Here is a 72089-nt window from a genome sequence, read left to right on the forward strand (position 1 = left end):
AGGAGATCGTTTTTAAAGTTAAAAAATATAATGAAAATAAATATCAATGTATTAAAAATAAATATCAATCAACTTATTGAACTTTTTACTATGCAACATTTTTTAGGTAAAACTTGACTGTTTTTTCTCCATTGGACAAAATATTCAGTATATTTAAAAAAAGTACTTACACAATACATTTTCAGAGGAAGACCGAGAAAAACATGGCACGATCATGTATGCCAAATACTTGAAAGTGGTCAAGTTAGGAGTCGTAACAATCGGCGGGTATGTATGAGGAGATGCATGAACGTGGAAGAGGCGAAGAATGTTTGCAAAGACAGAGTGGTGTGGCGTTCTATTCTCTCTGTCTACCCCTGCGGGGAAGCGGCGTGGTGGTTAGTTAATTAGTTTTTATACATTTTCTTCAAAATGTAAAAACAACACTTTTTGCCCTGTAGCAGGTAAATATAAAGTTAAAAATATGCTTTTGCTGGGATGTAGTACATTTTCTGGGCATTCCGAAAACATGCACAACTGAAAATTGCCGATTTTTGATACATGACGTTGTTGAAAGGAGTGAGCGATATGTTCATCCTTGTTTAGATTAGTACTTTTCGAACCAATAATATATGCAAGTACTTAAAAGGAAAAAAAAAGGTTATTTTTTTATCATGAAGTATACATGTAATTTATTTTGTATAAATTGCCGTTAATAAAGGGAAAAACATGTGAGTTGCGTTTATTTTTTACCCTGCGTGTTACTCGTGTGGACAAGGTTTATAGATCATTACGTGGATTTTTGCTTCTTCAACCTAAAAAATGTTTTATTTTAATCTTTGTTGGGAACAGGAGGGATAATCTAGTGTGGGCTAATCGGGAACTTGTCAGCATCAGCTCTTTGCTGGGAGGAAACCACGTTGCACTCTTCAGGAGAAGCCGGACTGCTGACTGTCCTCAATAGACCTTCTATATGATTATTTGAGTTTTATTCAAATGATAACTCAAGTTTTTTTATACCTCAACATAGATACAGAAAAATATTGTAATAATATTGATATCTCAACAAAGAAAAAGAAGAATATGAACGTCTGGACATTTACAGGGTTTTCGACCTATCAACGACTGTTTAAAGTGATCACTTTATAAACTGTGTAACATTTACCATTCTTACTATGATTGACAGCCATGCTACTAAAATTTCGGAACTGCGTTTGGAGTGTGTCAAAAATCTTTTTACACAAATCGCCGCTTCTTCATCTTTGTTGAGCTGTCAATAAAAAACCTTAGTTTCAATAATAACAATCGGTAGCCTAAATACTCATGTCCGTGTAGCCTTACAATAAGATGTATCAAAGACCGAAAATTGTTGTCTCGAAAGTCGATCACAGTTAGCCCAGAGGGCCAGCCTGACAAGAATACACCGTTATCTATTAAAATGAGTGCTAGCCTATATTTTGCAACAAATAGAAATTTCTCAATCCTTTGTATGACTTGACTTTTGTTTGTTTGCTGAACGCTTAATTACGTTTCATTCAAACATTTGTGTAGGAATAACAAAGAGCATCCTTATTTCTCAAAATCAGCCACATCCAGCAAAGTTTTTTTAAGAAAAATTAAATTTGAAATTAATTTAGATACTAAAAATTTATCATCAGTTTTTCATAATTCAGTTACTTAACATTCTTCTTCTTGGTGTGGGTCTTATAACCTATTTTAAGAGGGATGTCGAATCCCAGCTGTAAATCAATCTCTTTGCTAGTCTGCCTTGGGGTTGGCCGTGCAGTGCAATGTGGGGGAGTCTGGATGGTTCCATTCTCCTCACACGCGCATACCATGGTCTCCTTCGTTGCCTTCCCCACCTAACGACATCTTCCATCTCGCATATTTCCCTTATCCTGGTGTTCCTTATTCTATCTTGCCAGATATGCTCCTTAGAATCTTCATTTCTGACACTCTAAGCGCGTTTTTTGTTACTGCGATGTCCGCTCTGTATTCGATCCCATATCGCTCACTCCTTTCAAGAACGTCATAAATAAAAAAAACTCGATTTTTCTGGAGAACGTTTTTAAAGTTTAAAAATATAATACACTGCATTAAAAACAAATATCAAGCCACTTACTGAACTTTTTACTGTGCAACAGATCTTTTTAGGTAAAACCTGATGGTTTTTTCTGCATTTGAGAATATTTAGGATATTAAAAAAAAATATTAAGCTATACCTTTTCCTCAAAATGCAAAAACAACACTTTCTGCCCTGTAGCGGGTAAATATTAAGTTAAAAATATGGCTTTTTTGCTGGGATATAGTACATTTTCTGGGCATTCCGAAAACATGCACAGCTGAAAATTGTCGATTTTTGATTTATGACGTTCTTGATGAAAGGAGTGAGCGATATGTCATGATGGGTTGCGCATTAAATAAACGATTTTTTTTAAATAAATTACAAAATATTTAATTTCTTTGTATGCAAATACTGCGTATAATCACTTTAAGAGATTGTTATCAAGATTTATCATTTATATCTCAAAAGAGACGAGAATGAAAGACTGAAGATTTCACAGATTACTAAAAAGTTCACTTTTACATTTTCGACATCTCAACATAGATAAAGAATAAATACCGATCCGTGACGGGAGTCTTTTGCGATCCGAAAATGCCATCCAAATTAAAGAGGAAAGTCTACCATCAATTGTCAGACACGCACTCCTATACGTCTCCGGATGCTGGACCATGTACAGCACCTTCTCTAGGCAACTAAAATCCGCTGAGATGCGAATGCTCAGATGGTCAGCTGGAGTGTCCCTTAGAGACAAAATAAAGAGTTCACGTATTCGTGGAAGTCTGGCTGTAACAGGCATCAATAGTAAGGTAGAGGAAAGGCAATTGAGATGGTATTGGCATATGCCAATACCATCTCAATCAATACCTCCTATATAGGAGGCAGAGAACCCGAACATGTAGTTAACCAGGCAATAGAAATGGATCTTCCTTGAAAGTTATCTAGAAGAAGACCAAGAATTCATGGGTGATGCAGAAAGATAACATGATACGAAGGCATGGCCTAGGTGACGTTGTCCAGGACAGAAGGACCTACGGCCTGAGGACGAGGAGAGCTGACCCCAGCAGTCTACAAGGACAATAAGCTGGGATGTAGCCAGGAAGAAGAAGGAGAACATGGATGAAGAAGAAAAGTGAAGTCTGGGTATTAACCCGTAATAGGCTAGTTTGAGTGATCACTTTATACACGTATAACTTTTTACTCTATATCTACCCATGATTAACAACCACACTACTCAAATTTTTGAAACTTCTACATAAGTATATCATAAATCTCGCTAAGCCAGTTTTTTTTAACAGATACAGCCGCCGTGGATGTGTCCGCTTTTGAGACTCAAGGACACAATAAATAAAAATGAATAATTCATTTGTGAAAAGCGGTTCAATAACCTAATTGTTTATGTTGACACTTTTAAATTGAAGTGTACAATCACTTGTCATATTTTTAGAAGTGATGAATTTAAAGAATGACATTTTAAATATATATATATATTTTTATAAGAACGAGATAAAAAAAAAATTGTTTGGACCACACACCGGGAGGATTAATTTTTTTTATATTATTTTTTGACACCTCATCAAAGATGAAGGAGAATATGGAAGTCTGGGCATTTACGGGGCTGACGACCGTCATAGGCTGGTTTAAGTGATCACTTTACACACGTGTAACATTCACCAATTCTACCCATTATTGACAACCACACTACTCAAATTCTTGGAAGTTCTATATATATGAACCAATTTAGAAACCTTGTTCTTGAATCACTAGAACTTCACTAGAGACATTTATTGGTGAAATGTAAATAAGCTTTTTTATTAAGCAGAAACTCTTATATTAGTATGTGATATCCGAATCCTGGATTATATTCACACACACGAGAAACGCCAGAAAATACCATTTTCATTTTTTATTATTAAGCTTATAATTTGACCAGATAATTTATTTACAACATTTTGAGTGTGTCCAAAGTTCTAAAGTGATGTTCTAGTGATTCAAGAACAAGGTTTTTTAAATTGGTTCATATATATAGAACTTCCAAGAATTTGAGTAGTGTGGTTGTCAATAATGGGTAGAATTGGTGAATGTTACACGTGTGTAAAGTGATCACTTAAACCAGCCTATGACGGTCGTCAGCCCCGTAAATGCCCAGACTTCTATATTCTTCTTCATCTTTGATGAGATGTCAAAAAATAATATGAAAATAACTCCTGTAATTGGAGATAATCCAGATTTTGTGAACAAGTATTTGGACACACTCAAAATGTTGTAATTATTTTTTTTTAGCTATTTGAACCTGGGTTTAACCCATCTGAATTCTGTGAAGATCGCAAACCAATCCTTATACAGATTGTTACCCACGAAGACTGGAGGACGCCTGAAAACATGATTGTCAATTTTTATTAAACTTTTATTTTTACCAGTTATTTTGTTATTTTTATCTTTCAAAAATATTGATATTTTTATTTTGTCTCCCATAAATAATCTGACAAAATATGATGGTATGGTAAAACCAGATGACGTATTATTGTACGTGGAACTATGTTTAAAAATTTATGTTAGCTATGAGCAATATTATAGAATTAGCATAGCTAAACGCAGCAATTACCGCGGCCAACCCACTTGTATTGGCTGCTTTGCATCCTACGTACTGTACATATGGGTACATGCATGTTTTGAATTCATATCTCGGCATAAGAGACAGGTCATTGCTCCAGTTAAACACACGTCTGCCGAGGTGTCACAATTCATTTTCACACACTCAAATATGTATATATACACACACACACACACATATATATATATATATATATATATATATATATATATAAATATATTTATATATATATATATATATATATATATATATATATATATATATATATATATATATATATATATATATATGTATGTATGTATGTATATTTTTAAATATTTGAGTATTGCTGATGTATGCAAATTCACTCATTCATAATAACACGAGAGGTATTGTTATTTACGAATATTTAAATGAACTTTCTAAAGCGATTATATTTAAAAAAAATAAATTATAAATAATATTTAAGAATGACTTAGTGACATGAATCAATAACTATTTTTAACCATGGAAATAAAACACTTTCTTTTATCTATGTATAAAAGAAAGTGTTTTATCCATGTATAACTTAAAACCTGGTCTGTGCAGGCTGAGGATCGGACACACTATACTTATTTATTGTAACTGCTGACAGTTGGTAGAATTCCATATAGAATTGTTGGGTAATATATTCAAAATAAAATGTATTAAAAATAAATATCAAGCCACTTATTGAACTTTTTACTGTACAACAGATCTTTTTAGGTAAAACCTGGATGTTTTTTCTCCATTTGAAAAATATTTAGTATTTAAAAAAAATATAATTAAATATTATGTTTTCTTCAAAATGCAAAAATAACATTTTCTGCCCTGTAGCGGGTAAATATTAAGTTAAAAATATGCATCTTTTGCTGGGATATAGTATCTGGGATATAGTATATTTTCTGGACATTTCGAAAACATGCACAACTCAAAATTGACGATTTTTGATCTATGACGTTCTTGAAAGGAGTAAGCGATTTATTTGTGTATATCTTAATACGTGACGCGTTTCGTCTTCTTAGGACATTATCGACGAAACGCGTCACGTATTAAGATATACATAAATAAATGTAGAATTCAATCCAACAAAAACCCTGTTTTATTTTGATATATTACCCAACAATTACATACTATACTTGCATCCCACCTCGAAAAAATTACATTCTAACTTGTTCATTATAAGCGTGTTGAGAGGAGGATGAGACTGCTGATGACATGTTGTTTAACTGTCCCTTACTCCCTAACCTTTAGTTCCTTCAGGACATTCGCTTGAAGGGTTTGTCCTTCCTTCTGAATATCCAGCATCTCTTATCAATGAACTCCCAAAATTATAATAGTGCGGTCATAACGCATTTTAAAAATTATGGCAAAACGTTTAAGTAACACAAAGTATTTTTTTTTGACATCTCATCAAAGATGCAGAAGAATATGGAAGTCTGGGCATTTTCGGGGCTGACGACCGTCATAGGCTGGTTTAAGTGATCACCTTACACACGTGTAACATTCACCAATTCTACCCATTATTGACAATTACACTATTCAAATTCTTGGAGGTTCTATACATATGAACCAATTTAGTAACCTTGTTCTTGAATCACTAGAACTTCACTAGAGACGTCTATTGGTGAGATGTAAAGAAGCTTTTTACAAAGCAGAAACTCTTATATTAGTATGTGAGGTCCGAATCCTGGATAATAGTCACACACATGAGAAACGCCAGAAAATGTGAGATAATCCAGATTTTGTGAACAAGTATTTCGACACACTCAAAATGTTGTAAAGTAAAATCATTGAAAAAAATGTTTGAATAAAATCATTGTTATGGCATGTGTCACTCAATTTTGGGTACTTTGCCAATAAAAACAAAACATAAAACCTGAAATGATACTCCTGAAAACTCATAAAAAAAAGAATATATTTGTGTGCGTGCCTGAAAATAATATTATAATAATAAAGAGCGGTCTACGTGATGCGTGTACGGTTTAATGACGTGCGTTGAACGCTTGCAGAATTCATAATATTGCTACAAGGTAATTTCAGAAGTGCATTGCTCTGAATGAATGACGTCATAGCACATTATGCAACATAATCTACAAGGTCCTGCGTAGGAAATTTTGCATATGCGTTTTAAACAACTGTCGCTTAATAAATATTGTTCATTATTTTTGACCTCTCAACATAGATGAAGAAGAAAAAATATGGAAGTCTGGTCATTTAAAAGGTCTACGACCGTCATAGGCTACAGTAGAAAAAATTGGATCATATATATATATATATATATATATATATATATATATATATATATATATATATATATATATATATATATATATATATATATATATATATATATATATATATATTTATATATGTATATATATATATATATATATATATATATATATATATATATATATATATATATATATATATATGTACATATATATATATATATATATATATATATATATATATATGTATGTATATATATATAATATATATATATATATATATATATATATATATATATATATATATATATATATATATATATATATATATATATATATATATATATATATATGTATATATATATATATATATATATATATATATATATATATATATATATATATATATATATATATATATATATATATACAGTATCTACTCAATGAATTAGGGCCACCCATTATTTTTTTGAATACTCTGAAATCTTTTGGATTATTATATTTATTTTACATAAATACTTTAAGTTTTCTATTGACATCTAATATCATGTATATTACCTTCAATAATATGTAAAATATACCTGGATTATTTAAGCCTTTATAAAATTTCAAACCCTTTTTCTGAGAAAGGTCCCTAATTAGCACAGGTAGACAGATAGTTGAAAGTTCAAAAAATAGTCCTATCTTATTTATTAGTGAAGTTTCTTGAGTTCTGGTTGTTGTTTTGTTCAGAGAAGTTATATAGTTATCGTGTCTTGTGAAAAAAACTTAATTTTAATTTTAGTTCATAAAGTATAATTTTTTTTTGTAAACACAAGTGTTTTTTTTGAAAAGGACAAAATGGGAAAAAGTAAAGATATTTCCGAGGAAAAAAAGTCTAGTGTTATAGTGCTACTGAAATTAAGAATACTATCTATTAGAGAAATTTCAAAAAAAGAAAACGTTTCTCGTCAAACAGTGGACTAAATTTCAAATCAATAAAAAATCAGTCACCCGCCACCAGCAATCGGCGAAAGAACTGTCGTAGGATTAGAAAAACAACACCGAGGACTGATCGAAAAATCGTTCAAAGTGCCTTAGAAAACCGTAGTGCATCAGCAAAAACATTAAAAATAAAATTGGAAGAAGAGGGTATAAATATATCGGTATCAACACTGAGGCGACGTCTTTACGAAGTAAATCTGAAATGCAGGCGCCCTGTAAAAGTACCAAATTGACACCACGAATGAAAGCGGATCGATTAAAATGGGCCAGGCTACATCGAAATAACTCGGTAGATGATTGGAAAAAGGTATTTATTTAAATTGAATTTTCAACATATCATTTTAGTAAATAAACTTATATATTTGAATTAAACTTAAATTTTCATTATTTTTCAGGTCATCTTTAGTGATGAGTACCGGTTAGAAGCCGTGACAGAGAGCCGTCGATTCGTCAGGAGAACACCAATGGAACGTTACGATGAGGCCTGTGTGGTAAAAGTTATCAAACACCCCCCTGCAACAATGATATGGTCATGTATTATTAACAATTTACCTGGGCCGTTGTTTTTCGTGGAAGGAATAATGAACCAAAATTCCTATAAGCAGGTCCTCGAACGAATTTTATTGCCCTTCTACCATACACTCGACCCAACAGAAGGTCCATACACCTTCATGCAGGATGGGGCACCTTGCCACCGGGCTAAATCAATAATAAAATTTTTGTCTAACAAAAATCTGCCTTTGCTCCCCTGGCCTGGAAATTCTCCGGACCTTAATCCTATAGAAAACGTATGGAGCATGTTAAAAAATAAGGTATACTCATTTCCAAATCCGACAGTAGACTGTCAAAAAAAAAATATTAAAAAAATTTGGTCAGAAGACGAAGAAATAAAAAACATGATAAAACAGTGCATTTTAAGTATGCCAAAAAGAATTGAGGCAGTTATTTCTGCCAAAGGTGGAAATACTAAATACTAACTATATTTATATGAAAATATATGCATAATTTAAGCGTAATAAAGTGTTCATGTGTAAATAAAATTCAATGTTGTTTTATTCAAGGTTTTCTCTGAGTTATTCCTGTTTGAATTGAGAAATTGCGCGAAATTCTGCGTGGCCCTAATTCATTGAGTAGATACTGTATATATATATATATATATATATATATATATATATATATATGTATATATGAAAATATGAAAAATAACTCCTATAATTGGAGATAATCCAGATTTGTGAACAAGTATTTGGACGCTTTCAACCTGTTGTACATTTTTTGTGAGGATTTTTTTTTACTTTTTGACATCTCATTATGTCGAGTTGTGATCCCGTGGTTACTGTCGCGGACGCTCGAGTCAGTGTTTCTGGGTTTGAACCCACTCTACCACAATTTGATACCTATTTCTAATGATAACCCGCTTAGGCTCACAGAAATATTAAGAAATTAAAGTGTTTTTGTAAATAATAAAAACACAAATATTTGTCTTTTAGAAAAAAAAGCAAAGATGAACAAGAATATACTTATCTTGGTATTTCTTTATCCTCTAACGCTTATGCGTACTCAATGGTGCAAAGGGTACTGCATCGTATTGACGCCGTGTTATCTTGATCGTTACTTACATGAAGACAAGGTGATCACGTCTCCGCTTCAGAGACCAGTCCAGCGTAATATTAAATAAATATTAGAGCGTAAAATCGCTAGTTATTATTTTCACCCCTCCCTGGGAATTGAACCAGGACCTCCAGCACGGAAGCCAAACATTCTAACCACTACACCACGGAGGCGGATACGGGATAACTAATTATAAGTAAACATTGTACAATAGATTTCTTAACACTTGAATATACCAATTTAATAAGTTTTACTTTTATTTACGACTAGTTTCGAAAACGACAGATGTTTTCATCTTCTGGTACAAATTAAAAATAATTAAATGTAATTATATAAATATATATATATAAAACCCTTATCCGCACCCAAATGGTGCATAGGGCACTGCGTCATATAAACGCAGTGTTATCTGGATCGTTTATTCATGAAGGAAAGGTGATCAGCCCTCCACTTCAGGTACCAGTCCATGGTAATTTTGAATAAATATTACAGTGAAAAAATCACTAATATTTATTTTACCCCCCTTGGGAATCGAACCAGGAACCTCCAGAACGGTAGCCGAGCGTGCTGACCATTACACTACGGAGGCGGACTAAATGTAAATAATTACATGTTAATAATTACATGTTAATTATTATAGGATTAATAGGATTAAATGTAAATAAAAATAAAACTCATTAAAGTGGTATATTCAAGTGTGTAATTTTAATAAAATAATCATGTCATTCCACAAAGTTAATGCCGAATCAATAAATAATATATTTCTTAACGATGATAAATTATCGATAAAATTAAGAAAGGTGTGTTGAGATGGTTTGGACGTGAGAATCAAAAGAGCAAATAAAGAACATTTTAACAAATTTATGAGGTGAATTTGGTTTGTAAAAGAAGCAGAGGAAGACCGAGAAAAACGTTGCATGATTGAGTCTTCAAACGCTTCGGCGTAGTTAGGTCAGGAGTCGGAATAATTAGCTGATATGTATGAGGAGATGCATCAATCTGGAAGAGGCGAAGATTGTTTATTAAAAACAGATTGGTGTGGCGTTCTATTATCTCTGCCTACCCCCGCGGAAGCGGCGTGATGCTTAGTTAGTCAATTAGTTAGCTAGATAAGTGATTTGAATATTTAAACTTGTTTTTTATCAGAAGCCTTCAGCGATTTCGTTATATTTACGATAGTTCGTTGTATTTTTTTTCCTGTACTTCAAAACGTTTATTATCATCATTCGCTGAGCTCAAATGTTTTATTTTCCATTTTGTTATCAAACAAACATAAAAATGTTGACAATTTTATTGTCAAGTGTTGTTAATTGATTATTATCCTTGAAGTCTACCTAACGATCATTTTACCGTATAATATAAAATTTTAAGTGAATTTATCAGAACTACGACTATTTGCTAAGTCATTGAAATATCTAATTAGAAGTATAAAAATATATATATATATATATATATATATATATATATATATATATATATATATATATATATATATATATATATATATATATATATATATATATATTTATATATATATTTATATATATATATATATATATATATATATATATATATATATATATATAAATATATATATATATATATATATATATATATATATATATATATATATATATATATATATATATATATATATATATATATATATATATATATATATATATATATATATATATATATATATATATATATATATATATATATATATATATATATATATATATATATATATATATATATATAAATATAAATATATATATATATATATATATTTTTATTTTATTTTATTTTATTTATTTACGGTTCACAAACAATGAAAAACATATTACAATAAACGAAATACAGTGCAATACAGATAGTTTTGATGTTTTTCATCAATTACATGGGAACACAACAAGCTTACAGAAACAATAAAGGTGCAGGTTAAACACATATATAAACAATAGTAATTTGGTGGTAAAAAAAAGGGTAGTAACAATTAAAAGTAATGAAGTAAGAAAAATAAAAATAAAAATTAGAAGTAAAAATAAAAAGTGAAATTAAACTACGCTACATAAGGTATAAAATTCAAGACTCCACCAAATTGGTGAAATCAATTTGAAATTGATTTCACCAATCCGGTAATAGTCCTCTTGTATTTCTCCGTGCCATCATTAAATATGTCGATGGTCACATTATCAGTATTTTCTAAATTATTATTATATATATATATATATATATATATATATATATATATATATATATATATATATATATATATATATATATATATATATATATATATATATATATATATATATATATATATATATATATATATATATATATATATATATATATATATATACATATATATGTGTATATATAAGTAAATTTATACTATATTTTGACATTCAACAAAGATGAAGAAGAGTATGGAAGTCATAGCCTGGTTTAAGTGATCACTTTACACACGTGAAACATTCAATAATCTACCCATGATTGACAACCAAACAATTGTATACTCGTATATGATCCGATTTCGAAACATTGTACCTGAACATCTTAGAATTTCACTAGAGACATCTATTGGTGAGAAAAAAATATGAAAAATAAATAATATAATTGGAGATAATCCAGATTTATTTGGACGCACTAAAAATGATGTAAATTAATTATTCGATCTTGTTTACATGCAATGATCTTGGATTCGTGTCATATGTGGGTAGATGATTAATAGATTTTGAAGTATGGCAGAGTATATTACAAAAATAATACATGTGTTCTTTAGTCTTTGCGTGTTTGTTTTGAATTTTTCTTCTACATTTTGGTCGGATTTTCCTAGATTTCGTATTTCCGGGGTTCCACTGTATTAATAAAAAATAAACAACTTTTATTTTCACGCTTTTCTTATCATTCACTTTGTGTATAAATTAATTAGAAATAATTGAAGTCTTACCCATAGTAAATAACCAATTAAATTAATATTCTCAATATTATTAATATTTAAAGCATTTACTTTGTGGTTAGTCATTTTTACTTATTTATTTTTTTACAAAAATGTTAATAAAATTAGTATATAACCACTCACCGAGATTTTTACGTCTACCGGTTTCGAGACGTACCCGTCTCTTCGTCAGGACAATCACTAACACAGCATGCAAACAATACTACCCTTCACCACCATAGCACCAAAGTGTGTAAATGGGTGTGTGTAAATTTGAGTGTGTAAATGGTGCTATGGTGGTGAAGGGTAGTATTGTTTGCATGCTGTGTTAGTGATTGTCCTGACGAAGAGACGGGTACGTCTCGAAACCGGTAGACGTAAAAATCTCGGTGAGTGGTTATATACTAATTTTATTAACATTTTTGTAAAAAAATAAAAATTAAATTAATGTCTTCTTTCTCTCTTTCAAAATTTATTTTTGTCTTAATGTCGGACCATAACAATTTCATTTTAATCTACATTTGAACTGATGATGGAATGATTATTCCGAAACTGGTGGTCACGAAGTAGTATTTTTAAAGTGGTATTAGACAAATAATAATAATAAAACCCTTACCGCACCCCAATGGTGCATAGGGCACTGCTTCATATAAACGCAGTGTTATCTCGATCGATTACACATGAAGGAAAGGTGATCAGCCCTCCACTTCAGGTACCAGTACAGTGTAATATTGAATAAATATTAGAGTGAAAAAATCACTTATATTTATTAGACCCCCCTGGGAATCGAACCCGGGACCTCCAGAACGGTAGCCGAGCATGCCGAGCGTTAGACAAAGTGAACGATAAATGATAACATGAGTTTTATATTACCATACCACAAAGTTAATAATACATTTAAAATACAAAATATATTTTTTAAAATAATTATTCTTTTTCTGATGGAGAGCCACTGCTTGTTAAAACGGATAAACCCATTCGACTACATATAGTATATAAGAGAGAGACAATTTGTCGTCATCACTCATTTCGCGATCAGTACTCGAACGATATATACAACATACTAGTACAAGTTTATATGTTTAAAAATATATATGTAAAACAATTATAAAAGTGTGAAGTGAATTTAAACCATTCATTAACGCAGCATAAAACCATACTTTCATTAATAGTAAAAAAAATTATAAAAGAACAACGAAAATCCGCGATAAATACAAATTGTTTTTAAATTAAATAAAGTAAAGGCGTTTAGTTTTTAAAAATGGCACATAAATTTGTATTTTTTTATTGTATTGTATTTTTTATAGTTTTATTGCAAATTTCAACAGCTGTTGAATCAACTCCACAAGGTAAGTTTTTTTATTATTTTTTTAAGGATAATTACATAAAATACAACATTTTGAGTGTGTCCAAATACTTGTTAACAAATCTGGATTATCTCCAATTATCAGAGTTATTTTTGATAACTATTTTACACAGTTATTTTTCTAATATTTTTCTTTTTGTCCGCCTCCGTAGTGTAATGGTCAACATGCTCGGTTACCGTTCTGGAGGTCCCGGATTCGATTTCCAAGGGGGGTAAAATAAATATTAGTGATTTTTTTCACTGTCATATTCATTCCATATTACCCTGGACTGGTACCTGAAGCGGAGGGCTGATCGCCTTTCCTTCATGTGTAAAACGATCAAGATAACACTGCGTTTATATGACGCAGTGCCCTATGCTCCATTGGGGTGCGGATAAGGGTTTTATTATTATTATTATTTTTCTAATATGTATATTAGAAAAATAACTCCAATAATTGGAGATAATCCAGATATGTGAACAAGTATTTGGACACACTCAAATGTGGTAAATAATTTTCTTGGTCAAATTATAAGCTTGAATAATAAAAATGAAAATGATGTTTTCTGGCGTTTCTCATGTGTGCGATTATAATCCAGGATTCGGACCTCACATACTAATAAAAGAGTTTCTGCTCAGTAAAAATCTTATTTCATCTCACCAATAGATGTCTCTAGTGAAGTTCTAGTGATTGAAGAACAAGGTTTCTAAATTGGTTCATATATATAGAACTTCCAAGAATTTGAGTAGTGTGGTTGTCAATAATGGGTAGAATTGGTAAATGTTACACGTGTTTGTAAATGCCCAGACTTTCATATTCTTCTTCATCTTCGATTAGATGTCAAAAAATGTTACGATAATTAATAGGTCATTTGTGTCGCTTAGTTTCAAAATCCACCAAATCCATGTAAGTCGATTTTACAAAAAATGCAAAATTCTCTGAGTAACATTTATGTTTAAAAAATTTGTCCACCTTTAAATGAAATATTATGAAATTGAGAATTATCCAGTTTTTTTAGAAAATTCGTCAGTATTTTTTAAGAAAACGATGTTTTGTGGTAAAAAAAATATTGATTTAACGGATTTTGATACTCACTTTAGGATCTGACGGGTTTTGATATTAACATTGAAGGATGTGGCGGACTTTGCAAGTTTTTACAAATTTTGTAAAAAAAATTCAATCAATTTGTGGAAGTTTTCATATAAAAAAAAATTACAAGACCAATACGGTTTTTTAAAGAGATTCATGTAGATCTGGGTGTAAAATATTTGTAAATGGGGATAATAGAACAAGTAGGCGATTTCGTTTATTTGGGAAGTACATATGTTTTCTAGGGATGGAAAGATTGATAACGATATATGTAGAAAGGAGAGCGAATGCTGGGAACAGAGTGAATGGTGCACTGAAATAAGTAATAGCAAATAAAAACTTAGTGAAAGCTAAACTGGCAGTACACAACCGAGTCCTGGTTCCAACCCTAATGTTCCAACCCTAATGGAAGTGAATCATAGAGTTAGCAAAAGAAGGATGAATATGGAGTCGGAATGCGATCCCTCAGACGAATGTGTGGAATAACGATGTATGATGGATGTTCGAATAGTAAAATAATGAAAGAATGTAAGGCTGCGATAAGCATTATCGATAAAATGTGACATGTGGAACGCATGAGTGAAGAAAGAAAGGTGAAAATAAAATTATGAGGCGAATGTATTTGGAAAAAGAGCAGAGGATGACCGAGGAAAACTTGGCAGTTCAGGTATGTCAAATATTTGGCGGTGAGCGGACAGGTCAGGAGTAGAAATAATCGGTGTGTATGAATGAGGAGATGCTTGAATGTGGAAGAGGCGACTAATGTTTGCAAAGACAGAGTGGTGTGGCGATTCATTATCTCTCCGTGGTAGTTATATTGGGTTGATGCAAAAGTTTTGACCGTTTTTTACATTTTTTAATTTTTTTATTTTTTTTTATGTAAATTATTTATTTAATAAATTATATAATTTCTATCAGTTCTTATAACCTTCTCACATCTTTCTATCAACTTATTAATACCAGTAGTAAACAATCCCGTGGATTTTGATGCGAAAAATTAAGTAAGGGATGTTTTTACCTGCTGTATTGTATAATTTTTTTCATCATTAATTTTTTTTTGCAGTGATCGGAATAAATGAAATTCAGAAAGAGCAAGATCTGAAAAATACGGTGGATACTTGTTAACATCCCAATTTAACTCATTTAGCTTGTGTTGGGTCATCACAGCCACATATGGTCGCGCGTTATCTGGTCTATCCTTTTGAAGGTCCATGTTCAATTTGGATAATTGCTGACAATATCATTCTGCTGTACTTGTCTTATCATGTTCCAAGAGTCCAAAATACACAATACCGTTATTATTCCACCAAACACAAAGTATAACCTTTTTTATGGATTTCGGCCTTCGAAGTTGTTAATGGGGCTTGTCCAGGAATAGCCCAATGTCTTTTTCTTGTCACGTTGTTGTACACGACCCATTTCTCATCTCCCGTCATCAAACGATGCAAAAAAGGTTCATGTTTTTGTCTCGCACTCAAAACAACGCACGTTGAAACACGATCCAATAAATTGGCAGCCGACAATTGATGAGGTATCCAAATGTCGTACCGCGAAACCATTTCCATACGCTTCAAATTTCTTATTACGGTTATTTGGTTGACTCCCATCATTGACACAATCTCCCTGATGGTTAGACGTGGATTGGAGTCAATTATGACTTTTAACTTGTCGTCATCAGACTTCAATGGCCGCCCGGTATGTGGTTTATCAATGAGTGAAAAATCTCCAGATCGGAATTTTGTAAACCATCTTCGTACCTGTCGAACTTTGATGACATCTGCTCCAAACACTTCACAAATGTTTTTGGTTGCCACACTCGCGGTATTGTCTTTACGGAATTCATAAAGTAAACAATGACGTAAATGCACTTTATCGAGCGACATTTTGAAAAAATACAAGGGGTCTCTACTGTACTCTGGCTAGGCCAAAACTGAATAGAAAGTAGAGGGAAAGCATCCTTTATACAATGAAATCATAAAAAAGAAGATACTATTCATAATTTGTGAAAAAAATTTTTTTTACCTGGGATCATAAAAAAACGGTCATTACTTTTGCATCAACCCAATATATAGATCTATACATGAATTTATTATTCCAATAATTGTTTTCTTCTTCTTCTTCTAGGATATCAAGCCAGTACCCTTCCGGATATATGCTTGTTACCAAAAGTAACAGGAGTGTGTAGAGCAAGGATGATAAGGTATTTGAAGCAATTATTTTTAAATTTTATATATATATATATATATATATAGATATATATGTATATATATATACATATATATATATATATATATATATATATATATATATATATATATATATATATATATATATATATATATATATATATATATATATATATATATATATATATATATATATATATATATATATATATATATATATATATATGTAAATTTTGTCCGCCTCCGTAGTGTAATTAGAGGTCCCGGGTTCGATTCCCAAGGGGGGTAAAATAAATATTAGTGATTTTTTCACTATAATATTTATTCAATATTATTACCCTGGACTGGTACCTGAAGCGGAGGGCTGATCACCTTTCCTTCATGTGTAAACGATCAAGATAACACTGCGTTTATATGACGCAGTGCCCTATGCATCATTGGAGTGCGGATAAGGGTTTTATTTTTATATATTTATATATATAAATAGAAAGTATACAATTTTCATGATATTTTATTTCATCAATAAATAATTTTAACGAGTATCCTTAGGGATGTTTATATGAATATATCTGTTATTCTTTTCTGGATTTATTGGTGCTTTGGGCACTTCATAATAATAATTAGGTGATATATTCAATTCACATCACTTTAGTCGAATATTAATACTAGAAAAGAAATTTTAAACTTAATATCAATTTATTTATAGTTTGCTATTATGTGTATAATGGAAACTAAATATGGTCCAAGGAATGTAATAATTAAAAAAATACTATTGGAAGCCTTAACATAGATTGAACTATAATAAAATAAAGATAATTATAAAATTCATTGCTTTTATATTTTGAATATTAAAAGCATTAACTTTTTGGATCATAGTGATATTTTATTTTGAGAAATAAAAAGACTTTTTTTGTTTTTTTGATTCACTCACATTGTTATTAAAAACCATCTAGACTTATTATTCTTCATCTTTAATGAGATGTCAAAAAATAATATATATATATTTTTTTCTAATTTTCTTTTTTAGATGGATGTACGACCCTGCAGTAAAAGGTTGCGTCGAATTCGTGTATGGAGGATGCCGGGGAAACGCTAATAATTTCATCAGTAAAGAAAAATGCGAAGAAGTTTGTCATGGTAAATATAAAATCCTCCCTTAGTTTTTCCCTCTACCTCCTTCCCAGTGGCGTGCCTAGGGTTTACCAGTAAGACAAGCCCATTATTTTTCACATTCGTGAATACATGATATACCTATAATTTCTTCACCTCATATCATTCCCAGTATAGTAAGCACCCAGAAAGTATTATAAATATAAACAATGTATTGCAATCATTGTAAAAATATGCTAACATGTAACTTTTGTAAGGTATAGCCATCACCTTGAAATAAAGAAAATGTTCACTGAAATAAAATATCTTCCTCAGATATTAACCATAACCAATAAGAACCATCACCATATAATGGCATGCATAGTGTTTAATAATCATGTAAGCGCGCGATAATTTAAAAATAGTCATACATTAATTATGCATTTTTAATAATTTGGTCTAGATTTAGTCATTTTTATTTGGAGTTGTTAGGCAAGCCGGACTTTTGGGCTTCTAGGGAAGTACCGCCACTGCTCCTTCCCTTAACTCCCTTTTTCCTGTGCCTTCCTTATTATCATCAATTTGTAATTTGTTTTTTTTTAATGTTAAAGTACTATCTAATCTCTGATTGCAAACAGCTATATATGGTATCAAACGTTTTCACCAATTTCACTAGTCAGCTTTTGGTTGGTTGGAAGATATAGCTTTTTAGCAATAAGCCCGCCAATGTTAATTTATTTTCCGTACATAAAGTTTAAATAAATAAAAAAAAAATAATAAGTAGGTCCTCAACAAAACGTTACATTTCCATGATAAATTTTAAGTAAACAGGAATTCTACTGCTACTACTACTATCACTAGCATCACGCCGTTTCTCCGCAGGGGTAGGCAGAAAGTATGGAACGCCACACTCTTCTGTCCTGACATACACTCCTCGCCTCCTTCACATCCATACATGGATGCTCTAGTCATACATGCTCTCCAATTACGCAAACTTTTGATACCACCAGATTTTAGGTTCTGATTGATCTGATCGTGCCAAGTCTTTTGCGGCCATCCTCGTTCTGTTATCCCGCTCACATTCGCAACATATATTTTCTTTGTCATTCTCTCGTCATCCATTCGCTCCACATGTCCATTTCATCTTTAAAAAAAACTCTTCCAAATCTTTTCAATAATTTCTTGTTCAGCCTTACATTCCTTTCTTATATGAATATAGTATATTTATATACATATAATTGTGTGTGATTTTTTTTTCAGGAGTTTAACTTCAATTCTACGACGATGAAAGTTGAATCATATCTCCACCGATTACATTACCGTGTTAAAATACTTACAATGATTTGTTTGTATAAATTTAACAAAACATAATGTATAACATACATAAAACAGGATGAAAACTAATTGAATCTTGAATGTTGACTGAGAAAAGACAAATGTAATAATTTCAACACTGTTTTTTGAAAACTCGAAATATATATATATATATATATATATATATATATATATATATATATATATATATATATATATATATATATATATATATATATATATATATATATATATATATAACGTGGTAATATATTCTTTTGTAAATTGGGTGTAAATAATATGTAAAGTGGGTGTATAATAATAAAATAAACAATGTGTTGCTTTGTAATTAAAGAAACGACAATAAAAGCTTATTCTCAATTAATCTTTACAATAATTTTTATATATATCTGATTCTGACAGTTAATAATATTATATTTTTTCTATCGGATCTCTTTTGTTTAATTCTGTGCGACGCATGCGACATCTGGTGGTAGAACTGTTTTATGTAGGTACTATTTGTAAGTCCTTAATAAAATGTATAGGTAGGTACCTAGTTATTTTATTACATATATATATATATATATATATATATATATATATATATATATATATATATATATATATATATATATATATATATATATATAAATATATGTGTTGCTTTAAATTGTAGGGTAGATTATATATTTTCATTAATTGATTCGGCAGTCAATTTGTGGTAATATCTTTTCATTTTAAATTTATGATTTATATGGTAAATACCACTATTTCTTTTTTAAATCGATTTTTTAAACCTTTTGTGACTCATCGATGAATTCCGATTCATTTTCAAATACCGTATTTAATGCGGAATGCATCGAAACACGTGTCATAAGTGATTTTTAAAAATAGCGATTTTTACCAAGTAAAACTTGAATTGAAAATTGATAATAAATGTTTGATGTTGTAAATATGTACCAAATTATAAATAAACGTACAAAAATAACAACAGATATTTTATTGTTTTTTATATGTAACTGTTTTGTAATAGTATTTATTTATTTACTATTAAAAAAACAAAGATATTTATATGTTTTCTTGAATGTTTTTCGCAGATACTTTGTGGCAGATTTTATAAACTTTATAAAATAAAACAACTTTGTTTTAACCATTTTTTTTTAATTATAAGTACACTTTAACCTATAGGTTTCGACAAGAACATTGTCGTCATCAGGGATTATTAAATTCTAAACATTAGAAACATTAAAATACTCATAATTAATTACATTCCCTTACCAAATCTTCCACACAATCCGTAAAAAACCGGTATGTTAAAGTGTAATAATAATATAAAAGTGGTTAAAACAAAGTTGTTTAATTTTATAAAGTTTATATTTATATATATTTATATATATATATATATATATATATATATATATATATATATATATATATATATATATATATATATATATGTATATGTATGTATATATATATATATATATATATATATATATATATATATATATATATATATATATATATATATATATATATATATATATATATATATATATATATATATATATATATATATATATATATATATGTATTCACGAATTTTCATTAAATGTGACATTTTTACAAAGATTCCAATTTAAAAAAAAAAGGTTTTAGATGTCTCAATTTGAGATAAAACATATTTTGTTTGTATAGAAAAGAAGATGGACGTTTGATCATCCCAAGACTTACGACTTGGCATTTGGCTGGCTATAGAGATCACCTTATCAACTTGTGTAAGTAATATATGCGTCACAATATATTTTAGACTGATGGCGACACTATCAACTATACCAAATTTCCTTTCAAATCGATGAAATGAGAACATGCATGTAAAAGGAATCCACTAGCATTGCATACACCATTTATGTTATAGTATTTGACAGTATTGACGGATCTTATGGTGGAGTAGTGGGGTGATGTGACAGACTTGCGCAAAGACATTCATTTTTCATAGCTCCAAAACTGTTCAACTTATTCCACAAAGACTATTTGTTAGATGTTAATTCCCTAAGTTCGTGTAAATTTAAAAATTTGCTTAGATTATTTATAGAAGAGACAGATTTAAGCTCCTTTTTCATTTAGCACATGATCGCTAGCTTTTACTTTGTCATCTTTTTTATGTTTTTTAAGTTTTAATTTAAAAAAAATGCTGACTGTGAGTCAAGTATTTTTTTTTGTATTTTAAATTAAGTTTTTTGTATTTTGTATTAACTAATTATACTTAGAAACCTATTATACCCTTATACCCTGTTGTACTATGACTATTTATTTTGTATACCCACACACAGGTCATGCCTTTATGGGATCTTTTTTTGTATTCATTTTTATTTTTTATTAATATTTTTTGTTTTTGAATTTGTGTAATGCAAAAGAATTTAAAATAAAGAAAAATAAATAAATAAATAAATTTGGAAAATCCAAAAATCAGTCTCGCTGCTGCGTTTAACACTGATTGCAGTCGAGTCATCTATGTAATAAGATAACATCTAATAACAATCGAGTCATCTTAAAACAATAGTTTGGTAGACCATTACAATAATCGAACCCTCTTTTGGCGTAACGGAATGCCTGTTGACGACAGTCAGCAGTCCGCCTTCTCCTGAGGAGTGAGCAAATGCTGACAAGTTCCTGACTAGCCCACACTAGATTATCCCTCCTATTCCCAACACAGATTAAAACTAAACATTTTTTTAAGTTACCAGAAACAAAAATCCACTTAATGACCTTGTACATAATAAGCGAGGTAAATAATAAATGCAGCTCCCATCTAAAAAAAACACCTCATACGAGGGCATAATTTAGAAGAGATTTGAAATAAAACAGTATAAATATGAAGTTGTTTTTCTGCCTTTGTTACTAAAATTGAAACTACGGTCCCAAGTTTTCAATTTTCTTACGGTTTTCTTTTCAAAATACTGCATTTTTAAAGAGAAATACAAATAAACCACAAAAGATTACTGCAACTGGGAAATATAGAATTAACGCTTGGGTGGACACTGCACCCAACAGCTAAGAGAAGAAAAAAAAATAAGAAAGAGTAATGAAAAACAGAAAATCTTGACGTTTTCGATGGAAAAAAATATACAGTCCTGAAAGAAAAGTAAAAAGGGTAGAAGACTAATAACGATCGAAAAATCCAGCGCGGTACTAAGGATTTGACATTTCTACAAGACCATTCAAATTTAGTTACATTTTTGCTCGCTAGGGTGGCGAAATTTACGTCAGGATTCGAGATTGGGAGCAGTTATGCGAAAAACGACTATAAAAGAAATACTTATTTCATCAGAATGTGGGCACAGTGGTGACAGCAACATAGCCGCAATTGTATATATACCCGCATAGTCTGGCAAGCTACATTGTAGACTATTCTTTCCTAGAAACCAGTCACTCACTTAGAGGTACCTACCTAGCAATACTTATTTTTAATAAACCAAAGTACTAGTGAATTACCGATTATCTTTCACTGCCTTAGTACATAACAAAAACCATTATGAATAAAATAAAGTATAAAAAATAAAACACTTTTTACATTTTTTAGTTCAATAATGCAACTACAACTAAATAGTTGTGTTTGCATTATTATTTACATCTGTAGTTCTCGAATTTCGAGAACTACATATCGTAGTCGTACAGAAGAAAGTGACCAACTAACACAACGTAAAATTTTCAGGTAGTCCATTTAAGTCACTTTTGTTTGGCAAGAAAATAAACATCAATGCAGTTAGTCATTTTTAACAAGTCAATATATTATACTTTCAAGTTTGAAATCGCTTTGGGATTTTTTCAGGGCAATATTAAGCTAGTAAGATATCAAATAGTCAATGATTACCTTTTCGTAAAAAATGCACTTGGTTACTTTCTCCTGTATGACTACGATATGTTATTCTTATCAACAAGTAAAAATTCAATTAGTTTATGTTTTTACTTATTGATGATAACATCTGGAGTTCTAAAAACTAGTCGTGCTTACATTTACAAACTCAAAAAAGTTGTCTTACACAAGTGTTTTATTTTTACTATCAATTTAACTTTTACTTGGTAAATACCACTGAATTTACTTTGAAAAGTGGTATTCACAAAGTAAAACGAAATTAAAATTTATTCTTTACTTCTAACCCTTATCCATACCAAATGGTGCGTAGGGCACTGCATCATATAAACGCAGTGTCATCTTGATCGTTAACACATGAATGAAATGTGATCAGCTCTGCGCTTCAATACGCTGAAAATGATGTGAAATGTATAGAAACACATTTCACAATACATTTGAAGAAATAATGGTATTTACCCACTAAATAAAACTTAAATTAAAAATGAATATTCTTCACTTGGCCGCTTTCCGTTTAACTGCATCCAATTCAGAACCGAGCGGAAAATGACCTAGCATACCCGCGTAAAAAGGTCGTTTCCACAACTTTATATGACATTTCCGCGGCGTGTTTAAAACGCCCTTTTTACGCGCATATGCGTAATTTTAACTTTGCAGGAACAAAGAGCGTTACATTGAAAAAAATAGCGGTTCACGAATCCGCGATTTGTCAACCTTCGCTTGGCTTCACATCTAATGGCGTAGGATTTCGGTTGCAAAAGAAAATAAACGTATTAAACTGCCGACAAGTGGGTTTGACATTTTTCTTTATAAATAGTTTGGCTGGAAAATGTCGAACTTACCCCTCGACTTCGATTAAGAATCGATTCTCAATATGTTTATAAAAATATATATACTTTTATACATATATACATATTAAATGTATATATTAAATGTTAAAATCGAACAATGATTTTTACTACTGAGTCTATGTTATACAATACAAAGAATGAAATTTGTATAAATTGTTTCTCATTGTTTTGGCTTTTAGAAACTAATGTGAAGATTGAATGGTATATACACACACGCACATATATATATATATATATATATATATATATATATATATATATATATATATATATATATATATATATATATATATATATATATATATATATATATATATGTATATATATATATATATATATATATATATATATATATATATATATATTTATATATATATAAACATATATTTTTTTTTAAAAAACCTTTCCCGCACCCCAATGGTGCATAGGGCACTGCGTCGTATAAACGCAGTGTTATCTTGATCGTTTACACATGGAAGAAAGGTGATCAGCCCTCCGCTTCAGGTACCAGTCCAGGGTAATATTGAATAAATATTAAAGTGAAAAAATCACTCATATTTTTTTTAACCCCCCTGGGAATCGAACCCGGGACCTCCAGAACGGAAGCCTAGCACGCTGACCATTACACTACGGAGGCGGACATATATATATATATATATATATATATATATATATATATATATATATATATATATATATATATATATATATATATATATGTATATCTATATATTAACTGCATTCAGTTCTGCTCTTATTTCCAACTGCAATCACCTTATATAGTTGTTTTTACGTTTTCTGCATTCCATATATCCAAAACAACTCATCTTTCTTAATTTGATGGATAGTGTGTGTATCTCAGCCTTGCATTATTTCCTTATATCATCATTCGTTATATTAACATCTATCATACATGGTTTTACTGATCTCACTCAGAGATCGCGTTCCTACTGCATTCAGTCAACTTTCATCCTTCTTTTGCCAACTCCATGCTTCACTTACATATATTAAGGTTATATAAGAAGAGCATGAAAGGCTGAGATAACCATTGTCGATAAAATCAAGAAACATATGATGCGAATTTAATTGGGAATAGCAGCAAAGGAAGACAGAGGAAATTTTGGCATGATCAAGTATTTCAAATACTTGAGCGTGGTCAGTGCAGGAGGATGCAAGAATGTGGAAGAGGCAAAGATTGTTTGCAAAGACTGATTGGTGTGGCGTTCTATTCTTTCTTCCTACCCATGCGAGGAAATGGTGATGGTTAGTTAGTTAGTAAGTTTTAGGATTTAGGACCAAAAAGTGATTTCCAAATCAATTAATGAAAGAAAAAAAATATTAAAACAGTTCAAATAAATTCTTACATAGGTACCACAGCAAATGAAGTAAGCACTTAGATTTGATTTTTAAATTAAATGTTGTGGAAAATTTAAAAGCCAAAGAAAAGTGGGCGAAAAAATTCAATTCAATAGACAATTATTAATTTGTTTTTTTTTTGTATTTCTCTTATTTTAATTTTAATAAATGATTTCTTCAAACAATGCACAGAGTAGACAAAACATTTATCTCCCCACTGTAATGCCTTTCGATATACCTGTCCAAGACCTTAAAGTTATCCCCAAAGATCCCGTAAACCAATTCAGAACATTTTTTTACATCTCAATATAGATGAATAATAATATATGTAGAAGTCTAAGTATTTACAGGGTGGGTGAATAACTATTAGGACACACTCAAAATGTTGTGAATTCAAAAATGTTTAAAAATTTTATTAATCTGTGTTTATTTAAACATCTGGTACATACATTTTTTATCACAAACCTTCAGCGATTTCTTTGTATATAATTCGTTGTATTTTTTAAGCACTTCAAATCGTTTAATATTAAAATGTTTTATTTTCAATCCTGTTATCAAAAAAACATAAAATTACTTATATATATTTTTTTTTTGAAAAACATGGCACGATCAGGTATGCCAAATACTTGAAAGTGGTCAGGTTAGGAGTCGTAACAATCGGCGGGTATGTATGACGAGATGCATGAACGTGAAAGAGGTGAAGAATGTTTGCAAAGACAGAGTGGTGTTGCGTTCTATTCTCTTTGTCTACCCTTGCGGGGAAGCTGTGTGATGGTTAGTTAGTTAGTTATTTACAATTTTTTTAGTAATAATATTTAAACCACTCAGCGAGAAGTTTTTGTCTACCGGTTTCGAGACGTAACCATCTCTTTGTCAGGAAATTCACTACAAAAGCATGCAAACAATACTACACGTCACTACCCATAGCAAATAAATAAAAATGACTAACCACAAAGTAAATGCTTTAAATGTTTTTTTTATTTATTTTAAATTCTTTTGGACTTCACAATATATTATAATACAAGTACAAAAAAATATATTAATACTATAAAAGACCCCACAAAGGCATGGCCTGTGTATGGGTATACATTTTATTTTAGGTTATAATAAAGGCTAGTGGCAAGAATACAATAGATACCAGAAATAAAAATAGATTTAAAGTGCGAATATAAACCACTTTGACTTTAAGTCATAAATTAAACCCTGAAGAGGACAACAGGTTGTTGCCGAAACTAGTTGGTTAATAAAAATGTGAGGGGGTCAAAATACAAAGTCTTTTTATTTCTCAAAATAATTTAGTCTCGGTTGTGTTCCGAACGCGTCGAGAGAAAGGAATTACCCATCCCAGAATCCCCTCTCTGCGTACTAGTTGCTTCATCGTGCGGCCTTTGTGATGCAGAGGAAGACCGGCGAATATGGCCAGGGGGGATTTTTAATTAAACAAGGCAATTATCGCCCAGTTTTCAAGACATTTCCTCTTATGTTGAGAGCCCATTTAAACGCTGGGACACATTTTTATGAGGTCTCATTTTCATTTAAAAAAAAAAACTAATTATTTTACGCCACCATTTTTTTTACTCAAGAATGAATGCTGCGGTCATCACATCAAGAGCACGTGATTTTTGTTTTTTTTTTCTGAGTCTAAGTAAAAAAATGAAATTGGTGGTATTTCAATTATTTATTTATCGGTCAATTTATATAGGGCTGTTTTTATGGTAAATACCTCAAGGGCACTTCACAATTTAGAGTAATTTGACCATTTAAAAACGACATAACGAAATCATTGTGTGTCGGGTTGTGGTCCCGTGGTTAGTGTCGTGGACTCTCAAGTCAGAATTTCTCGGTTCGAACCCACTCTTCCACAATTTGATACTTATTTCTAATAATGAGCCGCTTAGGCTCACAGAAATAGTACGAAAGTTTAATATTTGTGTATATATATATATATATATATATATATATATATATATATATATATATATATATATATATATATATATATATATATATATATATATATATATATATATATATAAATATATATATATATATATATATATATATATATATATATATATATATATATATATATATATATATATATATATATATATATATATATATATATTTATATATATATATATATATATATATATATATATATATATATATATATATATATATATATATATATGTATATGTATATATATATATATATATATATATTTATATATATATATATATATATATATATATATATATATATATATATATATATATGTTGTTATATATTGAAACATTATTCTTGAATCACTAGAACTTCACTAGAGACATCTATTGGTGAGATGATAAAAATCTTTTTATTAAGCAGAAACTCTTTTATGTGAGGTCCGAATCCTGGATTATAATCACATACATGAGAAAATAACCTTTAAAAAAATATATTTTAGCTTATAATTTGACCAGTTAATTTATTTTTAGGGTATGGAATAAACACAAACATATTTCTGATTCAAATGTAAACATTTCTAGTAGCGAGAGGGTTGAATTGATCATTGAAAATATCGATTAAAGCTAGCCTGTGTACTTTATTTGGGGCAAAATATTAATAAATACGCGTTAAAGGGTTACATATCTACGCAACACGCGCACCCCTTATGTTCACGATAAAACCTTCGGGGGTCAGGAAAGGGTTAAGGTACAGGTGTTAATATTTGGATAGGTCGTTAGTTAGCCCTTAAAAGCTTTTTAGATATGATCACTTGGGCCTGGTAAGTGCCCATTTTAGAATCAAAACACGAGGGCTGTTTTTAAGGGATGATATTTTAAGAGAATGACCCAAATTAATGGTATATGTATTTAAATTTAAATTTAAATTTATTAAAAAAATATATATATAAACATAACAAACAATATTCAAGGCGTATATATTAAAAGTAAGCAAGAAGACTTAAAGGTGTAGAAGAATCCCGCTTCGGAAAACTCCTTCGGACACATGGAACAGATCAATATCTAATGTGATATTGTTCAACATAGCGGTAGCTCTTCCTACAGGCATAACCATCGGCAGGTTGGTCCTGTGTATAGTAATGTGAAACAATCTATGCCGACGCTGTCTTAGGTAACTATCGGGAACATACAGACCAATGCTCCGGATAATTTCAGGATTATCGATCATACCGCGCAACAATCGATAAAAATGCGTAATCAAATACACATTCCTTCTAGTCTCTAAACTATTGTAGCCGAGCATATCCTGGAGAAACTGGGTCGGGTAGAGCCATGGAATAGCCGTACTCTCTCATGTAGAGATACCTCAGAAACTTCTTTTGGACTTTCTCTACCATAAGAGAGTACTTAAGCTCGTGTGGCCCCCAAAACATCGAGCCACTCTCGAGTCTACTTCGCACCAAGGAGTTATAAAGAGTATAAAGGAGATGAGATGAAGAGAGTATATAAGAGATGTATATCAAACATATAAAGATTTCATTTTACCTTCTTCTTCTTCTTCCTGATTTCATCTCAACTTATCGTCATTGTAGACTGTTGGAGTCAGCTCTCCTCATCCTCAGGTCTAAATATAAACATATAGTGTTTTTTTACAATTTTTCATATCTTATCACAAAGTGAATGCCGGAACAATGAATAAAATATTATTTTTAGGGCAACATTTTGAGTGTGTTTCATTTCCCATTCCTATACACAGGACCAACCTGCCGATGGTTATGCCTGTAGGCAGAGGTACCGCTATGTTGAACAATATCACATTGGATATTGATCTGTTCCATGTGTCCGAAGGAGTTTTCCGAAGCGGGATTCTTCTACACCTGTAAGTCTTCTTGCTTACTTTTAATATATACGCCTTGAATATTGTTTGTTATGTATATATATATATATATTTTTTATTGAATAAATTGAATTGAAATTGAAATTGAAATTGAGTGTGTCCAAATACTTGTTCACAAATCAGGATTATCTCCAATTATACTCATATTATTCTCCAAGGACGTATCATTCTATCATGGACAACGTCACCTAGGCCATGCCTTCGTATCATGTTATCTTTCTGCAGCATCCATGAAGTCTTTGGTCTTCCTCTAGATGTCTTTCGAGGAAGATCCATGGCGATCGCCTAGTTGACAATATGTTCAGGTTCTCTGCGTCCTATGTGCCCATACCATCCCAATTGCCTTTCCTCTACCTTACTATTGATGCCTGTTACAGCCAGGCTTCCACGGATGCGTGAACTCTTTATTTTGTCTCTAAGGGACACTTCAGCTGAACACCTAAGCATTCGCATTTCAGCAGTTTCTAGTTGCCTAGGGTATCATATGATAAAATTAATTTTTTGACATCTCATCAAAGATGAAGAAGAATATGGAAATCTGGGCATTTACGGGGCTGACGACCGTCATAAGCTGGTTTAAGTGATCAATTTACACACGTGTAGCATTCACCAATTCTACCCATTATTGACAACCACACTACTCAAATTCTTGGAAGTTCTATATATATGAACCAATTTTGAAACATTATTCTTGATTCACTAGAACTTCACTAGAGACATCTATTGATATATTACTATGACGGTCGTCAGCCCCGTAAATGCCCAGACTTCCATATTCTTCTTCATCTTTGATGAGATGTCAAAAAATAATATGATAATAACTCCTATAATTGGATATAATCCAGATTTTGTGAACAAGTATTTGGATACACTCAAAATTTTGTCATAAAATTTGTAAGTTCTTTCATGTGTGAGTTCTTGAAAGCATCTATAGTTGATATGCAAGATGATTCTCGAATTATTTCACATACTAAGAGATGCCTGAAAACATGGTTTTTCATTTTAATCAAGCTTATATTTTAGCACCGGTTATTTTTACCACAGCATTATTGGTGTGTCCAAATTCTTGTTCACAAATCTGGGTTTATTTAGAAGTTTAGTAGTTCTTTAGAAACCTTTTTTTTAAGATAAATGTTTGTGTTTTTATTATTTACACAAATATTTCAATTTCATACTATTTCTGTGAGCCTAAGCGGCTCATTATTAGAAATATGTATCAAATTGTGGTGGAGTGGGTTCGAACCGAGAAACTCTGACTTCAGAGTCCGCGACACTAACCACGGGACCACAACCGACACAACTATCAAAATGATAAAAGCACGTGACGCATCACACCTGTGGTAAGTATATTCTGTGCAAAATTTTGAATGTGTCCAAATCTGGATTATTTACAAATAGGAGTTGTTTGAGAAACCCAGATTTGTGAAGGAGAGTGTTTAGGGCGGTATTTTTCTGATTTAATTTTCAAAATGGAGATTTTCTCTAGTCCGAATGACAGCCGGAAACACAGTGGGCGCCATCTCGCGCCGGCGGGAGATATGAGATTTTTATAATTGTTTCCAACATGTCTGCCATTTCCGGCCCAGGAAATGACTCTTTTTATGCTTGTTAGCGAGATACGACGATTGTAAACCCTCCCCAATCTAAAGCAGCCCTTAAAATTAAAAAAAAAATGTTACCAAAATTGAGATTAAAATTTTAGGACGATCAGCGCAAATGAGGGTTGTCATTAATTTTTTTTTCAAACAGTAATATTTATTTTATTTTAAATTTATTTAAACATTAATTTTGTCCATCTCCGTAGTGTAATGGTCAGCACGCTCGGCTACCGTTCTGGAGGTCCCGGGTTCGATTCCCAGGGGGTGGGGTAAAATAAATTTAAGTGATTTTTTCACTGCACTATTTATTCAATATTACCCTGGACTGGTACCTAATGCGGAGGGCTGATCACCTTTCCTTCATGTGTAAACGATCAAGATAACACTGCGTTTGTATCTATGCACCATTGGGGTGCGGATAAGGGTTTTTATTATTATTATTATTATTAAACATTAATTTTTACCTATATATTTATAAATATATTTTTACCTATATATAAATTCCTTTATTTACTAAAATATTTAAATTTCATACTATTTCTGTAAGCCTAAGCGGCTCTTCATTAAAAATAGATATTGGTCAAAACGTTTGATGCCATATAAAGCTGTTTGCAATCAGAGGGTAGATAGTACTTGAACATTTAAATAAACATAAATTACAAATTGACATTTAAAAAAACATAAATTACAAAAGATGATAATAAGGAGGGCAAAGGAAGAAAGGAGTTTAGGGAAGGAGGTAGAGGGAGGAGGTTTGATGGACAGTTAGGATTCTAATGATGAATAGTAATGTCTCAGACGTTTCTTAAAAGTTATAACAGAAGGTGCATTTGTTTACGCGGAGAGGTAATTCATTCCATAGTCTGGCCGCTTGGACAGAGAAGGAATCAATAATAATAATAATGCTGATAGGTCTTATGTATAAAGAAACACATGAATGTAGAAGAAGCTAAGATTGTTTGCAAAGATAGATTGGTGTGGCATTGTATTCTCTCTGAAAAATGGATTATTATTTTAACATATTATTATTTTTAATTATCTTCCTTTATGGGTCAAATGTTATCACAATAATTCCGAGTAATATATGGAATGAAAAGAAACAGATATATGTCCAGGCCAAATGGTAGTAATATATAAATTAATTACTATTTTTTGTTGGGTAATATATCCATAGTTGTCTGCCTCCATAGTGTAATGGTCAGCACGCTCGGCTACTGTTCTGGAGGTCCTGGGTTCGATTCCCAGGGGGGGTCAAATAAATTTAAGTGATTTTTTTCACTGTAATATTTATTCAATAGTACCCTGGACTGGTACCTGAAGCGGAGGGCTGATCACCTTTCCTTCATGTGTAAGCGATTAATATAACACTGCGTTTGTATAATGCAGTGCCCTATGCACCATCGGGGTGCGGATAAGGGTTTGAAACATATCCAAAATTAAACATGGTTATTGGATTGAATTCTACTTTTATATACATATATCACTCACTCCTTTCTACAACGTCATATATAAAAAAAATTAGCAATTTTTAGTTGTGGATGTTTTTCGGAATGCCCAGAAAATGTGCAATATCCCAGCAAAAGCGGCATATTAAAACTTAATATTTACCTAATAATAAAAGTCTGCGTAATCGGAGGACATGTATGACTAGATGTATGGATGTGAAGGAGGCGAGGAGTGTATGTCAGGACAGAAGAGTGAGTTCCATCCTCTCTGCCTACCCCTGCTGAGAAACGGCGTGATGGTAGTATTTAGTAGTAGTACCAAGTAAAACTTCAATTAAAAATAATAAAAAAAATATTGAAGAAAGAAGAACAATAATTTTAATTAATTGATTTAAAATTGAGTTTGTGTAATTCATTTCTGAGCCGTCAATTTCCAAACAAAAATATAATTATATATTATATAATTTGCAAATAGTATCATCAATTGCGACATGTAGGTGAAGTGTCAGTGTCTATTAATATATATATATATTTTAAATGTTTTATTTAGCTATGAATCAGGTATGATTTGAATATTTTTAATATTATGAATAAGTGGATTGATTTTTTTAGTTGAGAATGTACCAAGGATGGATTGTAAAATGAAAGAAAACAGAAAAAATGTGATGAAATGAATGAGTATATAGGAATGTCAAAATAAAACAACTTATTTATTGGAAAACCAACAGAATATTTAACAAAAATAACATAATTTAATAAAATAACATTCCAATTAGAGGTTTTCACTTAAGTAATCTAAAAATAAAAATAAACTGTAATTTACGTAAAAGTATAACATATTATTTTTTGACATCTCATCAAAGATGAAGAAGAATATGGAAGTCTGGGCATTTACGGGGCTTACGACCGTCATAGGCTTATATTATATATTATTCTATATTATTATATATTATTTCCATATTCTTCTTCATCTTTGATGAGATATCAAAGAATAATATGAAAATAACTCTTGTAATTGGAGATAATCCAGATTTTGTGAACAAGTATTTGGACACACTCAAAATGTTGTAAAAGTATAACTATATAATGAACTGACATTAAGTGTCCGCCTCTGTAGTGTAATGGTCAGCACGCTCGGTTACCGTTCTGGAGGTCCCGGGTTCGATTCCCAGGGGGGTCAAATAAATATAAGTGATTTTTTCACTGTAATATTTATTCAATATTACCCTGGACTGGTACCTGAAGCGGAGGGCTGATCACCTTTCCTTCGTGTGTAAACGATCAAGATAACACTGTGTTCATATGAAGCAGTGCCCTATGCACCATTGGGGTGCGGATAAGGGTTTTATTATTATTATTATTATTACGTGTTTTTATCAAATAATACAATTTTTCTTTATCAACTAGTCAAATAGACATCAACAATATTTGTCTCAAACATATTAAAAGAAACATTATTGACGTATATTTCATTAAGCATTACATTGCACATATCGCAGGCTCCGTTTAAAAATGAATTTTGGTAGGACTTGGTGTGCATTTTTGGGATTTTGAATAAATTTTTGTTTCTGGTCTGTGCTCCCGGGACTCTAAAATTAATCAGTGATAAAAGCTCTGGGCAATCTATATAATTTGGTCTTAGTTATGTTTTCTGATTACCTCCGCATTCAAAATATTTATAATACGTACTTACAAAAATCAATAAGTATGAAATTCGTTGTTATAAAAAAATTCTAATGTCTGTATGCGGTCCTTGGGAAATTTTTAAGTCATGGATGCGGCCCGGGATGCTATTTGGGTTGGCCAGGCCTGGTTTAAACTAACAAAACAGAAAATAACATTAAACTTTTCAGGCGTGCTTCATTTTTCTACTATTGGCTATAAACATAGCAGATGGAAGTCCGTTAAGGGATCTTATTGTAAGGAATCAGAGAAAAGGTAAGAATGAGAAATAATAATTATGTTTTAAGATTCCCTGCCCTTATTATCTTCAAAATTATCCCACATAAGCAGGCTACAGTGGCAATCTTATTCCCCGTAAGAACCATACAATGTCATCTATGTTTTATACAGGACTATTCAAAAGAAGTTTCTGAGGTATCTCTACATGAGAGTATTATCCTTGGCTCTACCCAACCGAGTTTCTCCAGGATATGCTTGGCTACAATACTTTAGAGACTAAAAGGAATGTGTATTTGATTACGCATTTTTATCAATTGTTGCGCGGTATGATTGATAATCCTGAAATTATCCGAAACATTGGTCTGTATGTTCCCGATAGTTACCTAAGACAGCATCGACATAGATTGTTTCATATTACTATACACAGGATCAACCTGTCGATGGTTATGCCTGTAGGAAGAGCTACCGCTATGTTGAACAATATCACATTTAAGTCTTCTTGCTTACTTTTAATATATACGCCTTGAATATTGTTTGTTATGTATATATAATTTTTTTTTTGTTTAATAAAATTGAATTGAATTGAATGCCTCTCACAAATTAGCATTCTCAATATATCTTTTATAGACTTTTGAGAGAGTCCATCTAATGTGTTTCTTCTGATTTCTTCATACCTTATTCAGGCCATCCTATACAGTTCTAGCTTCTACTCATACTTGTTATGTAGAAACTCAGGTCTACTCTACCATATATATGGCTCTAACTGTTTTTTCCGTCTGACCAAACCATCTTTGACACCCTAGATCTTCCCAACTATACCTATCTCAGCTGCAAATTCCTTCTGTCTTCTCCATTCTTAACCCTGGCATACAGTCCTAGCTTCCAGTCAACCATGCCTTATAGACTCTTGGTCCTACACTTCGATATATACAGTTCTAACTATTCTATAGTTGGCAAATATTGACGAGGCAATAGGGCATAAAGATTTATCAGATTTAGTGGGGTCTTATTTAGAAAATACATTCTTCTTCTTCTTCTTCTTTATGTAGATCCTAGGGATCGGTTTGTGCCTCCGCATATCACTCTTGGGATGTTGACTCCCAGCTTTCCATCTTTTCGGAGGTCTGCCTGGGGAACTGCTGGGGAACAAGGGTTACCTTGAAGGGCGATACGTGGAAGTATGTCTTCTGACATTCTGTTTATATGTTCATTCCAGTATTGCCTTCGTTGTCGTCCCCACCTCACGATATCCTCCGTCTCACACATGCTCCGGATGTCGGTATTTCTTACTCGGTCTCGCAATGTGTTTCCGGTTAAGTATCTGCTGTTGCCTCAATCCCACAAGTGGCTATTGGTCGAACACATGTTTTGTATATTTTCATTTTACTTTCTATTCTCATGTGTTTGTTTCTCCACACCGAGTTTCTGAGGCATCCTGACATAAAATTTGACAAGATGAATTAGACAAATAAATGAACTGTGTGACAAATCTTGATTGATATAAGATATTGAATCCATTGTCTCTATTGTATTGCTTTTAGGGATCAACCATATTAATTTATTATTAACTATAGACATTCACAATTATTTTTAAGAAATATAAACTGAATATGATATAAATCCTTGTACATAATAGGCAAGGAGATTTTTTTATTCAACTAGTAAATATTATTTTAAAAAAACTATTCTATTCACATAACTAAACCGTCTTAGAGAACCTTTGAACAATTTTATAATTATATGTATGAAGACCATATTGTTTTTTTTCTAGCCCAACACTTCCAACACTATGATTCTTTCGACGTAAAATATGATTCATCTCATCCAGTAATATCCACACAAAAACCCGACATGATGTCATTCATACCTGCTAATGGAGAGTACAGTGCTCAAAGATACATTGCAAGCTCAAATCAAGGCCTACCTAATGCAGTACACACCAATACAGGATCAGTATCGGTCCAACAACCAATTTATGTGAATCCTGGGCTGATACAACCAAATCAGATGAACCAACAGACCGAAAATCCCATATTTTTCTACAATGGACAGTGGCAACAAGGTTTTATTTACCCAGGTAAACAAAATTAACACACTAAGGACGGGAAAGGTATTTCTACCCGTTGGGTGGATTGATGCTTAAGGACGGGAAGGGTATTTTTACCTTCTGCGCTGGCCTCCTTTCAAAGTCAGAAAAGAAGAAATTATGAAATGTTTTTTATGAATATTATGTACCAATCTCTTTGTTAAGGTCTTAACTACATAAACACAATTATCAAACGCCGTCACCAGCAGTCGTCATCAGCCCGGTCCGCAGGTGATGGGATTTGATAATTGTGTGAAATGTGTTAATAGACATGGACGATCAAATCAAAAACTGATTTAACATATTGTTTACGGGAAACGCTTAAAGGCATGTTTTAAATACTGTTGGTAGAGAGCGGGAGACGATTGCAAGCGTTCTATTTGCTTACTTTAGGTAGAGCGCGAGAGACGCCTGCACACATTGTACAGATGGGAATTGGGTGTTGCGGCTACTTGTGATTAATATACTGAGAGTTGGGCGGCAGACTGCCAGAGTATAATTAGGGTCCTTTTCCATACTGTTGGTAGAGAGCGGGAGACACTTGCGAGCGTTCTATTTGCTTACTTTAGGTAGAGCGCGAGAGACGCCTGCAAACATTGTACAGATGGGAATTGGGTGTTGCGGCTACTTGTGATTAGTATACTGAGGGTCGGGCGGCAGACTGCCAGAGTATAATTAGGGTCCTTTTCCATACTGTTGGTAGAGAGCGGGAGGCGCTTGCGAGCGTTCTATTTGCTTACTTTAGGTAGAGCGCGAGAGACGCCTGCAAACATTGTACAGATGGGAATTGGGTGTTGCGGCTACTTGTGATTAGTATGCTGAGGGTCGGGGTTGGGGTTGATAAAAAAACCGCCCGACAACAATACGTTAGTAACAACTTTTTAACAACAAATAATAATGAAGTCTATAATATTGTTTTTTAAATTTTTGTTTAAGTTAATCAGATCAAATAGCTTTCTCCTATCACTCGACTTTATTATATTTAAATTTTTGTTTGTTTCAGCTCAAAATACGAATTCAATTCAACAAACGCAAGAAGTTATACCAAATATCCAAAGCGTCAACTATAATGGTTTTGGAAAAGCAAGTTACGATACATTACCAAATGAATCTGCAACATTTAACCAGTATCCCGATAATTCTGGAACTATTCCTTCTTTGGACAATTCGAACCCATCACAAAACGTTATTCCGGAAACATTTTTGAATCCAATTTTCAAGTCAACGCCAGCTCCCATGTGTAGCACAGGAACCAAACGTTTTCCAATGGGATAAACATAAATTTTTATCCGTCTTCATAGAGTGGTGGTTAGCGCGTTCGGCTATCGTGCTGAAGGTCACCAGTTTGATTCCCAAACTAACTAACAAGCCATCACGCCGCTTCGCCACAGGGGTTGGCAGACGGAATAGAATGCCATACCAATGTGTCTTTGCAAACAATCCTTGCTCTTTTTCACATACATGCATGTACTTATTATATTATTTATTGATTCGGCATTAACTTTGTGGAATGACATGATTATTTTATTAAAATTAAACACTTAAATTAACCACTTTAAAGTAGTATATTCAAGTGTTTAATTATAATAAAATAATCATGTACTTATTCATACCCGCCGATTATTTTGACTCCTGACCCGGCCGCTTTCAGTATTTGACATACCTGATCGTGCCAAGTTTTCCTCGGTTTTCCTTTGCTCCTTTTTCCAACTACATTCACCTCATAAATTTGTTTTACCTTTCTTTCTTCAATCATTCGTTCCACTTGTCCAAACCATTTCAACACAACTTTCTTAATTTTATCGATAATGCTTATCTCAGCCTTGAGTTCTTTCCTTCTTTCACCATTCGAACATCTAGCTCACTCCTTTCAACAACGTCATAAATCAAAAATAGTCAATTTTCAAGCCCAGAAAATGTAATGTATCCCAGCAAAAGCGACATATTTTCAACTTAATACATATTTACCTGCTACAGGGCAGAAAGAGTTGTTTTCGCATTTTGAAGAAAAGGTATTGTTTGATTATGTTTTGAAAATTGTACTAAATATTTTTAAAATGGAGAAAAAACATCCAGGTTTTACTTAAAAAGATCTGTTGCACAGTGAAAAGTTCAATCAGTGGCTTGATATTTATTTTTAATACATTTTATTATATTTTTAAACTTAAAAAACGATCTCCTGAAAAATCTAGTTTTTTGAGCGATCTATCATACATCGTAACTAAAAATATGGATGTTAAAACTTAAAATAAATAAACCATTATGCAGGGGTAGGCAGAGAGTATAGAACGCCACACCACTGTCTTTGCAAACAATTTTCGCCTCTTCCATATTCATGCATCTCCTCATACATACCCGACTATTATTCCGACTCCTGATGTGACCATGCTCAAGTATTTGAAATACCTGATCATGCCATGTTTTTATCAGTCTTCTCTGCTCCTATTTCCAACTTCACTCGCCTTGGACCGCTTTGCATCGCTGTTTCATAGGTTTTTAATATTTTTTACTCCTTAACCTGTTAACCGGGCGGTCCACTGTCCAATTGCGTAACTTGTAACGGACGCGAATACTGATTCACTCCGTGTTTTAAATTCATGTCGAGACATGTATGTATGACTAATACCTTTGTTGTTGGAAAAATATATGTCCATATATATAATATAATAATAATAATAAAACCCTTATCCGCACCCCAATGGTGCATAGGGCACTGCGTCATATAAACGCAGTGTTATCTTGATCGTTTACAAATGAAGGAAAGGTGATCAGCCCTCCGCTTCAGGTACCAGTCCAGGGTAATAATGAATAAATATGACAGTGAAAAAATCACTTATATTTATTTTACCCCCCTTGGGAATCAAACCCGGGACCTCCAGAACGGTAGCTGAGCGTGCTGACCATTACTAATATAATAAACATATATTTCAAGGACGTATTCATATGTCCTACCTGTACCCGATATTGTTTACGTTTGACGTATTTATGCGTCCCGCCCAGTTGACAGGTTAACAAGCTTTGTGAAGCATATTAGAAATGCACGCTTTTTATTTTCTTTCTTTCCATTTCAACAAACTGAGGCACAGCAGCTCGCGGTCCGCTGTAATAAATAAATAAGTCCAATTATTAAAATTATTGAAATAAGGTTCTTCTTCTTCTTCTTCATCTTGTAGGCCTTGTAGCCTGTTTTAACAAGGGATTAGCCTCCTGCAATGTCGAATCCCAGCTATCAACCCATCCCTTTGGCGGTCTGCCCGGGAGTCGTCTACCATGGGGTTGGCCGCACAGTGCGATGTGGGTGAGTCTGGATGGTTCCATTCTCCTCACATGCGCATACCATTGTCTCCTTCGTTGCTTTCCCCACCTAACGACATCTTCGATCTCGCATATTTCCCTCATCCTGACATTTCTTATTCTATCTCGAAGACTCTTGCCTGATGTGCTTCTTAGTCTACATTTTTGACACTCTAAGCGCGTTTTTTATGGCAACGGTGTCCTCTCTACTTTGATTCCATACGTCATGAAATAAGGGTACTAAATTTAAATAAATGATTGAATTAAATTGAAAAGAAATGTATGCCCTCAATTTTTTTTCTGTTCCATTTTAACAGATTGAGTCACAGCTGAGTAAATAAACAAATAAACTACGACGTATTAACTTCTAAGGCTTTATTTTCAAAATTTTTATAATAAGGGTACAAAAATAAAATGATTAATGAAATTAAAAAATCATGAAATATATGCTTTGTATTTTCATTCTTTCCATTTGAACAGACTGGGCTACAGTAGCACATGGTACAGCTAATAAAGTAAGGTAACTACAGTACCATAGAACGGCGCTACTTGAACTTTGATGTTTTACTTGAGCCCAGTACAAAAAAATTATTAAGATCTGTATTTGGTCTACAATAATGAACGTATTGACATGATTCATTGTTACCCTGACAGGTGACACTTATTGTCACGATACTTCGATCAATACCACAATCGAAATATTTTTTTTTGTACTGGGTACAAGTAACACATCGAAGTTCAAGTAGCCCCGTTTTACGGTACAGGTAATAAGGATCTCTAACCCTTATCCGCACCCCAATGGTGCATAGGGCACTGCATCATATAAACACAGTGTTATCTTGATCGTAAACACATAAAGGAAAGGTGATCAGCCCTCCGCTAATAAGGATACAAAAATAAAATAAATAATTGTTTTGGGTTTATTAAATTTATTAATTTTTTTAGCCATACATTTATTAATATCACTTGAGTCTATTTGTAATAATATAAACTACATCATAATATAATATGGATGGAATAACAGTAATATACATATATAATATATATATATATATATATATATATATATATCCGCCTCTGTAGTGTAATGGTCAGCACGCTCGGCTACCGTTCTGAAGGTCCCGGGTTCGATTCCCAAGGGGGGTAAAATAAATATAAGTGATTTTTTCACTGTAATATTTATTCAATATTATTACCCTGGACTGGTACTTGAAGCGGAGGGCTGATCACCTTTCCTTCATGTGTAAACGATCGAGATAACACTGCGTTTATATGACGCAGTGCCCTATGCATCATTGGGGTGCGGATAAGGGTTTTATTATTTATATATATATATATATATATATATATATATATATATATATATATATATATATATATATAATATATAATATAAAACCCTTATCTGCACCCCAATGGTGCATAGGGCACTGCTTCATATAGACGCAGTGTTACCTTGATCGTTTACACATGAAGGAAAGATGATCAGCCTTCCGCTTCTGGTACCAGTCCAGGGTAATATTGAATAAATATTACATTGAAAAAATCACTAATATTTATTTGATCCCACCTGGGAATCGAGCCCGGGACCTCCAGAGCGGTAGCCGAGCGTGCTGACCATTACACTGCGGAGGCGGACAATAGTATATATATATATATATATATATATATATATATATATATATATATATATATATATATATATATATATATATATAAATTAATATACAAAAAATGCCTTAATGTTTTAAAATAAATGCACAATTAAATATCGTTTTGTACATACTTGCAACTAATTTCTTTATACAAGATCAAACATTTTGATTGTAATCACGAGAATCATTGAAGTGGTTCAAAAATGGAAAAAAATGTACCTAAATGAAATCAGCACTTTATCAACATATCTAATTATTCATTATTTTCTGTTAAGCAAAAAAAAAACACCAAAAATAGTATATTAGTTTTAGTTCCAGAGAAATAGTTGAGAATTTACACATGGCACACAGTCTGTGTCACGCTGATAATGCCCAGCACACGTTTCGCACACAATTTGTGCCAGCGCGGTACCCGAATTTCAAACGACAATTTCTCTGGAACATCACAATCGGTTTAGGTTCACAATTCTTTACACTTCTGACATCTATGGAAATAATTTGAAAGAAAAATAGATTTTGTGTAATAGATGTACATATTTATGTTTTAATTTTAAATCAAACACAGATTTTTTGAGTCTACTAAGTTTGCCTACTAAGAGTCTACTAAAAATCTGTGTTTGATTTAAAATTAAAACATAAATTAAAATGGAGTTCTACAAATTAAACGCCAAATCAATAAATAACATATACATATATTCAAGTAAAACACAATTAGTGTGTGATATGTTTTAAAATAAACAAATTTTAGAATATAATTTTTTTACTTTTTGTAACAATTAGCCCTCTCCCCTTCCTTTACCTATAAACTTTTAAAATTTTCAACTGAGGACGCCAACATCAGCTAAGAAAAACTACAAATCGATCAATATTACAACTAACATTCGAAAGGAATTGTATAACAATGCATATATATATTTCAATCTTTAAAAAAAAAACAATTTGGAACTTAAATAATGGGCAAAATGGTGAATGTTACACACGTGTATAAAGTGGTCACTAAAGCCAGCCAAATTTCAATATATATCAACATTTCATCACGTAACTATACTAAAGGTTATTTTCCTTCAGGATGATTTCCATAGATGTCAGTAGTAGTACATCTTAAGATGTTACATACAGTGTTAACGGGTAAGAGTAAAGTATCCAATGGTGCATAGGGCACTGAATCGTATATAAGCAATGATATCTTGATAGTTAAATACATGAAGGAAAGGTGATCAGTCCAGGGTAATATGAAATAAATAACGAGTGAAAATTTACTGTATTATATTTTGACCACCCTGGGAATTGAACACGGGACCTTCAGCACGATAGCCGAATGCGCTGACCACTACATAGCGTAAGGGGTCATATCTACATAACTTAAAAACGTATGCAAAATTTTGAATCTGATTTTGCATCTGAAATCCTTAGTCGTACAGGAGAAAGTGACCAACTAACAAAACGTAAAATGTTCAGGACGGCCATTTAAGTCACTTTTGCTTGGCAAGAAAATAAACATCAATGCAGTTAGTCATTTTTAACAAGTCAGTATATTATACTTCCAAGTTTAAAATCGCTTTGGGATTTTTTCAGGGCAATATTAAGCTAGTAAGATATCAAATACTCAATAATCACGTTTTTGTAAAGAATGCACTTGGTCACTTTCTCCTGTATGACTACGATATAGTAATGATAAACGTGATGTTTAGATACAGCATTGTATGCGTACAATCTTCATACATCAATCTCTAAAAACGGCATCTTTGACGCAAGTAAAAGTTGCATAAATCCACTTCATGCGTTCATACGTTACTTATTTGTCCGTAAATTTACAGCTAAACGTACAAATTTCATACTTCTTTACCTAATTATTATTATTTTTTCTATTGCACAAGTTTCTAAGGCTTATTTCCATACACTTTATTAAAAATATCAGCAGTACAAATATAATTTCTATTATCTTAGCACACAATTTGCCAGAATCATTTTTCGCGACATGATAATTAATGATAGTAAAAATATACTCGATACAAAAAATAAACCTTGACCAAAAATATGACAATCTTCACCATGCTTTGTGTACTTCATATCAAGTGAATAGGATCACAACTGTGGAGGTCCTCAGCAATACGTTACCATTATAAATGGTTAATCTCCATTATGAATGCAGTCGAAATGCGATCTCTCAGAAGAATGTGTGACAAAACGATGTATGATAGATGTGCGAATAGTGAAATAAGGAAGGAATGCAAAGCTGAGATAAGCATTATCGATAAAATTAAGAAAGGTGTGTTGAGATGGTTTGGACATGTAGAACGAATGAGTGAGGAAAGAACGGTAAAACAAATTTATGAGGCGAATGTTAGCGGGAAAAGAAACAGAGGAAGACCGAGAAAAACATGGCACGATCAGGTATGCCAAATACTTGAAAGTGGTCAGGTTAGGAGTCGTAACAATCGGCGGGTATGTATGAGGAGATGCATGAACGTGGAAGAGGCGAAGAATGTTTGCAAGGACAGAGTGGTGTGGCGCCCTATTCTCTCTGCCTACCCCTGCGGGGAAACGGCGTGATGGTTAGTTAGTTAGTTAGTTAGTTAGTTTATGATTTAATTATAATGATTTTAATAATCAAATGATAATTAATGATTTTAAGTAATCAGGAATTCTAAGAGTAAGAGCGGACACCGTTGCCACAAAAAACGCGCTTAGAGTGTCAGAAATGAAGACTCTAAGAAGCATATCAGGCAAGAGTCTTCGAGATAGAATAAGGAACGCCAGGATCAGGGAAATATGCGAGGTGGAAGATGTCGTTAGGTGGGGAAGGCAACCAAGGAGACAATGGTATGCGCTTGTGAGGAGAATGGAACCATCCAGACTCCCCCACATCGCACTGTACGGCCGACCCCATGGCAGACCACCAAAGAGATGGGTCAATAGCTGGGAATCAACATCGCGGGAGGCTTATTTCTCTTAAAAACAGGCCACAAGGCCTACAACAAGATGAAGAAGAAGAAGAAGGAATTCTAGCTTGTAAAATTGTTACGTTTCGGTGAGATTTAATGATTTCATATTGGTTTAACACAGGATTGGTCACGTTTTGTCGTAACTTTAATTAAGATTTTGATAGAATACAGTAAACAGAAGAGATTTGCATTAAAAGGATTTTTAGTGCAATATTGGAAATGAAACTGTTTGGTGAGGACCTCCACAGTCAAGGCCTAGAAACACATGCTTATTACTAGCAAAAAATGCATTTTTTTAAGTATCAATTGCTCAAAAAAAACATGCGCTTTTTTTGAGCAATTACTTAGTAGCACGTGTGTACAGTAAAGCCTCGATATAACGGACTAATTTTGGGGGGAGGGGGTGTCCGTTAAAGCCGAAAGTCCGTTATATAAAAATATGTTTAAAATAAATAAAAACATACTTTTTTTAAATGTCAACACTGTATTTAGATATAGTTGCCAGCAAAAGAATGATTTTATTCAATTCCGTACAAAGGGCCAATTGTTTTTGCTGTCATTTTCTTGATGTAATTAACAGATGGCGTTGCCATAAAATAATTCATCGAGGAAAAGGTCAGAATGATTGGACCAAATTCTGGCAGGTGTTGACAGGTGTCAAGCCATCACAGACCGCGTAAAATAGAAATCAATGCACCCACGAGCAGGTTTTAAATATTTTTGGTCAAACTTTACACACATATATCGCTTTATACTTTCTGAATACATTTTAAATAACAAACTAAGAGCACAGTATTTTTTACATACATAACTAGTTTCAGGAGGCACAGACTCCTCTAACAGATGTGGAATAAAACATTTATTTACATAATAATAACAAGTGATTTAAGATGATCATATAACACATGAAGGGTATGGACACTTCCGATTACATTTTTAGACATTTTATTTTGATATTTTTTTATATATTAAATAAAGTTCGTTATCACGGGAACAGTATTTTTTTAAAAATAATTAATGATATACCACTTCTCTGATAATTCTATATTATTAATAAATTTTTAAAAAGTAACACATTTAAAATTGAAGCATATAGAAACAAAAACGGAAGTTTCCACATTGATTTGAAAACGAGGTGGAAATTTGAGTATGTATATTGATATATACAATAATCACAACCATAAAATCTAAGATTTTGGAGACTGAAGAGCGCTACAGAACCATGATTATTGACTTCTTCATACCACAGTTGAATGCCATCGATGTGACAGAGCTGCAGTTTCAACAAGACGGCGCAACATGCCACACGGCGGACATCAATTTACTGCGGGAAAATTCGAATTTGTATACCTCTAAAAAAACAGCCTATATATTACCGAGTGAGTTTCAACAAGATGGCGCAACATGCCACACGGCGGACATCAATTTACTGCGGGAAATTTGAATTTGTATACCTCTAAAAAAACAGCCTATATATTACCGAGTGAAGCAAAACATGTGCTTATTCCAAAATAAATGAACTCATACTATTTAACCCTAAAAAACTAAACTATCGTAAATAATTACGAAGGCAAAATGACGGTTCCTGGAAAAAAACAATTTTTGCATTGTTCCCGCGCTCCCTGAATTATAATTCCTTGCCAGCCTTGATTGGTCATTGTGTTAATATCCGTTCCATCATCAAAATGATCCTTAACTTTCCGTAAAATTTGTTTAAACATCCATTATTTAGAATTAGTTGTATTTAATTAAATTATCGTTAGAACAAAGTTAGGTACATATTGACATTTTTGATATAGCTGTTAAGACGTAGAGCGTTTTTTCCAGATATTATACCATGTGCTGCCTGCAATTTTCTTTATTTCGATTTAAATTTTGAAAAACACCAGATTGATTGATTGTTGACCAATCTGGCAGGGGTCGAAGTGAAGTGAAGCCGAGGTGATCAGTCGTACACTTCAGGTAAGTTGAGAGTTTTGTTTTTTAACCTTTTTAGTGCTGAGAATCGATATATCGACTCTGGTATACTTTGCCAAAAGCAAGGCTGTCGATATAACGACAACGACAGTGTATTATGGCGGTCGAACTGGGAAGTTATATCAGTATGTGTGCGTTTCTTATGTTCCGATTCATCAATAATATTCACACATAATAAAATTTTACTAATTTTTAATGAAAAATAGATACACATATTTTCATATTATTTTTTGACATCTCATCAAAGATGAAGAAAAATATGGAAGTCTGGGCATTTACGGGGCTTACGACCGTCATAGGCTGGTTTAAGTGATCACTTTACACACGTGTAACATTCACCAATTCTACCCATTATTGACAACCACACTACTCAAATTCTTAGAAGTTCTATATATATGAACCAATTTAAAAACCTTGTTCATGAATCACTAAAACTTCACTAGAGACATCTATTGGTGAGATGTAAAGAAGCTTTTTACTAAGCAGAAACTCTTATATTAGTATGTGAGATCCGAATCCCGGATTATAATCACACACATGAGAATATACACATATTTTTATGTTTTCGCCCTTACAATGTGCGATTTGTCAAAAAGTAACAAAAAGGGATTGTTATACTCAAAGTCGTGATGGTGACAACGAAAATAGAATTTTTACCAATCAGAGAATGCATATCAACAGTGAAAACTCTGATGACGAGTCAACTTCACACGATATTGACACATTCTTACAGATAAAAAATGACAATTTTTTTCCAAATTACATTTATTTTGAAACAGTTTAATATGTTATCTTCCAATACAAGAAAGAAGTAGTAAAATCTGACAATATTTGAGAAAAATACTGTTGATTTTGTAAACATCTAATAAATAGGAAAAATCTTTACCGATTTTAGCTTGAGTATAAGAAAAAATTTGTCCGCCTCCGTGGTGTAATGGTCAGCGTGTTTAGCTACCGTGCTGGAGGTCCCGGGTTCGATTCCCAGGGGGGGGTGAAAATAAATATTGGTGATTTAACACTGTAATATTCATTTAATATTACCCTGGACTGGTTCCTGAAGCGCAAGAGTGATCACCTTGCCTTTATGTAAGTAATGATCAAGATAACACTGCGTCATTCGATGCAGTGCCCTATGCACCATTGGGTGCGGATAAGGGTTATAAGTAAGTAATAAGAAAAAATATCTGCACTTAAACGGTTGAGTTTATTATTTTAAATGAATAACCCGCAAAGCCTCTACCTTTAGAGGTAAGATAAGATAGTAAGGTCTGCAGGTAAGATAGTAGTGATTGTGAACGTAGATGACAGAAATGTACAATTGCAAACAGTGGCAATAGGATTCACGGATATGAATCTCTTCACCTTAACAGCATTAAATCATCCTTCAATTAATTTTAAAAGTACATAAAGTTAGAAATTAATTTCAAATATAATTATCACACGTAAGTATTACAAATATAGCTACGATAAGTAAATATTTTAGCCTTTTTTAGCTGCTTTATAAGTAAATATAGCTGATAACCTATTTTTCACAATTTTTCCAACAAAATATCCACATATGAGTCGATCACATCCGTAAATGCTGAGATTTTGCGCCCACATATTCCGGAAATTTCACACAATTTAAGTAAACGCTTCAATTTTTCTTAAACTTGTTTAATATATTATTAGATTAAAACCAATATTTTTAGCTTTTCTACTTTTTTTATTTGACCAGCGACCGGGTTTCGTCGTTACCGACATCATCAGACTGGTGGGAGGCTATACAAATTGTTATGTTATATATAAAACAAGGCAGGAGTTGATAATCATGATTTGATATAATTTTATTGAGAAATTAATTTCATTTTTGTGAATTTAAGTATTGTATGATATTAAAAATATTTTTTAAAAAGTTTTTTTTTTTGTTGTTTTAAACCTTACTTTACCTATTAGAAAAGAAACAATAGATGCCTTAATGTCTTGTCGATAAGAAATGACTGCCGGGAAATTTACATTTCAGAGAACTTCGGACTTCCCCCGGACAACCGCAGCGTAGTGGAGGGAGCCGTCAACCAGCAGTTCCTGATACTTCGTTACATAATTTAAATTCATTCACAAAAAATGCAAATCTAATATAACTTTATATAAAATCGTGCTCTCAATACAAAAAAACCTTTATAAAAAATATTTTTAGTATCATACAATACTTAAATTCACTCAAATTAAATTAATTTCTCAATAAAATTATATCAAATCATGGTTATCAACTCCTGCCTTGTTTTATATACAACATAACAATTTGTATAGCCTCCCACCAGTCTGATGATGTCGGTAACGACGAAACCCGGTCGCTGGTCAAATAAAAAAAGTGGAAAAGCTAAAAATATTGGTTTTAATCTAATAATGTATTAAAAATGCAATTCCATCACGAAGTGTCAGTGGATAATATAAATCTATTAAACTTGTTTGGCTTTATTAAAAAAAAAAAAAAAAACACACACACTGACACATCGGGAATGACCATTGAAAAATATTATTTAAATCAATTGTTTCGGCAGTCGCTAGCGGTAATATCAACCATTTTTAACTTAAATTTTACTTGGTCAACACCACGATTTCCTTCCATCTAATCAAAATTGAGTACATTATATAGGAATACCTTTGAAAACATCTATGTATAATTCTAAGATATTCATTTTTACAATTTATCTGCTCATTCAAAAACACTTAAATATATATTTTTCGCATTTTTTAAATATAAATTATGTATCCAAATTTCGAACTTAAAATATGTAGACATACATATATTTTTAAATGATTAAATGTACCCATTTTTTAAACATAAATTAACTGCCAAAATAAAGGATTTATTATGTACAATTATTCGATCACCTCAAGTATTTCATACAAAAATTTCCTTGCGATTATACAATATATTTATGTTAATTTTCCGTATTTTAAACCGATTATTTCTTTTTTAATACTAACAATATATAGTTTTATTATATTTTCAGTAAATTGGAAAATTCATGTCGCTCAAATAACGCAATGATAAATTTAAAAAAACCCCAGGCACGGTCAGTAGGAGATTGTCAATATGTTTTCAAAATTGATGCCTTTAAACCTCGATAACTAAACATTCGTCCACGCGACGACGCCCTTCTGGGTGCAAGTCAAGTGCAATTATTTCCCTGCACCCCGCACCCGCCAGGCTTTGTTAACGGAATAGTTATTTATTTATTATTATTTATAACTGCATACAGTTGGTAGAATTCCATATTGAATTGTCGGGTAAAATATCCAAAATAAAACAAGGTTTGTTGGATTGAATTCTAAATTTGTTTATGTATATGTTAATACGTGACGCGTTTCATCTTCTTAAGACAGGCCTGGCCAACCTGCGCCTCTACGCGCGGCCCGCAGCGCCTTTACGTGTGGCTTGCGGTCATGTGATGATTGTTTTGTATATTATTTATTTTATGATGAAGTATATTATTATTTAAGAACTTTTTTGTAGTTGAATTTGTACAGCAAATTTACAATTGCAGCAGATTTTTTGCTCAAAAAATTATTAGTGCCTTTGGATCCACATACGTTTGTGAAGCAATTTTTTCAAAAATGATGTATAATCATAATAAAAACAGGGCGTCAATAATAAGGGTAAATCTGGAAAATCAGTTAAGGTGTGAGCTTCAAGTATTGAAGTAGATTTAGAAAAATTAAGTGAGCGAAAAGAGTCTCAAATCTCGTACTGGAAGGAGTAGTCATTGATAATTGGTTTTATTTGTAACAAAGTTTGTAATATTGTTTGATTAATATGTCTTAATTAATAATATTCATTGTAAAAATATATCTATACATGTTTACATGTATATTTAAAAAAAAATTGTGCTATTTTTGTATGTGTGGCCCTTGGGGAAATTTTAGGTCATCAATGCGGCCTGGGGTGTCATTTGGGTTGGCCAGGCCTGTCTTAGGACATTATTAAACACTGACTGAAAATATTAACAAAATGTCCTTATTTTCTAACAATAATTGCTATTATTAGGTCTAGGAGTGCATATAATATATATACACCGAATACCCACCATTATATGTACTCCTAGACCTAATAATAGCAATTATTGTTAGTATACAAGGACATTTTGTAAATATTTTTAGTCAGTGTTGATAATGTCCTAAGAAGTCATATTAACATATACATAAATAAATGCCAGGAACTACGCTTGGATGGCTTGTCTCTGGCCAATATCTGTACCCGACGGATTCTCCAGTTCTTTGGACACGTTGCGCGTGGCAACGAGGATAGCCTGGAACGACTAGTTGTGATCGGTAGCCTGGAGGGAAAGAGAGGGAGATCCCCCACACGATGGACCGATCAAATTAAGGCAGCAGCAGGCACACCTCAGTGGTTGGAGCGCTACGTGCAGCGCAGTCAAGGGATAACTGGAGAAGAGTCATTGCTTCTGCAAGGGTCACAACCCTCAGCAATGAGGATTAAGACGGAGAAGAGAAATAAATGTAGAATTCAATCCAACAAACTTTGTTTTATTTTGGATATATTAATAATAATAAATCCCTTACCGCACCCCAATGGTGCATAGGGCACTGCTTCATATAAACGCAGTGTTATTTCGATCGATTACACATGAAGGAAAGGTGATCAGCCCTCCACTTCAGGTACCAGTCCAGTGTAATATTGAATAAATATTGGAGTGAAAAAATCACTTATATTTATTAGACCCCCCTGGGAATTGAACCCGGGACCTCCAGAACGGTAGCCGAGCATGCTGACCATTACACTACGGAGGCGGACATATCACCCAACAATAGTGAATTATTGTTAAATGTCTCATACATTCATTTCTAATGAACCAAACTTAACCTGTCAAGGAGTGAGTTTTGTTTAAAAATATTTCTTTACTCTTTATAATTTTTATCATACTCAATGCGATAAGCAACATATTTTCTTGAATAAAAAAAAAAAATTACACCAGTAAACATGATTTATCGCAACATTGGCAATTTTGACAAAAATCATGTTTTAAACATCGCTCACTCCTTTCAAGAACGTCATAAATCAAAAAACTTACTTTTTCAGGAGAACGCTTTTAAAGTTTTAAAATATAATACAATGTATTAAAAATAAATATCAAGCCACTTATTGAACTTTTTACTGTGCAACGGATCTTTTTAGGTAAAACCTGAAGGTTTTTTCTCCATTTGAAAAATATTAAGTATATTTAAAAAAATTATTAAACAAATACCTTTTTTTCAAAATGCAAAAACAACACTTTCTGCCCTGTAGCGGGTAAATATTAAGCTTAAAATATGCAGCTTGTGCTGGGATATAGTACATTTTCTGAGCATTCCGAAAACATGCACAACTGAAAATTGACGATTTTTTATTTATGACGTTCTTGAAAGGAGTGAGCGACATGTGTTGATATAAATGACATCATAAATCATGTTTTGTATTGGTCGTATATATACGACCATACTGAGGGTCGGGCGGCAGACTGCCAGAGTATAATTAGGGTCCTTTTCCATACTGTCGGTAGAGAGCGGGAGACGCTTATAAGTGGTTCTTTTTGCTTACTTTTGGCAGAGCGGAAGACGCCTGCAAACATTGTACAGATGGGAATTGGGTGTTGCGGCTACTTGTGATTAGTATACTGAGGGTCGGGCGGCAGACTGCCAGAGTATAATTAGGGTCCTTTTCCATACTGTTGGTAGAAAGCGGGAGACGCTTATAAGTGTTCTGAAGACGCCAAAAAACATTGTACAGATGGGAATTGGGTTTATGATTACTTGTGATTAGTATACGACCCTGTTTAGTATACTAATTAGGGACGAGTTTGTTGAAAAAACCGCCTGCAAACAATTTGTTAATAAACTCGAAGAGCGGTCTATTTTTACAGGTGTTTAATTTTTATTTTTGATTCACGTTATTTCACAAAATTATGCCAAATCAATGAATAATAAATCAGACATTATGACAGCTATTTTGTCACCATTGACAAAATATAGCGAACACCATGGATAACGCTTACATTTCAATCAAAATCCATATCATTTTCCGTCAATCGGAAATGGCAATCAATATAAATCACTTTGGAAACCATCATTGAGCAATATAAAAATATTGACAATCTCATAAATCGTGCCTTGGCCCTATTACATACACGTATAAAGTGGAACTTTGATATAACGAACCTCAATATAACGAATTCCTCTAACATACTAACTAACTAACCATCACGTCGCTTTTCTGCAGGGGTGGGCAGAGAGAACAGAATGCCACACCAATTTGTATTTGTAAAAAATCTTCACCTTTTCACCATTCATGCATCTCCTCATCCATTCTTCGAACCCTTATCTGCACCCCAATGGTGCATAGGGCATATTGATCAAACTCGTAACACACAGTATGCACAAGTTAAGAATAGCCATCTTCAGTGGTATCAGGAAAGCTTTCATTCAGCAGACTCCTAGATAGTTAGGGAAGTAGATACGAGATATCCAGATGTGATTGCACGACTATTCATAAACTCTTTTTTTTTCGAACCCTTATCCGCACTCCAATGGTGCATAGGGCACTGCATCATATAAACGCAGTGTTATCTTGATCGTTAACACACAAAGGAAAGGCGATCAGCCCTCCGCTTCAGGTACCAGTCCAGGGTAATATTGAATAAATATTAGAGTGAAAAAATCACTTTTGTTTGTTAGACCCCCCTCTGGGAATCAAACCCGGTACCTCCAGAACGGTAGCCGAGCGTGCTGACCATTACACTACGGAGGCGGACGAACATACCCGCCGTTTATTCCGACTCCTTAATATTTTAAATTCTTGATTATCTGGTTGTATTACCAACCACAATTCCATCATAAATTTGTTTTACCAATCACCTTTCCTTCGTGTGTTAACCTGTTAACCGGGCGGGACGCATAAATACGTCAAACGTAAACAATATCGGGCACGGGTAGGACATATGAATACGTCCTTGAAATATGTGTTGCGCCCAGGAACGGGCGGGACGTATATTTTTCCAACAACAAAGGTATTAGTCATCCATACATGTCTCGACATGAATTTAAGACACGGAGTGAATCAGTATTCGCGCCCGTTACAAGTTGCGTAATTGGACAGGGAACCGCCCGGTTAGCAGGTTAACGATCAAGGTAACACTGCGTTTATATGATGCGGTGCCCTATGCACCATTTGGGTGCGGAAAAGGGGTTTGAATGACTGAGATTCGTTACACCGTGGTTCCACCGTACTATCGACAAATATCTCTGAGTTTGCAGTTTGAGTGCGGCCGTCGCGATGTCCGCGTGCGGTGTCTCGGTGGCGGCAACGCCGGAGCTACAGGACCTCGTCCGGGCTGCCGGCGCCGGCCGCTCCTCATGGCCGGTTGGCCAGCTCGTCCATGCGGCACCGGACGGCCATCTCGGCCACCTCCAGACTCGTGTAGTCCAGCTCCTTGATCAGGCAGAGCACGGCGGAGAGGAGATTCGAGTTCTGGAAGATAGAAAATAGAAAATAGACTATGTCCTGTCATTCTCCGTTCCGCTCTAGGGAGGTGGAAGACCAGCTATCTTTCCATCGTTTAGGTGGTCTTCCTGGGGGTCAGCTCCCTCTTATGGGATTGAGACAAGAGCAGATACTTCCAGAACAAAATCTCGACTTGGAACCTCCGATCCATAACCGGAAACACATTGCGAGACCGAGTAAGAAATACCGACATCCGGAGCATGTGTAAGACGGAGGATATTGTGAGGTTAAGGTGACAACGAAGGTGATACTGGAATGAACATATAAACAGAATTTCAGAAGACAGACTTCCACGTATCGTATATTCACATTTCAAAAATATTTTGTATATTTAAAAAAACCTTTTCTTCAAAATGCAAAAATAACACTTTTATCTCCATTTGAAAAATATTTAGTAAATTTCAAAAAATAATTAAAAAATACCTTTTTTTTCAAACGCAAAAACAACACTTTCTGCCTTGCAGCGGGTAAATATTAAGTTAAAAATATGCCTCTTTTTCTGGAATATAGTACATTTTGGGCATTCCGAAAACATGCACAAATGAAAATTGTCGATTTTTGATTTATGACGTTCTTGAAAGGAGTAAGCGATATGGCTATACTATGACAGGTCATTGACAGAGCTCTGTATCTCGTGACGTATTTACCCGAGTCATGGGCCGCCTGGTGAAGCCCTTGTGGTCGGCCATGACGTTGCTGGCCACCTGCGTGCTGTCGCGGCAATTGCTCGTCACGCTGTCGCGCTCCCACGTGTCGCGTGACGGCTGTGGAGGCTCCAGGCTCTGGCTGCAGTACCTGCGGAGGACGGAACGCCGATATTATTTACAATAAGCTGTACTATGTGTGGCTCTGGCGAAATGGAAAAGAAAAACAGGAAAAGACAGGCGCCGCAGTGTACTTAGGTAGACGCATGAATTACGTGAAATTATAGTAACTTTAGTAGTGTAATGGTCAGCACGCTCGGCTACCGTTCTGGAGGTCCCGGGTTCGATTCCCAGAGGGGATAAATAATCAAAATAGTCAAATAAATATAAGTGATTTCACTCTAATATTCATTCAATATTACCCTGGACTGGTACCTGAAGCGGAGGGCTGATCACCTTTCATTCGTGTGTTAACGATCTAGACAACACTGTGTTTATATAATGCAGTGCCCTATGCACTATTGGGGTGCGGATAAGGGTTTGAAAAATAGTAACTTTAAATATAAAGAGTAAATTCACTCACAAGTAGGCATATGCTATAAAACTTCAATGTTAAAGCCTGAGTAGGGTCACAATATGCGGTGTTACATAAGCCGTAGCTAGATTTCAGTCACTTGGGCGTTAGGTAAGTCAAAAACTATCACCACACACTACACCAACTATCAGTAATCTTTTATTTATTGATTTGGTGTTTAATTTGAAGAACTCCATTTTAATTTATGTATTAATTTTGAAATCAAACACAGATTTTTTTTTAATCTACTAAGTTGTATTTTATTAAAAAAAAAACATAAAAATTAATTTTGTAACAAATGTTTCGCCTAGTTATGGCATTTTCAAACGAATGTCGTTTGATAGGTTAAAGTAACAGTGATAATTCTAAGAAGAATACAAGTTTTAGATGTGAACAAATATATTTATAAAAATGAACATTGGTTTGAAACTGCCATAACTAGGCGAAACAATTGTCACAATATTATATTTTTATGTGTTTTCTAAAAAAAAAAAGTAGACTCAAATCTGTGTTTGATTTCAAAATAAATACATAAAGTAATATTTTAACTAGTTAGTATCCGGGGGTCTTGACGGTGATGATGTGATTGAAGGAAGGCATTACCTGTCATTCTGTCTGTCGTAGTAACAGTCGCCCTGAGGCGACACGACACTGTGCCTTGCGCTGTGATGCTGCGGATGATACCTGGATGATTCCCGGCTGTGATCTCCATTCATAGGGGATGGTTCCTGAAATTCAAAAAATCAAACGCTTATACAGAATCCTGCTTACTGCCAGTGATTATTGTATACAGTGAAACCTCTATCTATCGTTTTCAAAGGGACCTATTGAAATAAACTATGAATGCGGGATTAAGGGGTCAATACACAAGAAGATATGATCGAGTAAAGATACCGTCCTCCCAATCGGCATAACCATTGCTAGGTTAAAATTCTAAGAATACAAGTTATACTACTACTACTACTACTACCATCACACCATTTCCCCGCAGGGGTAGGCAGAAAGGATGGAACGCCACACTCTTCTGTCCTGACATAAACTCCTTGCCTCCTTTACATCCATACATCTAGTCATACATACCCTCCAATTACCCAGACTTTTGACACCGCCAGATTTTAGATTCTCATTGATCTGATCGTGCCAAGTCTTTTTCGGACGTCCTCGTTCCGTTTTTCCTCTCACATTCGCCACATATATTTTCTTAGTCATTCTCTCGTTATCCATTCGCTCCACATGTCCATACCACCGTAAAGAACTCTTCCTAATCTTTTAAATTATTCCTTGTTCAGCCTTACATTCCTTTCCTAAATCTTCGTTTTTAATTCTGTCATACAATGATTTTCCACACATACGTCTGAGGGAGCGCATTTCGATGTAAATAAATGTATTTATTAAAAAGAAAAATACAACGCTGAACAAAACCAAAAAAATATTTAATTTTATCGCATTGTAAATATGTTATGCTTTTGAGGAATGAAGAGATAAGGCGTAGGACGCAGCAAATCATGGTCACGACTGTCGTCAAGAAAAGGCAATTCGGTTGGCTTGGCCATGTACTCCGCATGCCTCCCGAGAGCCGCCATCAAGCTTGCCTCTTTTACAAGGCATCAGGTTCCCGACCACTGCCAACAATTCATCGGCAGTTCTCGTCAGAGCTTCGGGACGCGGATCTGACTTGGGAGGATGCAAAGGAGCTGCCAGCCGACAGAAAAACCTGGAGACAGTTTGTGGACTCCATATTCTCCACATAAGGGGCGAATATAGTTTAATTAATAAATAAAAATATGTAAACTAAGATTTTGACATTTATTTTTTTACTGTTTTATTTCCATAAGTCAACGGTATATTTTCGGCTTTGCAAATAATATGCATGTGTAAGACGGAGGATATCGTGAGGTGGGGACGACAACGAAGGCGATACTGGAATGATCATGTAAACAGAATGTCAGAAGACAGACTTCCACATATCGCCCTCCAAGGCAACCCTGAAGGACGCAGACCCCCAGGCAGACCTCCGAAAAGACGGAAAGACAGCTGGGAGTCGACATCCCAAGAGCGACATGCGGAGGCACAAACAGATCCCTAGGATCTACAAAAAGAAGAAGAAGCAAACAATATCTTTTTCATCAGTTTAAACAATATCTTTTTTTTAATGTGTAGAAAGTTTTCAGTCTTTCAAAGAGTGTGTATACTTCTGAAAATGAAGGTACAGGCAGCGGCTCCTCTTCATCAATATCCACCTTTCCTGCTGTATCCGTCAACCTTGTGTCACCCAAGCTTTCAATAGTTTCTATCCTAGCTTTTGGAATATTGACGTTGAATGTAACAAAATTGAGAAAATGGAGAAGAATGTAATAAAATGCGGTAAAATAATGATAAAGCAACAATCAATGCGATATATTTCTGTATCTTGATCAGATTGGACCATACCGCCACCTTGATGCTGTGCGCGGACTGGCTGTGCTGTATGGCCCTCCTGTAGGTGACGTCGTGGCCGTTGGCGCTGCCGTTGTGACCGCCGTGCTCGTGGCCCGCCGGCGCCACGAGCGTCTCGTCCCCGCCGTGCCGCAGCGCCGGCGGGCTGGCCAGGTCGTCCCCGACCGAAGCGGACCGCTGCAATGTTAGTGGTTAGGCGGATTAGCCGGATTAGTGGGTTAGGATGACGTTTTGTTAAACGCGTTAGGTGATGAGCAATGAGAAAAAAATGCTCGGTGTCGTATAGGGTACTATGTATTTTATTAGGTGCAAATAGGTGACATTGTCAATCGTTATTACAGGAGATGAATCTCGGAAGAAACATTAACATCTCAAACGTAAAGGTGGAGACTGACCTCCACATTTGGTCGTAACGTAACACGTTACGATGCGAGCATTCAGGCAGTCAGTACAGCGAGCCGAGCGCTCCATCCATAGTTTCCATAGGATGCTCGGTGATGCTCGCCGCGAGCGATGTTACGACGTTATGTTACGACGAAATGCTCCGGTCAGTCTCCACCTTAAAGGTATCCGCTTATCAACCTTTCTGGGAGTATCGACACTAATGAATGTCAAAGTCCGTCCATCGGTTGATATGATGTAACTAGTATTGCAATGACATCTGTGGATATTTGTTTGTAATTTTGTCATAAAATAAAACCTAGAAATTGTGAGTTTTATTTTTTTAAAAATTATTTTTACATAATTGCTATTTTCGTAATATATAGATTTCGTGAAATAATTTTTACTTTCATGTAAAACGAACCGACTCCCCAGAGAAAGTTGGACATCAATTATTGTACTCCGGGAAAGGTTGAAAGACTTATTCAACTCGACTATAGATGGCGCCGAGAAGTTTCAATGAAAGATGTAGATATATCGCTCACTCCTTTCAAGAACATCAAATATCAAAAATCGACAATTTTCAGTTGTGCATGTTTTCGGAATGCTCAGAAAATGTACTATATCCCAGCAAAAGCGGCATATATTTAACTTTATATCTACCCGCTACAGGGCAGAAAGTGTTGTTTTTGCATTTTGAAGAATAGGTATTGTTTAATTATTTTTTTGATATACTAAATATTTTTCAAATGGAGAAAGAACCTTCAGGTTTTACCTAAAAAGATCTGTTGCACAGTAAAAAGTTCATTTAGTGGCTTGATATTTATTTTTAATACATTGAATTATATTTTTAAACTATATTTTTAAACAAGTTTTTTGATTTATGACGTTCTTGAAAGGAGTGAGCGATACATATATGATTGAAATGAGGCCATCTTAGTTCAATGTGAGAAGGTGATACATGGTCACATTGTTTGAGATTTAAAATAAAATGAATGCTTCAATTCTGCAGATGATCAATGTTATTATAAAATTTTAGACATTAATTTCGCAAAGCGGTGAAAATCAGGCAAATAGCCGTCTCTAAAACGGCTACGGCTATGATCAATTAGCTGTGATTAAAATGACCGAACTCACTTCAAAGTACTGCGTTCTTTGCGGAGTCGGTTGCTCATAGCACGGTTCGTCTGCCGGCTCGGGGGAGTAATATCTCGGTCTGCCCGGGCTGGTCTGAAATGTAATTTTTTTTAGACGTCTCAAGAATTAAAATTTAGAATTAGCTTCACATACAGTGTTTGAAAATGATGCGGAATGCATCAAAACACGTGGCACAATAGATTTTAAGAAATAGAGGTATTTAATAATAATAATAATGGTGCATAGGGCACTGTGTCAAACGCAGTGTTATCTTGATCGTTTACACATGAAGGAAAGGTGATCAGCCTTCTGCTTCGGGTACCAGTCCATGGTAATATTGAATACAAATTACAGTGAAAAAATCACTTATATTTATTCGCCTCCGTAGTGTAATGGTCAGCACGCTCGGCTACCGTTCTGGAGGTCCCGGGTTCGATTCCCAAGGGGGGTAAAATAAATATAAATAAAGTGGTATTTACTAAGTAAATATTAAATTAAAAATTTATATTTTTAGTTCCAGTCCTGTTGAGAAAAAAAAAACGGAGTAGAAAGTGGTTGTATACCAGGCGTTTTATTTTTATATTCAAATACTTACTTGAATGTATGTGTTGCCATTGGTGTTGGGGGGTGATCTGGGCAGGGCCGACGGCCTCCCGTTCCCGTGGTTTGCTGTGATGTTGTGGCTATCGTAATCCTGCAACAAATTGAAATGTTTCCAATCATCTTTTCACCGCCTGCAATCTTGAATGACATTTTTAACTTCGCAATGTTGATTCTCTCAAACGCATACGCGTAATGTCAGCTGAAGGTCAGCCGATAACAGCCGTAGACTTGTCATTATTCATGTATTTTGTGGTGCCTGTCATTGTTGGATGTATTTAATCAAGGAATTGGTCAGGAATCAAACAAAGCGTTATTGAGTGATCGAAGCGTTGTTGAGCGATTGAAGCCTTATTGAGCGATCGAAGGAAATACCTGAGTATTTCTAAAGCGATAGAAGAACATACCTGAATATTTCTAGAGCGAATAAAGAATATACCCCAGTATTTCTAGAGCGATTGAAGAACATGCCCAAGTATTTCTAGAGCAATCGAAGAACAAACCTGAATATTTCTAGAGCGATCGCAGAACATACCCCAGTATTTCTAGAGCGATTGAAGAACATGCCCACGTATTTCTAGAGCGATTGAAGAACATGCCCAAGTATTTCTAGAGCGATCGAAGAACAAACCTGAATATTTCTAGAGCGATCGAAGAACCAACCTGAATATTTCTAGAGCGAATTAAGAATGTACCCCTAGAGCGATCGAAGGACATACCTGAGTATTTCTCGTGGTGTTGGAAGTGGCGGGGGGCGATCGCATGACCGCCGGAGGGCGACCGCTGTACGTGTTCTGTGGGGGGCTCTCGTACGCATCTTGGCCTCTATCCTGGTCCTAGAAATCCACAAAAAGAGCACGCTTAGAGATTATAAAAGCCTGGTCCAAAATGGCCATGTTTATTGTCTGGTACATACCAGTTCCGGTTCGTAATCTTCGTCAGCGTCTGAATCGTATATGGGAGTTCCTTTTCTCGCTGCTTCTTCCACCTTGAATTGAAAAATAATTATGAAAGAAGTAAGCAATAAGTGGAAGGGATGAATTGGCATATGAGTTTATCGTAGGTAAACTTTATCTAGAGAGTGAGTTCCTGCAAACTAAAGTTTATTTGAGGAGTGAATTCTTAACAGCTAAACTGTATCTGAGGATTGAGTCATCGAAAACTTAACTGTGTCTGAGGAGTGAGATCTTATGTAGTTAACTGTATCTGAGTAGTGAGTTAATGCAAACTAAAATGTTTTTAAGGAGTGAATTATTGCAAACATATGTATCTAAGGAGCGAGTTATGGTAAACTAATCTGTATCTAAAGAGTAAGTTCTTGCAAACTAAACTGTATTTAAGGAGTGAATTCTTACATACTAAAATGTATCTGAGGTGCGAGTTACTTCAAACTAAACTGTATCCGAGGAATGAGATCTTATGAAGTAAACTGTATCTGAGGAGTGAGTTTTTGAAAGGTAAGCCGTATCTGAAGAGTGAAATATTGCAAACTAAACTGTATCGAAGGAGTGAGATCTTACAAGCTAAACTGTATCTGAGGAGTGAGTTATTGCAAGATAGAGCGTATTTAAGGAGTGAGATCTTGCAAGCTAAACTGTATCTGAGCAGTGAGTTATGGCAAACTAAACTGTATCTAAAGAGTGAATTCTTCCAACTAAACTGTATTAAAAGTGAGTTTTACTTTCTCCTTTAAATCGTCAATTTTTTTCAATCAAAGCCAAACAGAATTGTGTCAAATTTTACCTCTTCTGCGTCGACCCCAACATTGTCTAACTTTTCCAGCCAGGGAAGAGCTCGCAAGACAGTCAACCGATAACTGCAATCAAACAAATAAAAAAATTAGACATTGCCATATCACTCACTCCTTTCAACAACGTCATATATCAAAATACTTGATTTTTCAGGAGGTCGTTTTTAAAGTTTAAAAATATATTGTAATACAATGTATTAAAAATAAATATCAAGCCACTTATTGAACTTTTTACTGTGCAACAGATCTTTTTAGGTAAAACCTGAATGTTTTTCTCTATTTGAAAAATATTTAGTATATTTAAAAATAAAAAAATACCTTTTCTTCAAAATGCAAAGACAACACTTTCTGCCCTGTAGCGGGTAAATATTAAGTTAAAAATATGCAACTTTTGCTGGGATATAGTACATTTTCTGGGCATTCCGAAAACATGCACAACTGAAAATTGACAATTTTTGATATATGATGTTGTTGAAAGGAGTGTGGGATATGATATTTAATACAAAATTGACACCCCGAAAATTCAGACTAATTGGAACTGTGGCCTGTTCGGATTAGCTGAGAATTTTGTAGTGTAGTGTTTGCGTGTGTTCCTTTTCTGTTTTTCTTGTTCATTCAGCTGTAATGTTATAATAATAATAAAACCCTTATCCGCACCCCAATGGTGCATAGGGCACTGCGTCATATAAACGCAGTGTTATCTTGATGGTTTACACATGAAGGAAAGGTGATCAGCCCTCCGCTTCAGGTACCAGTCCAGGGTAATATTGAATAAATATGACAGTGAAAATATCACTTATATTTAATTTACCCCCCTTGGGAATCGAACCCGGGACCTCCAGAACGGTAGCCGAGCGTGCTGACCATTACACTACGGAGGCGGACATAACTATATGACACTGTTTCTTTTAAGGTATACATACATCACTTGCAACTTTTTACATTTCAATATAATATTACAGTATTTGAGTAGCAATACAGGTACAGTACTGTATACTGTTAACTTTTCAATAATTTAATTACGCATTTCTGTCAATTGTTGGTATGATCGACAATTCTGTAATTATCCGGAGCATCGGTCTGTGCGTTCCCGATAGTTACCTAAGGTCAGCAACGGCATAGATTGTTTCTCAATCCTATACACAGGACCAACCTGCCGATGGTTATGCCTGTAGGAAGATATGCTGAACAATACCTGTTCTATGTGCCTGAGGGGGTATTCCTAAGCGGGATTCTTCTACATCTTTAACAAGAGTGTTCTTGGTTACTTTATAATTTTTTTGTTAATACATATGCTTCAAATTTCAATTTGTAATGTATATGTTTATTTTGACTACATAAATTTAATTTAATTGAAATTTCTTTTTAACAATATTAGGTTATACTCATATATGATTATTTTATGTAACAATAAATGTGTTTTTTAGTCTTTACATGTTTTTTTTTAAATGTTTTTCTTCAAAATCTTGTTCGGATTTCGGGTTTCCCGGGATTTCGGTTTCCCGGGATTTAAGATTTCCCGGGATTTAAGATTTCCCGGGATTTCAGATTTCCTAGGATTTCGGACTTCCCGGGATTTCAGATATCCCTGGAGTAAAGATATCTCGGGATTACAAATTTCCAGGGATTTCAGATCTCCCGGTATATCAGAATCCCGGGATTTCGGATATCCCAGGATTTTAGATTCCCGGGATTTAAGATCCCCGGGATTTCAGTATCCGGGATTTCAGATTTCCGGGATTTTAGCAAATAACGATATTCCAAAGCATGTCAGATGGCAGGTATTGCCGCATGTCCAACTCACTTGGGCGTCTCCGCGCAGGCGTTCTCTCCCAGCCAGAGGATGCGCAGGGCGGGCAGCCCCCGCAGATGGCGGATCTCCGTCAGGTCCGAGATCCTGTTCTTGCGCACGTACAGCTCCTTGAGCCGCCGGCAGTGCTGGAAGTCCACCAGCGTGCGGATCTTGTTGATGCTGAAAGGGAGAGAAGAAGAAGAGGATAAAGAGGTGAGAGGATAGGTTGAATGACACATCGCTCACTTCTTTCCAGAACGTCATAAATAAAATAAAACCTTATTTCTCAGGAGAACGTTTTTAAAGTTTAAAAATATAGTACAATGTATCAAAAATAAATATCAAGCCACTTATTGAACTTTTTACTGTGCAACAGATCTTTTTAGGTAAAACCTGAACATTTTTTTTCTATTTGAAAAATATATTGTATATTTAAAAAAATAATTAAACGATACCTTTTCATCAAAATGCAAAAACAACACTTTCTGCCCAGTAGCGGGTAAATATCAAGTTAAAAATATGTCGCTTTTGCTGGAATATAGTACATTTTCTGGGCGAAAACATGCACAACTGAAAATTTACGATTTTTGATTTGTGACATTCTTGAAAGGAGTGAACGATATATAGAACTTCCAAGAATTCGAGTAGTGTGGTTGTCAATCATGGGTAATGGTGAATATTACATGTTTGTAAAGTTATCACTTAACCACCCTGTGACAGGTCATAAGCCCTGTAAAAACCCAAACTTCCATATTCTTCTTAGTCTATGTTGAGATTAAAATTTATTTAAAATTTATTTACGTTAAAATTTAAAAAAATAATACATATCACAATCACCCTATTAAATAATTGCATTATTAGTTCATACGTATTTCATATTAAAATGGTCCTATTTAAGTCTCCCATTCTATGAAGAAAAAACGGCGTTCGATCCTCTACACCTACTACCGATAATATCCAATGATACGCGTAATTATTTCTGATCACATTGGTAAAATCGCGTCATTCCATACAAACAAATGCGTCATTCGTAACAAAACAACAATAAAATATATATAATATTTAGAGATGGAATAATTATAATATGGTATACCACAGAAAATGTTATAAAATCATATAGAATATATATGGTGTGTAAAAAAATCAAAAGTGATTTAATTTTAGTCCCGGGTTTGACTCCCAGGGAGGGTATCAAATAAATCTCAGTGATTTTTTCATACCAAAATTTATTCAATATTACCCTGGACTGGTACCTGAAGCTAAGGGGTGATCACCTTTCCTTCATGTGTTAACGATCAAGATAACACTGCGTTCATGTGATGCAGTGCCCTATGCACCATCGGGTGCGGATGAGGGTTTGAAGAGAAATACATGTATGTATATATATATATATATATATATATATATATATACTGTATATGTATATATATATATATATATATATATATATATATATATATATATATATATATATATATATATATATATATATATATATATATATATATATATATATATATATATATATATATATATATATATATATATATATATATATATATATATATATATATATGTCCGCCTCCGTAGTGTAATGGTCAGCACTCTCGGCTACCGTTCTGGAGGTCCCGGGTTCGATTCCCAAGGGGGGTAAAATAAATATAAGTGATTTTTTCACTGTAATATTTATTCAATATTATTACCCTGGATTGGTACCTGAAGCGGAGGGCTGATCACCTTTCCTTCATGTGTAAACGATCAAGATAACACTGCGTTTATATGACGCAGTGCCCTATGCATCATTGGGGTGCGGATAAGGGTTTTATTTATTTTTATTATATTATATATATATATATATATATATATATATATATATATATATATATATATATATATTTATTTATATGTTATATGTTATTTAAAAAAAATAAACAGGACATACTGTATACAAGATACGCTATGATTTATGATTCGAATACCACCGTATATAGGATGTGCCCGTAAAAAAAAACACGGTAACGAGATTCAAGCGTGGCGTAGTGGTTTGCCGGTCGTCTCCTTATTTGGAGATACGAGGTTCTGTTCCGCCGCCCACGCGTCTCGTAGGAAGCACACACGTACACACACACACTCATAGCTAAATGCCTGCCTACTTGATTATGGACGAATCCAAACGTAACTCATCAGTACATGATGATAACATGGAGTAAACTATGGGTCGTCTATGGGACGGGCAAAACAGAAAAAGACAAATCAAATTGGATCAAAAAAATCCTATTTCATCTGCCTTTGAAATGTAAAACTAGACTCGAGGTCGTTTGAGGCAAAGAGGACTTTGATTAGAGGCAGTCTTCGATATTCGTACATGACGAATCAGTTCAAGAAATGTGTACGAGGGTCGAAATGTACGAAGGAGGAACAACGATTTTTCTTCATTAATTGGTTCGGCAGTCAATTTGCAGTAATTTTTCAGCATTTTAATATATTTTTAAAACCTCATCTGCATCCAATGGTGCATAGGGCACTACATCATATAGTTACCTAGCATCCTTGACCTGCACGCGTTGGTGGCAAAAGTGTATAATGTGTACAAGGAAAGTGATCTACTGAATTTATAAACGAGTGAAGAAAGAACAGTATTTATAAGATGAATGTAGTAGGAAATAGGAGCAGAGAAAGACCGAGAAAAACTTGCCCTGATCAAGTATTTCAAATACTTGGGCGCGGCCAGGAGTCAGAATAATCGGGGGCATGTATGAGGAGACGCACGAATGTGTAAGAGGCAAAGAATGATTGCAATGACAGAGTGGTGGGGGTTCTATTCGGCTGTCCAAACTCAAAACCAGTAAGGGACATTTTTTTTGTAATGCGTTTTTTTTTGCATTTTTGGACTAAGTAGATCCTACTTAGTCCAAAAATGCAAAAAAAACGTACTACAAAAAAATGTCCCCTAATGCGTTTTAAGTTTGGACAGCCGAATTCTCTCTGCCAACCCCTACAGAGAAGCGGCGCGATAGTTAGTTATTTAGTTAGTTACCAACCAAAAAATAAAGTCCGCCCTCGTAGTGTAGTGGTTAGAGATCAACATTTTGTGTGTGTCCAAATACTTGTTCACAAATCTGGATTATCTCCAATTATAGGAGTTATTTATCATATAAATGAACTACTTAAAGCAGCCTATGACTGTCGTTAGCCAATGCCCAGATTTACATATTCTTCTTCATCTATGTTGAGACTTCAAAAAATAATTGTGGTTAGCGCATCTGGCTACCGCACTGGAGGACCCGGGTTCGATTCCCAGGGGGGTCAAAATAAATATGGGTGGTATTCACTTCCACATTTATTTAATATCACCCTGGGCTGGTGCCTGAAGCGCAGTACTTATGACATTGTTATCGTGCAACTAACGATCAAGATAACCATGAGTCGATATGATGCAGTGCCCCATGCACCATCGGGGGCGAATAAGGTTTAGAAGAAAAAAAATGAAGTACCATAGGGCAATTTTACATGAAAAAAATATTGTCATATAAACTATAAAAAACATTTTAATTTTCAATAAATTCGTAATTCGTACAAAATTCTATGGGGAGAGAGTGTGTTTGTACTTTTTAGTATCACGCCTTCGTGAAAATTATGACGGCCACTCTAATACATGAGTTTTAAGGGTCGATTTTAGGGGTGGCATATTGCGTGGCTAGCCCATTAGTGTCGTGTGCAAATGGGGGTTGGAAATTGCTAACTAAAAACCTCACAAATAATAGTAATAATTACGTGGAAATTTACATAAAAATATTATTTACTACGTGTAAAATTTAAATAACTAAAAACCTGCTAAAAAATATGAACCTCATATATCGTAGTCGTTCAGGAGAAAGTGACCAACTAACAAAACGAAAAATGTTCAGGAGGGCCATTTAAGTCACTTTTGCTTGGCAAGAAAATAAACATCAATGCAGTTAGTCATTTTTAACAAGTCAATATATTATACTTTCACGTTTAAAATCCTTTGGGATTTTTTCAGGGCAATATTAAGCTAGTAAGACGTTTTCGTAAAAAAACGCACTTGGTCACTTTCTCCTGTATGACTACGATATATAAATGTATGAGGTACATATTTGAAAAAAACATATTACAGCCTTTATAAAATAAAAATACAAAAGATATAAACACCCTTATGATAAAATTCATGTACAGAAAATGTATTGTTTGATTTTTTAAAAATAAACTAGTTATATTTAAAATGGAGAAAAAACCTTCAGGTTTAACCTAAAAAGATCTGTTGCACAGTAAAAAGTTCAATAAGTGGCTTGATATTTATTTTTAATACATTGTATTATATTTTTAAACTTTAAAAACGTTCTCCTGGAAAATCAAGTTTATTTATTTATGACGTTCTTGAAAGGAGTGAGCGACACGTGCAGCCCTGACCGCGGCTGAGCGGACAAGTGTGAGATCTCAGCCTTAAAAGAGCGAATATGGAAACGCTCTCCTATGTACATATAAAATAGCCCATTACGAAGATTGGACGAAGTTCCGCGATTTTATCGTGATGGATGAGGATATTAAGGGATATAAGGGAAAGAATTGAGGTCACTAAAAGTTTTGAACAATGTCTACAAAACAAAAATTGACAAAAATTTGTTTACGAATGGATCATTGGTGGGAGGAATATCTAATTTAACATACTCAACCTATAAAGGATTGTATAAGACTCGTGCAGTGTTTATAACAGCCGATATAATCAATATTTTAATTCATCATTTTCATTTGGAAAATTCGCCTTCGTAAATACGTTGTTTTCGTAAGTTGGTAATGAATGACGTCACAGAAACGATGGACTTATTTTAACATTGGTGACTTTGCTAAATTATTGGCAGCTCTATTTGTTGATATCTATGGTCCACCCTCCCACCCCCCCTCCCCTCATATTTTTATAACAAAAATGGTAGTGTAGTGGTAAACAAACAATCCACACTACTACTGTTACAGCTCTATAAACCAAAGACAATAAACCATATGACGTCATAAAACGTTCGATGGCGGAAATTTTTGACGTATGCGAACGCACGCTTTTCGTTTTATTAAAATATGTAAAGTTTAAACCTTCATATCTCCCTTAGTTCCCTACAGATTTCAATAAGAATGCTACCGATAGTCTTGTGATTTTTCATATTAATTTATTAGCCAATAAACCAACATCGTGACAAAAATCTATTCTGGATCGCACCACTAAGGAGTTATTTACATTTTTTCAAGATATCTCAACAAAGATGAAGAAGAATATGAATAAGAATATGAAAAATAAAATAAAAATCCAATGTGTATTCTGAAAAAAAAATGGACTGGCTCTATGCGTTTCCGGAAACAAACTGACTTTTATTAATGCGAGTTTGTCCTTAGAGTGATACACGTTACATGTTACGCTTAGCTTATTTATAACATTTTGAGTGTGTCCAAATACTTGTTCACAAATCTGGATTACCTACAATTAGGAGTAATTTAAAAATAATTACGCTATATACACGAGTCTACAAAAATTCTTCATTCATGTTGAGATGTTATAATTTAATAAGAAATATTTTAACATAGAGAGATTTTTCAAGCGTTAAATGGCGCATACGCCTTTTTAGCTTTCCTCTGACGATAATCGTATGCAAACATATCAGCAAAAATTAATAGTGCCTCAGTTGGTATGAGAATCGATAATTCGACACACCTTGAGTTGTAACCGCTGAGTTCAACACCTCCATTCTTTATAATATCGCTCACTCCTTTCAAGAACGTCATATATCAAAAATCGTCAATTTTCAGTTGTGCATGTTTTCGGAATGTTCAGAAAATGTAATATATCCCAGCAAAAGAGGCATATTTTTAACTTAATATTTACCCGCTACAGGGCAGAAAGTGTTGTTTTTGCATTTTGAAGAAAAGGTATTGTTTAACCATTGTTTTTAAATATACTAAATATTTTCCTAATGGAGAAAAAACCTTCAGGTTTTACACTGTCATATTTATTCAATATTACCCTGGACTGGTACCTGAAGCGGAGGGCTGATCACCTTTCCTTCGAGTGTAAACGATCAAGATAACACTGCGTTTATATGACGCAGTGCCCTATGCACCATTGGGGTGCGGATAAGGGTTTTATTGTATTGTATTATATTTTTAAACTGCAAAAACGTTCTGCTAAAAATCAAGTTTTTTGATTTATGACGTTCTTGGAAGGAGTGAGCGATATGTCAGATCATTAAATTCTATGGCTTTTACAGAGTAAAGAGACCCGTGAACGATTAGTAAGATTGTTCATGTAAAGAGGCAATCGAACCACTTATTTGAGCACCAACATACCTTTCGACATTCTCCCAACATATGAGATTACAAATACAATGCTCCAAATAAAGTTTAAAACGACTCACAGCGACACCAAATCGATTTTAACAGAGAAATTCATTGATTAAAGAAAACACTTGTTTTTTACCACTTGAGTTTTTATTAAAGACTACATGTTTCAGAAGTTAAACTTCCATCATTCAGGTCTGTATAATAACTAAAATATAAAATTGTTCTATAAATAAGGAGGGGAAAGTTAGGGGGAGGGGGTTAGTCAAGGGGCCACCATAAAGGCCAAATTATGAATTATTTTGAAAATTTAGAAATAAAAAAAACCTAAATTCTAATAATAATTTATTAAATAATATATTGTTTCAAAATTCTTCACCTTTGCTTTCCATTTTTCCTTTGTTTTCAAACTCCGCCCCTTGACTAACCCCTTCCCCTTACTTTCCCCTCTCCTTATTTATAGAACAATTTTATATTTTATATTTTAGTTACTATACAGACCTGAACGATGGAAGTTTAACTTCTGAAACATGTAGTCTTTAATAAAACTCAAGTGGTTTAAAACAAGTGTTTTCTTTAATCATTGTAACATGTCTTACCACAAAGTTAATGCCGAAACAATAAATAAAATAGAGAAATTCATCATCATAATGCACGAAGACATAATAAAATGCATGTGGAGCTGATAAACACAACTAAATTTGGAGTAAGGTCATTGCAATATATTGTCTATACCTAAATTAACCAGCTGCCTGACATATATGGCTCACTCTTTTCAAGAACGTCATAAATCAAAAATCGAAAATTTTCAGATGTGCATATTTTCGGAATGCCCAGAAAATGTACTATATCCCAGTAAAAGAGGCATATTCGTTACTTAATATTTACCCGCTACATGGTAGAACGTGTTGTTTTTGCATTTTGAAGAAATGGTATTGTTTAATTTTTTTTTTAATAAACTAAATATTTTTCAAATGGAGAAAAAACCTTCAGGTTTCACCTAAAAAGATCAGTTGCACAGTAAAAAGTTCAATAAGTGGCTTGATATTTACTTTTAATAAATTGTGTTATATTTTTGAACTTTAAAAACGTTTTCCTGAAAAATCAAGTTTTTTTTATTTATGACGTTCTTGAAAGGAGTGAGCGATATATAAAATAGAACCCAGTCAGGGTTCTAAAATGAATGAATCGAAAAAAATATCGAAAGACATTTGTGTTAGTGGTGCTATGGTTGTATCGTGAGTGTTGCCAGATGGTTTTTAATGTTTTCAGCAAATAAATATAAATTATTATAATTTTTTACTTCATTTATAATTAATTAAGGGGATTACCTATGAATGTCAGTATTTTTCCGATTTAAAATCGCAATTTTTTTACTGTGTATTTTATTAAAGTACCTTTGCCTGTGACGTATTCTTATATTCTTCTTCGTCTATGTTGAGGTGTCAAAAGATTTTTTTTAAAGCTATAAACACGAACATTTGCGATACAATGACCTATATTGCAATGCGTGTGTATTTTTGTTCATTTGGTAGACCCGTTTCTATCGAAGTGCGCAAACATTTAGTAACATATGCCTAAAGGTGTGGTCCGCATTGTCTCATTGCCGTATGTGTAATAGCTAATGTATACACTAATCAACGTTTACATACATAATGTCGATAATTTGGGTAATGACATCATTTAGACCAGGCCTGGCCAGCCCAAATTGCACCCCGGGCCAGACATTAAAAAAAAAAACAAAAAATTTCACACTTATTAATTTTTTGTAAGTAATAAAAAAATAATTTGAATGCAAAGGTAATCAGAAAGTACAATCAGGGTAATTGTAGATAAAAACATTACTACGACCAGATGTGAGAAGAAAACACACATTGAAAAAACAAAAAATTAAACTTTTTTTATAATAAACATTTTTTTTCAATTTTTTGATTAGCTCACATAAATCAAACAATATTACCAATTTTATTTTATAATTAAAATGTAACGTTGTTTTAAAAACACTATAAATATTTTATTATAACTTAATTATAAAAAAAAAATAATTACCAACTTAATTATTTTGTCCGCCTCCATAGTGTAATGGCCAGCATGCTCGGCTACCATTCTGGAGGTCCTGGGTTCGATTCCCAGGGGAGGGTCAAATAAATAAAAGTGATTTTTTCACTCTAATATTTATTCAATATTGCCCTGGACTGGTACCTGAAGCGGAGGGCTGATCACCTTCCCTTCATGTATTATCGATCAAGATAACTCTGCGTTCATATGACGCAGTGCCCTATGCACCATTGGGGTGCGGATAAGTGTTTTTATTGTTATTAATTATAATGTCTAACGGTTAGCTTGGAAACCGGTAGACATTATAATTAAGTTATAATAAATTATTAATAGTGATTTAAAAAAAATACATTTTAATATTAATAAATAATAATAATAAAACCCTTAGCCGCACCCCAATGGTGCATAGGGCACTGCGTCATATAAACGCAGTGTTATCTTGATCGTTTACGCATGAAGGAAAGGTGATGAGCCCTCCGCTTCAGGTACTAGTCCAGGGTAATATTGAATAAATATAACAGTGAAAAAATCACTTATATTTATTTTACCCCCC

At 33.4% G+C, this 72089-nt stretch overlaps 3 protein-coding genes across 5 annotated transcripts in view; 2 read left to right on the forward strand and 1 right to left on the reverse strand.

The window, feature by feature from the left end:
- Window positions 1-13450: 13450 nt before the first annotated feature.
- LOC148300111 (kappaPI-actitoxin-Avd3c-like) lies at window positions 13451-20443 on the forward strand. Its single transcript, XM_088275240.1, has 4 exons — window positions 13451-13777; window positions 16988-17063; window positions 18077-18186; window positions 19399-20443. The coding sequence occupies exons 1-4, from the start codon at window positions 13690-13692 to the stop codon at window positions 19404-19406; spliced, it is 282 nt and encodes a 93-aa protein (XP_088131366.1). The 5' UTR covers window positions 13451-13689; the 3' UTR covers window positions 19407-20443.
- Window positions 20444-32887: 12444 nt separating this feature from the next.
- On the forward strand, window positions 32888-40153 carry LOC148300112 (uncharacterized). Its single transcript, XM_088275241.1, has 4 exons — window positions 32888-32984; window positions 34277-34361; window positions 36097-36402; window positions 37415-40153. The coding sequence occupies exons 1-4, from the start codon at window positions 32961-32963 to the stop codon at window positions 37684-37686; spliced, it is 687 nt and encodes a 228-aa protein (XP_088131367.1). The 5' UTR covers window positions 32888-32960; the 3' UTR covers window positions 37687-40153.
- A 13366-nt stretch (window positions 40154-53519) lies between these two features.
- Window positions 53520-72089, reverse strand: part of LOC148300113 (uncharacterized) — a 20116-nt gene continuing 1546 nt past the window's right edge. The window contains exons 2-11 of one of the 3 annotated variants that reach the window (XM_088275237.1): window positions 63149-63316; window positions 61338-61410; window positions 60511-60582; window positions 60314-60430; window positions 59590-59688; window positions 58995-59087; window positions 57477-57653; window positions 55644-55768; window positions 54470-54617; window positions 53520-53789 (exon numbers count right to left, since the gene is read on the reverse strand). In XM_088275237.1, the coding sequence (XP_088131363.1) occupies window positions 53673-53789; window positions 54470-54617; window positions 55644-55768; window positions 57477-57653; window positions 58995-59087; window positions 59590-59688; window positions 60314-60430; window positions 60511-60582; window positions 61338-61410; window positions 63149-63316 (1189 nt within the window). In that variant the 3' untranslated portion in view covers window positions 53520-53672. Of the gene's footprint in view, window positions 53790-54469; window positions 54618-55643; window positions 55769-57470; window positions 57654-58994; window positions 59088-59589; window positions 59689-60313; window positions 60431-60510; window positions 60583-61337; window positions 61411-63148; window positions 63317-72089 lie in introns of all 3 variants that reach the window. The other 2 variants (XM_088275236.1, XM_088275238.1) reach the window with 2 other exon arrangements.

This window comes from Brachycentrus maculatus, unplaced genomic scaffold (genome assembly GCF_059751285.1).
Source record: "Brachycentrus maculatus isolate JH-2025_06_01 unplaced genomic scaffold, ASM5975128v1 h1tg000826l, whole genome shotgun sequence".
Lineage (NCBI taxonomy): Eukaryota > Metazoa > Arthropoda > Insecta > Trichoptera > Brachycentridae > Brachycentrus > Brachycentrus maculatus.

Bases quoted from the DNA above. Each gene is read 5' to 3' on its own strand.
- LOC148300111 (XM_088275240.1), top strand. From the start codon at position 13,690: ATGGCACATAAATTTGTATTTTTTTATTGTATTGTATTTTTTATAGTT. The intron at 13,778-16,987 runs GTAAGTTTTTTT...TTCTTCTTCTAG, and splicing joins TGTTGAATCAACTCCACAAG to GATATCAAGCCAGTACCCTT. The intron at 17,064-18,076 runs GTATTTGAAGCA...TTTCTTTTTTAG, and splicing joins TGTAGAGCAAGGATGATAAG to ATGGATGTACGACCCTGCAG.
- LOC148300112 (XM_088275241.1), top strand. From the start codon at position 32,961: ATGTTTTATTTAGCTATGAATCAG. The intron at 32,985-34,276 runs GTATGATTTGAA...TAAACTTTTCAG, and splicing joins TTTATTTAGCTATGAATCAG to GCGTGCTTCATTTTTCTACT. The intron at 34,362-36,096 runs GTAAGAATGAGA...TTTTTTTTCTAG, and splicing joins TGTAAGGAATCAGAGAAAAG to CCCAACACTTCCAACACTAT.